Source organism: Vanellus vanellus, assembly GCF_965231255.1.
Source record: "Vanellus vanellus genome assembly, chromosome: 4".
Classification (NCBI taxonomy): domain Eukaryota; kingdom Metazoa; phylum Chordata; class Aves; order Charadriiformes; family Charadriidae; genus Vanellus; species Vanellus vanellus.
The window spans coordinates 11,233,050-11,305,138 of record NC_138909.1 but is presented as its reverse complement, the minus strand read 5'-3'; positions in this window follow the sequence as shown (position 1 = coordinate 11,305,138).

The following is a 72,089-nucleotide window of genomic DNA, read 5'->3' as shown; positions in this document are numbered from 1 at the left end:
TTCTCTTTGACTTTCTGGTAGCATATAAAATGTGGTCATTCAGTTTTAGAGATTTGTTCTGAAAGTAGGCTTAACCAATCAGGAAATTAGAGTCCCTATCATGCAACTTCTCTATTGAATCATAGAAGGGGTTGAAACAAAGCAAAAGGGGATTTATTAAAGATAAAATTTAATTAAAAGAACAGAATATGAAATATAATAAATATTAAAATAAAGAAACGCCTTCTGGGGCAGGTAGTGACATGAACATGGGATTAATTTTAATAAGGTGAATAACCCGTCACTAATATGAGTATTGGGGTCAGAGTCTAGCCTAAGTATTTGAATAGTTTCCTTGGTTCAGATTATTCTTTTCACAGATATGAAACAGTCAGCTTTTTCTGTTCTAGCTGCACATAACTTTGAAAATTGTTTGGTGAACAAAAAGAAATAAGAATGGAAAGTTACAAGTTTGCATTTCACAAGGAGGGGGGAGACAAGCCTCTTCAGTTTTAGCCTCTTTTAGTTCTTCAGGTTTCACTTGAGAAGACACTGGTGTACCAGAAGACACAAAAATATAAGTTCACTCATGTTCATGTTCAAAAGTGGATGACAAGTAAAGCTAAAATGCAAGACATTATGCAGATTTTTTTGTGAATGGCAGCTACAGATTTACATAAAATTAAAATAACCTTTAAAATTAGGACAGACGGGTCACTCTAATGTGATCTGAAATACTGAGCTAATGATATTCTTATCCCTCCATGTCCTCTAGGCACTGCCACTGAAAATTTAAACTTGTGCGAGAAAACTTAAGTCAGAAGAGCTACCCTTAGGAAACTACTCCATACTTCTCTATTGGTGCTACATCTGATGACAAAATACAGTTCTTAAGTAGATATTTAAAGCCAGAAATATCTACAGCCAAAAATAAAGAAAACGGCCATTATTTCATACTACTCTTCCATCTGTGTTTTGGACCAGTGCTTTTTTTATGCAGAGATTTTATTTTTGTGCATATTCTTAATATACTATAAAGAACAAGACTGCAAAGTCATCAGTTAGGCAGTAGTAACAAAATTAGCAAATAATACTTAATTGATTTTCTGAAAAGTATAGTCAAGATCCAGCTGCATAAAAGGTATTTTTATGCTGTACTACTGGTAAAAACAAACCCAAAACTAGATTAAGTGGCCAGCAGGGGATACTCGCTACATAATTGAAGACCTGAGTGATAAACAAGTATTTTAATTATCTCAAAGAAAAGAGTGTCCGGGGGCAGAGGAAAGGAGCGACCAGAGTGCACGGTATTCTGGAAATCTTCTAAGGATCCCATCATTGCTAGAGGCTATAAATTAGAGCAATCCTAAAGAATATAAAATCCCTTATGTTTTCCATTTCCCACTTTCACATGGATGCCAGAATCCAGGCTACTAGTTTTAAATAACTAGGTATGCAGACTTCCTTACTTTCAGGACAGGAATTTTACCTCTGTAGTATGAGTGTGTGTCTGTCCTTTGTGACTCCTATGTGTGACAAGCTGTTTTCACAGCCTTTTAATGATAAAAACTCTGACTTGTTTTTTGGGAATGTTCGTATATGGTTACTAGATGTGATTTGTCTAAATTTATTTAAGCCAATTATACTTAGTTGTCTAGGAGCATCTCTTGCTATTAGAGAATGCTTCCAGCCATATATACGTATATATGCTTCCAACCTGTATACATCTATAGGTGCATATTTCTTAAGTAATTTGAGTCAAACACTTTAAACGTGGCATGGTTTGTAGCAGAGTGATAACAGGACTCTAGGATAAATGCTTCTCAATATTTTGAGCAATGATTTGGAAGTAAGCACAAAATCACTGCTGATAAAATTTATCGCTGATGCAAAGATTGGTTGAGTAGTAAATAATTATAATCAGTCCTTGCATTCATCTGGAATGATCTGGATCACAATAGTTATATTTATTTGACTTCTGCTGGGTTTGGCTCTGCTCTGAGGCAGCCCGACACACGCTAGCTCTGATTCAAAAGGCATGCAGATGCAGTCAGCCTAACAAGTGTGTTTGAACTCTCAGCAGTGTCCATTAGCTTATTTAGCAGACCTGCACAGCTTCCATTTTGCTGCTGTCTAGGTTTGGAGTATTAGTAGAAAGCCTTTGTGTCTTCCTTAAAAATCCCTTCAAACCTTGATGCTCTGGGCTCATTCCAGCAAAGTGAGTTTTAAAAGACGAAAGTCCAATGTTTTTCATCTAGTGAAAAGAAATCTGAGTCCCGAGTCCAGCACAGGGGAATGCTCTATGGTTTCCAAGGTATTGTGAGGATTATATTGGATAAACAAAATTAGGTATGGAAAAATGAAATTAAACTAAAGCTATCTTACTGTCTTCTAAACTCAGAAGTAATGGACAGGAGCAGTTATGTGGTGTTAGTGCTTCTAGGCAGCACTGAAGATAGCAATTTTCAAATGTCTTATCCTGATCTCATGTCCACATTAAAGAAAAACGGAAATATTATGAAAATGAGAATTCACAATTACTAGACAAAACTTTCATAATTAGAAAAAAGATCCCTGTCTCTCTGTCTTTCCAGAAAAAACATTAGGGAAAACCTGATTGTAGAATTACATGTGAAGGACAAGAAAATATTGAATTTTTAAAGGTTCTTTTTCATCTCTTGGAGAAAGGTATATCATAGAATGGTTTGGGTTGGAAGAGACCTTAAAGATCTTCTAGTCCCAACACCTGAGTACCATACAAACATAAGTATAATTGCCTCATACAGCTGGACCAGCTGAGATGGTTTTAACCTAATGACTTCAGACTAGAAGGATATACTCACATATATATACATTTGTAAGCAGTGAAAATGATTAACTGTGAGACAGATGAAAACAGAGATTCTCTGTTCCTTTGGGCAGGATACCTGGGAGTAGGTGAAATGTAACATCTTTGGTAAAGAAGAGTTCAAACTACATTATCTAATGCTCCCTTCTACCTTTAATGTGAATGAATCTATGTATTATTATGTTTGAAGAGCATACTAATGCATCGTTTACAGCTAGCAGCATTTTTACGTTTTAATGACACATTTATCCTGATTATGTTTGGTATATGTCCATGTGCATTAGTGTGATACATTAAAAGTACTGCAGCAATATCATGTCTCCCAGCTGTAACACTGCAACATGTATTTGCATAAGCATAAGCACTATAAGTACGGAACATAGTCCACTTCCTTCCCTTATCAGTACAGGTTTGCAGAATTTATTTGTGTATGAGTCTGTAGAGGATATAAGAGTACTTCAGGTTCCATAAAACTTATGCCTAATGACAATTTTGATTGCTGTGGTTTTCACCTTAAATTTTAGGTTTAAGTGTTCAATGCATTTCTTTCAAACCTATCACTGGAGGATTTTATCTAAAGCTATTCAATATTGAGTAATCGAATTGGCAGGATTTCTCTTCTGATGTTTTCATCATGAATATAACTAGGTTATTATTAGCCTGTTATTACTGTTGCTTGTTAATTACTGTTTGTTAATTGGTTTTTAACTGGATTACAAGTAGACTTTCCAACATTCCTGGATAAATGAGGATCTAAATAGAAAACCTTACAGTTGCTTTAAAAATCACACCTGACAAGAATGGACTTTCCTATAGGTCTATGTAGAAATAGAACTATGTTGATAAATAGATGTACTTGACTAAATACAGAGTTAGAGTATTAGTAAAAAAATTTTGTTTGCTTTGCTCAGCCTAAGGGGAAATGTCAAAGGGTCAGATATACAGACAAAAAACTGCCACTCACCCACTGAAATGTAGCTTGTTTGAAGTTGCTGCAGTTCAGGCACTCTTAAACTCAGGCGTCTAAAAGAAAAAAGTAGCTATATTTTAAAATATTTTCTATTATATAAAAGTTTTTAGTTGTGGAGTCTGTACTGGTATTGACACACACATCATTAATATTAATAAGCCACTAAAAGAATAATTATCTAAGAGAGTCGTAAATACACAGCTTCTAAGTGACTCAGTCATGATGTTGCTCCCCGGGTTTCCATTCGAGATCTCTGTTCTGCATTCCTTTTACCTCGCTATCGCATTTTGTCATTGACTGTTCTGCAGTGGTATTTGAACGGAGTTTTTGCCCAAGAGCCATAAGCTCAGACACTCTATACTAATTTTTAGTACATTCTGTGACCAGAAAAGACATATAAAAAAAACCTGTTTTTCATTTCCATTTTGACTGCACAGTACAATTACCAAAGTTCAGTCACCTTGGACATTCCATCTCTGTGCTACGCTTTCCTTATTTCCCAAATGCTTGTTACGATAGCCTTCCTCACAAAATATTCTATGAAGCCTTTAAATGAAAGGTGAAATATAAAATTATTTAAATCAGGAGAAAGGCTGAAAAGCTGCAGGGCAAAGCTGCCATTCAAAGGGAACTCGACAAGCTGGAAAAACCTCGTGAAGCTCAATAAAGGAAAATGCAGAGCGTTGCACCTGGGACGCAGTATCCCCACGCACCTTTGCGGTCTGGTTGCTGATGAGGTGGAAAGCCACTGAGTTGTCTGGAGAGGCTGGAATATGCATTGAGATTTCAACCGGGCCAGGCCCCGAGCCAACCTCATTCAATTCCAGAGTGGAATCTGACTTCGGGGTTGAAGTTACTTTGAGTCAGGTGCCAGATCAGACATCTCCAGAAGTTCCTTCTGAAAAAATATATTCCATGTCTCTATCTCAGCACAGTTTTCTTTCAGCGTGGTACCTGAAAGAGCTACATCGGTGCTCAAAATTTGAAAGCGCACGGAGTCACACATTCTCCCTCTTATATCCCCCTCAAAAAAAAAAAAAAAAAATAGGTAATTTACAGTGTGTAAAAGGAAGTTATTGTCTCTTTTTATTGGTTTCTGATCTCTTAAACATACCACTGAAAATAATCTTTCTTCTGTGATTAGATCTTAAATGCCACGAGACTACACAGCAAGTTGCTCTTTTTCAACTATAAATTTTATCACTACTACTTCCCGAGTTCTCTACTAAAAATGGACAGCTTGTGAAATACTTCAGCCTGTCTGGCTTCTGACAGGTCTTCCTACAAAAACCTGAGTTATCCAAGAACACTCTGTAGCTGTCATGGCTAACTATCACTCCACAAGCCTGACTTCTAAAGAAAAATCCTTTGGGAATCACAGAATAACAGCAACATTAGCCAAAAAGTCCACCTTTCTGTGGAAGAGCACACAAGTAGATTTCATTTTTGTGTCATAACTCTGAATTGGAAAGAATTTGGAAATTTGGAAAGAATGTTGCTTGCTATTTTATATGAATGACCAGACTACTGCAATACATCCATACATTTTTTTCAGGAAAACATAGGTAAAGACCAGACACTGTTAAAAAAAAACACAACACAGCAGACCCTTACTGCTAAGTAAGTTATTTAGTAGCTATCAATAATGACATCGATTGAGCATATAGGGGTTTTAATCTACTGCTAATAGTAATAATAATACTGATGATGATGTTGAATACTCAAATACCGTATATCTCAATAGAGATATGCTCTATGGTTTGGACACCTTCACTGTGGAAAATCCAAGTTACACAAGGAAATATTGGATTTGTGTCAAGAAAATTGCTTACATAGTAATATACTTATTGACTTAATCAAAAAATACAAAATGAATGTGCTTTATAACACTTAGAAGATCTTAGTATCTCTCTTGTGACATACTAACCTTTCTACAACCATGGCAATATATAAAAGTCCGGGTTGGTTTTCTTTGGTTTTTGTTTTTTTTTTTTAATAAATATAAGGTTAAACAACTTAAATTTGGGTTTCAACAAGCAGTTATATTGGGATTGTTGGACATGATTTTAAGACGATGAAGATTTCCACATGTGTTCCAATATTTCTAATTTGCTGGAACCTTAGAAACTAAATGTACATTTTCTTTGTGGTTTCCCTTCAGTTTTCTCCCATCTGTCTTTTTAAGCGCTCCAACTTCCATTAGGCTAAACATTTTAAAGTACAGACTGCTTTTCTAGAGCTTCTGATGTCAAGTTTCTCCAGAGTCACATTAACAAATTACATATATATAATGTGCTTTCAAAATACATAAATATGACATTCCTTGAGAGACTTTTCTTGCCAGTACATTAATTAGGAAAATGTTCCTGATGACTATCTATTTAAATTACCAATGTTTAATTAGCTATTATTGGTGAATTAAGGATTGAATTCTCCTGTCAGTATATACTGGTCCAGGCTCTTGCGAATCATAGCCAAGTTTGCTCAGATGAAAGGCACAGTGAGAAGGTGACCTTGGATTCTGGCGATACTCGATGCCGGCTGATCCAATGATTAAAGGCCAGAGAAATGCAAAAGTTGATCCTACTCATTTTAGTTGCCAACAGCAGACTGAGATTGTCCAGGTAGACCTGTCAGCTTTATGGAGAAAGGTTTTTCTTTTTAAAGAGTTATTATGAAAGTTCTATGCCATCAAACTTTCTCCAAAGATACTTCTGCTCCAGAGCAGTTGTGCTGAAAACGCCTTTGTTGTGAGGGGTATTAAGCAGTGCCGGTGTAGTCCACTATTGGATCCACTGACTTGCACGAAAAGAATGTTCCCTGTTTTTAAGAGCTGCCTCCAAGTCTACTGAAATAACTACACTTCTACAAACGTTTGGATGCATACTTTTTGTTTATTTGGAATCAAAACTGAATGGATCTATAGGCAAGATAATCTATATCTCTAAGGTTAACAAATTAATTAACAAAAATTGCACCACAAGTATTTCTGAAAACAATTTAAAAAGATACAATAAAGAAATAGAGATACTGGAAAGTTCAGCAACCTTCTGTTTCAAAACACAATTTATGCGGAGAACTGGCAGGAACCAATTCTACAGAACAAAGACAAAAGGTTTCATTTTCTAAACCATGCTAAAGAACGTATACCGAGATCATATTACTCTCTTGATCTTCCAAATTCCCAGGGTGAGATTTTACTGCCTGTATTAAGCAATCATTGAAGGAATTTCTGACTCCTGTCCAGTCCTACAGTGCAGCAGACCATAGACCTAAGCTCTCAAAGTGTTGTTGGCGATTTAACATTTCTGCTTTCCTCAAATTTGTGGTTTAGACATGATTTAGAAATAAAGTTACAAAAACAATGGAAAATAATTGTAATATTGTCTATTGTAATATTTCTTGCCAAGATGAAACCAAATACTGCAAAATAACACTCAAAAAGAGTCAGATGTTTCAGTCTGTGCTTTGGACTTCTATGAAGTTAAGGACTAAAGATGCTTAAGTTAAAAAAAAAAAAAAGATAAAAAAGAAAATTAATTTGTGCATACTTACCGAAGGTGATTGATTGACAGGTAATGAATGCATCATGGAATGACTTTTTTGTCCTAGCGCCATCAGGAAAAAGCAAGAGCCTTGCATTTCCTGGTAGGAAAATAAAACCAGTTCCACCCAATAGTGACCTTTCAATAGCTTCACTTCCCCTGAACCTTTCAGTACAGTTACTTAAAGAAGGTGATAAATAAGGACAGTATGTAATACAGTGAGGTCTAAATGCATCATCTTCCATACCAATAAAATGATAATCATTACAAAGAACTTGCGGTGCTCTCTGTTCCCATGATGGGAATGTAACCACTGCATGAATTGAGTATTGGCTGTAAGTTGCAGCTTCTTCAGAAAGCAAAAGGGATGAGCATCTTTAAAGTACTTGGAGAACTGAAGGAGTTGTATAATCAATGGCTCCCCTCTTATATTGCACACGACAAATGGAAAATAGTAAAACAATAGAGTTATCTGATGTTAGAATTCAGAATCCATCACTTCACAGGTTCACAGTCATTATTTGATCGACATAATTATACTGAACGTTTCAATTAAACTAGGAATAATTAAATAAGAAAATGATCTGAACCTCATTTCAAAAGCAGACTTGGCTACAGTTAGAAAATATTTTTGCATGTCTATCTTAAAGTGTACGACAATGGAAATATAATTACATCTAAAAATTATGTAATTTGTCCTAAAAATAGGAATCTAATATATGCATCCATTACTTTACAATATTATATTTTTAGATATTATGGCAGAGAATAAAGAAATACTTAGTTAAAAACTGGCAAGCAATCCTCCTGGGAAAAAAAAAAACAACAAAACTTTTTTGTTTGTTTTTGTTTTGTTTTTTTGGTTTTTTTTTTAAGGAGTCGGTTCCCCTGTCCAGTTCGCTACTAAGCTGGGAAACAGTGGTACCAGCACAGCAGCAAGAGGGGCAGGGAGCACGGTTAGAAAGAAGGACATTTAAGCCTTCAAAGAAAAGCACGTGGCACACTTCTTCCGGGGGCGAAATCAGTCCTTGGGAAGAGTCCACGGTCCTCATCTAAATTAGACAGCAGCTAAAAACCTCCTGTGCGTAGGCTGCACCGTGACCCCAATGCTGTAAAAGCACTCTGGCTATGACCGCGTTCACCCCTAATGTGATCCCTGCAAACCAAGCCTTGGAAGATGTGTAAAGTACTTACTCACTTCTGAACATGCTTTAAAGCTATCCCTTGGAGCAGATGGAGTTTATTTTGTAATCTCTTTACAGCAGCTGAGCGACAGAAAATATACTGCACTGCAGTCCAGAGTCAGTGTCTCCCCTTAAATTATCTGAAATATTGTAAAAATTACTTTGTGTCTAATAGAGGCGCCCTTTCCTGTCAAAAGGGAAAGGTTAAGTTATTGTCAATGACATTTGATTAAATATTTGCTAATCAAATTTATTTTTCATTAATGGATGGATTTGTTAGTCTCTGCATCTCAAGAATTCGGCACTAGAAAATCTTTGATTATCCTTTTACAGACTTATAAATATTTTAGTGATCTAATCAAAGTAAAGGAACAATGGAATATGATTTAGGTAAGTATTATAAAAAGAGTTAGTGAACAGCTAGTCTATCTTCGCACAATCTATTTTTGAGTAGTTTTGAGTAAGAATGAATTCCTTAATTTCAGTCTGTTTGGAAATAATTTATGAACAGAATAAGGACAGACGTTCTTGGAAATGTTAATTTTTTGTAAGTTGTTTCCCCAGTTCTAATAAATGTCAAAAATAAAAATCTTTAGAAAATATATCCCCATTTGAGCCTGAGTTTCTCTCTGAGAAGAATCTGACACAATCTGGAAGCCCAAATTTCTCTTGTTTTTACAGAAAATGGGGCAACTGAAAGTGAAGAATGAGAGGCTGTATACTAAGAACATAGTATTATAATATTATATCTATTAACTATATAATATATCTTATAATAATAGCTCTATACTACCATTCTATACTGACTTTTTTTTTAACGTGCACTTGAAAAAACAAATAGAAGACCTGATGGTGTACTTCAGTTACCACTTACTTGTTTCAACATAATATATGCTTTAGTTGATTTTCCTTGCACTTTAGTTTTTTATGATAATTGCCTACTTATCCCGTTCTCGTCAGCTAATCAGGAGTAATTATTACATCTCTAATTGACCAACAATAACTACTGTATCTTGTTTCGTTAATTAAATGCTTGTTTAGGAGAATATTTAATTTGCTGTAGTAACTTGGCGAGCAAGTCAACGTAACTTTATGATTATTCTGCCTGTATAAGGCAGTGCATGCAAAGCTCCTAAGAAGATTATGTATAACACCTTATATCTGCCATAAAAGGGCTCAGCTGAAGCTTATGTTATTGTTAAACGTCTTGTAAAGGGAATCTGTGACAAAGTTTCGGTTACAATATGGAAAGCATTCCAGCACAGGAAAAGCTCACGAAAATAAGGTGATTTTCCCCATAGATAATATGTTAGGGATCTTCTTGCAGGCTAACTCCCAGCTTACACGGTCTTTGATGAGATCCCAAAGAAAATATCATATCAAAGTCACAGCTCTTTGTTCATAACGCAAAGGTGACAATTACCAGGAGTCAGCAGTGTCCTCAGGCCCCTGGGAATATTAAGGGACTTCAGTCATGTGGAAGCTGGAGTGAAGCAGAGGAGGGGACCAGGAGACCCCCACGGCCACTCTTCCAGCACACAAGCTCTGCTGCAGTGCTGGGGCGGCCACCGTGCAGAGGAGAAGAGCAGCAATTAACATAATAATCTTTGGGGAGATGGTCTGAAGTTGCTCACGAAGGGGAGCCTTCATGCCTACCTCAAAGCACGGTGTGGAAAGTCAGGTGACAGCCTCAGGTGTAGCTCAACCGAATTACATGATCTCACATCCAGTTCCTACAGTTGCCACTTCTTACCACAGACACGACAGGGATTCCACGCTGCTTAGTCCTCAGATATAGCAAATCTGTGTGTAGGGATGACCTAATGAGTTCTAACCGCATCTTACTGTAATTTAGTTTGATGAGCTACACACGTAACACATAAGTAAGTTAAAGACTTGTAGAAGAAACAAGAAACTGGAATTCACATAGTGCTGACTCAGTAAACTGAAGACTGCATAGTTTCTTTGTTTAAGTGTTTGCTCTACGGTTAAAGGTCCACATTTGCTTCTGTTATTTCAGAGTTCCTAAAAAAGCGCACTCTCCTGTCATTCCACAATGCGGTGCAATTTATGTAAGCTCATGAACCAATACAACGCACGCAAACTCACTCTGTTGACAAAAAAAAGAAGAGGTCAATAGGCGTTCGGGACTCCACAAAGCATAATCTGAGAGCCACAGAACTACAAAATAAAATTCTTCATTTATTCCCCCTAATCAGTTATTATTAACGATGTAAAAGAGGAAGAGTGGAATGTTTACCTTCATCTTATAATTTTTGAGGGGCGTTGAAAAAAATCTATTTTAATACATGCAAGGGCTTTTTTTTTCAGCAAAGATGATCTTTCTGTGAAAAAGACAAGGACATTTCTTTTTTGCAGAAATTTCTACAAGTGTATTACAACAGAAAATACAGCCTAAGAAACACGCTTGGCACAAAGTTGAAAAGATTTAAATCTTCTGATACGTAGCATAATAAATAAAATCTTTTTTTCCAGAAAAAAAAAAAAAAAAAAGAGCTGTTCTGCCTGACCTTTCATCAGCCTGGGAAGCACAGGGGGCCCTCTGAATATCCAAATACTTTTTTTTCCGCTATTATGAAAAGACTCTCTTTGTTTTCTCAAGCAAGATTGGAAAGTAATATTCTGTAGTTGTTGGTCATTGCATATCTGGTGAAATTATTTGGCCCTTGCGCTTTGAATGTCACCTTTTAACCTGTACCGTATTTAAAGGAGCGCGCCATTTTAGGATCAAAAATAAAGCGGTACCATTTCACCTCACGTGTGATGCTTCCAGAGTTCAAGTTCTGGCACTGTACAAGAGGTTATTTTTGTCTACCGGTACATCAGTTTTGCTGCGTAAGGGCAGCTGTTTATTTTAAGTAATACATGATCCCTGGAACCTATCCAAGCTGTAGTAGTTGTAGCTGATCATGTGCTTACAGGAGAGGGGACTGTTGTGTTGTATTTTACGTATGTCCTTGGACTTGAACATTTGCTACCAGATTTGAACAACTTGGCCTGGTCTTATCTGCAAAGTCAGAAGAGCATGAAGTCTGTTCCTGAAGGAAGACTTAAAAGGAAAATAAATCCTTCTAGTAGCTGGCATGGAATGAAATTGGAATATTTAATAAAGCCTGTAAAGCTAAGTATCGTATTGAGTTGGAAACAGCTGGTTTGAATATGCAGAAGCTGTAAAAAAATATATGGGAAATTATATGTGATTGGGAGAGTGCTTCAAAGTGCTTTTTGGCATAACACACAATTATTTCATACTAAGTAGGATTCAAACTACAAATGATTAAAAAGAAAACTGGAGAATAAAGTGTGAGCTAAAGGGGTAGCAAATCCTGATAAATAAAGCAAAGGTTCATAATGCAGTGGTTTATCAGTATGAAGTAGACTAAATTCTTCCTGTTTGGACTTCTTTTTTAATTTATTCGAGGCAAACCAAAACCATTGAGGAGCTGCAGCTCAAACCAGGCTTGCTACAGCACCTAATGTGGCTGGCACAGAAGTTTTTCATTGAAAAGTGGAAAATGTTTCCAGTATTCCCAATCTGGTTTTAAGATGTAGAATCTGCTGGTGAATTCAACACCAAATTAAAGGTGACCGTGCTGAATCTTAAGTGGAAGGCTTTATTCAAATTACTTTATTTTTTAAAGAAATGAGTCAGATTGGGTTAACTGGGTTTACTAATTGTGACACAAGCGTTTGTAGTTTTTACACACTTATACTTTGGTGTCATAAACGTGTAAGTTACGAGCAAAATCTACAAAATAGTCCTTCCCCCTACCACTCAGCTGATTAATATCTTATTCATTGTAAGGTTTCATGCTAATAAATGTATGTTTAAGCAGGCAATGTAGCTGCATAAAAGCAATATTAATAGATCTAATATGAATAAACACCAATTTCCCCACTTGTCCAATTGAGAGTGGCTGACTTAAGCACAAAGCTTGAAAAAGGCTGGTGTGTAAATAGGAAACTTCAAAAGAGTATTCATAAGAATTTAGATTCAAAATATCCAGAAGAGCTTGTTTTCATGCTCAGGATATCAGTACATTTGAAGCTACACAACATGCAGAGGCAGAATTGAAAAGCTGAAGGGGAAAAATTGCTGTGATAGGTGAAAAGCAGCTATTTCTCATTTTATATTGAAATTAAACCATTTGGGGCCTGAGTCCTTAGGCAATTTTCTACATAGGAATTCATTTAATGCTGTTATTATTTTTCCCCTCAAATTGATGAAATAAGACCATGGAAGACATTATACTTTTAAATACTCCTTTCATATGTGGAAAAGATCAGAGAACACCGAACTCCTCCAGATCCGATTTCCTGCTGGAGCAGAACAGAATTTCTGGCCAGATCACTGCTGTATGAACCATTACCATCCGTTCAAAAAGTATAATACTAACTCTTTAACAGTCTGTCTTGCCACGGACAGGTACGATAGCTTAGTAAAACCATCACATTACCTAAGGGTCACCCGTAAGTACAAAGCATGATGTCCCTTCAGAAATTATCCCATGCCATCAAAAGCAAAAAAAAAAAAAAAAACAAAAACAAAGCAACTGTTCACTAAAGCATAATACATTGACCAAAATCTTCATTATGGCAAAACAAAACACTGACATAGACTTAAAGAGAGATTTTCAAAAGCAGTAACTGCCAAAACAAGCTCAGCTTACTCTAGGCTGGTTTTTGCCACATCTACTTCAGAGATTCCCCAAACCAGGCACGATAAAAAACAAAGCAGTATGGTGCATTTGTGAACCAGCACCATTTCAACCAGTCCTGAAAAGAAATCTCGGCCCTTCATAATTAAATGTTTCCTTGACTGGCGATAAAGAGTATGCTGACTGTAAGCCTGAGCACAGTCATAAACCCATGCATTTCCAAGGCTTGCATACATCCCATGTTGTTGTAAAACACATTTTCCACAAAATAGAACAGGTGGTATTAGTAATCTGGCGACAAAAAGAAGATAAAAGGTGCTTAAAAGTTGAGATAAAGTAAAAAAATATTTTTGTAATTTACTCTCATTTCTTCTTCGGTTTTTCCTAGATTAAACTATAATAAAAAGAACAGAATGGTTTGAAAATGCCAAAAAGAAAGGAATTAAATAGGAAATAAATGGATGTGACAGATTGGTGTAGTTCATTTGTAAATTGGATAACAGTAGAGGTAGTAAATGTAACTATTATATATAATTGACTTACCGAGATGCAAGATTTGAGGCCTGAAGGGGTGCTAAGCTATTTACTCATGACTTACGGATTTATATGAATTCCTCTGTTACTCAGTCCAGTGCCCAATTGTTTATCTCACTAGAATTTGGAGGACATCCAGTAACTTCAGTAGAAGCTATGCGAGTGTATCCAAGGATGATGTTTGTGCAAATAAAAAAGTCATTTTCCCTCATGAAAAGAAACAGAATGTTTCAACAGTGTAGTATGCAGGTACATACACTTAATAAATAGAGTGATATTGGCATAAAGTAAAAAGCAAGCTAGTTTAGTTTGGTCTAGAAACCACTGTGGGTTTGACCAGTCAATTATCGATATCCCTGGAAGAGCATAGGAGTGCAGGCACATTATTGCGTAGACACTTTATTCCCACCTCCTTTGCCCCGTTTCTCATGGCTGAATTTTCCCAAATACTTGCCCCAAATCTGCCCCAACCCCTCCTTATCCTGGTCACCTTTCTGTATCTCTGGTTGAGCTTTACTGTGCTAGCTCCATAGCATCACGTTTTACTATACTGTTTTGGGAGGGCGGCGTGGATCTGCAGCCAGTGTTCAAACTGAGGTGACGTGGCAGCTGTATGTATAATGCCTCACAATGCTCTCTGCTTTGCTCTCTTTTTTTCTAAAAATATTGAGGGGTTTTGACCACAGAGGAAATTTAACATGAATTTCATAAATCTTTTTCAGTAACTTGTAACTCAGTAACAAGATGCTCAGTGTAAGAGTTAATTCATTACCTACCATTACGTACGTTAAATTGCAATTAGTTTTCTTCCTACGTTTACCATGCTACATGTATCAACATGGATCTCAAGCTGCTATTTTACCACCCAGTCCCTGAGAGCGCCTTCTGCATCTTTTTTTGTCATTACCCTCGCCTTCGTTACCCTGAATAACTTAGCAAACCATGTCACTTCAGTGCTCATTCTCTTTTTCAGGTCACTGATGAATACATCCCCCGTGGGACGCCATGGGGATTTTCCTCCAGCAAGAAAACTGACCATTAACTCCTACTCTCCATACCGTAAGCTGTTTCTGCGCGTGGGAAATGGGCAGAGTGGGAGGCTTCTTTTTATATACTCGCACCTTTTAAAAAATTACTCCATCTAACTTATAATTATCTCTAATACATAAATGATATTTTAATGATATAAATATATTCCTAGAAAGAGACTCGGCAATTATTCTTTTGAAAAGGAACAATTTTTTTTTCTTATTGGGAGTAATTTAGGTTTGCCCTCTGTCACACCTTGACATTTTTGCTCAGCTTCTATTTTTTACATATGTGAATCACTCGCTTTTCAGTACTGAACTGTCACAGACTTGTATATTTTGAAAAGAAGCCAAGTTTCAGTATCATTATACTTACACATTCACCCCAAGGCATAATTGTTCTAGTACACAATTTTCATCCTGCAATTTAAAGGAGAGTTAGTGTGTCTTTTTGCCTTCCAGTAACTGTCACAGGATTTTCAGTATGTATTGGATAACATGAGCCCTCTCCTGTGTCCATGGAAATCAATAGTAACGCTTCCTACTCGTTAAAATCTATCAGAGAAAAAAAAGGGGTCTAGGTAATTAGGACCTGCTTTTATTTGGTTACTGGTTAATTTGAAATCAGAACTGTTAGTCAGGAGAGCACAGGGTGGTCTGCAATGAGCTGAAACTTCCAGCCAACAGAAATAAAGGTGAAAAGCTCAGTGTCTCACCCGGCGGGGCCCACGCCACTCCTGTCCTCCCGCCACGGTGCCACATCACACCGTGCCAGCGGCAGTGCCATGCTGAAGGAAAACTGACTCACCTGGGCCCAGACGTGCCCTCGAGAGCAACGATGCCCAAGGCGCAGCCGGGGGTAGTGGAAGACGGAGTAAGCAAAGCCTGTGTTTGCAGCTATGCTGAATGAGAACTTCACCCAGTCCAGGAATGGGAGACCCAGGCAAAGGTAAACCACCGTCTGGTTTTTCTAGTTTCATATTTAACCTGAGCATTTCTCGGCATCGTAACATCTTTTTCAGTGTGACACTTGGATATTACCAAAAGATCAGTCCAGGATACACAGTAAAAGTAACAGAAATTCACCATCCATATTCCTTTTCTTCAGGTTTCTGCATCAGGTTTGTGTGCACATAGAGGTCCTTCTCTCAGGCGAGACTTAAGGCTGTTTTAACTTAGTTCGCTGAAACAATGAAGCTAAGGATCTGACATTTTAAATAGGCTGTCATCATCTCTTGGTTGGCAAAATAAAATATATTTAGTTGAAATAAAAATAGGGAAGAAGATTTTTTATTTTCCATAAAAATCTCCCAGTTTTGAAAGACACAGAAAAGCTAAACATCACATATGGGATTAATCAAAGATTGCTGTAACTCCACGTTTTTATTTAATTAAAGGAAGAAGAATTTGCCAGATTTACCAGTAACTGAAAGATACAGAAAGTTCCGATTCAACCCAGTAGTAATACTGTGCGCTAGGAGAGCAGAAAGTAACATAAAAATGCAACGAGACTCAGTAATTATTGACTTCTCAAAGGAATATAGTTCAAATATCGATCACACGCAGTGTATTCAGGACCTTAAGAGACAACCCTTGCACTGCGTGTCTTAGGATCACTGCAAGTTTTCTGGATAGTGTAAGTTTTTTGACTCCAACTATTGTTACCAGGAGCGAGAAGGTAGTTTAAAGCTTTGTAGGAACAGACGACGACACTGCCTTCTCGCTGTCAGTGAAAGATACAGCTCTAGTGGTAAACTGTAACGGCACCCCAGGTAACCACGCGGGTTTAGAAACTGGTCAGTTCTTGCAGCCTCCAATATCTTTCAATTGTATTTAAATGAAGTTTTGCAGTATCGTTTTCTAAAAATATGAATGTACAGTTATTTCTTTAACAGCATATTCCTTTATTCTGAGTCTTTTTCTAGAACCCAGCAAAAACATAATCTAAGACTTACTATGCAAAAATGAAATACAATATTATGCACATGCTTTGCTGAAGTTAAAAAAAAAAAAAAAAATTGGTTTACTGTATACCTAGTGCGGTTCATCTTTGACTTAACGCGTACCTAAAAAGAACAAAAGCAAGCAGGAAGGCACTAACTTTTCACTCTGCCTGACCCCAAACACAACACCAACCTCGATTCTTGCAGACCTTGCTTGTTCTCGATTCTAACCACATATTCAGTTTTAATTTTACTTATGCTTATAGTGTTCTTGACAAAAGGTAGCGCAAAGTACAGTTTCATTCCAGATGTCTGAAGCAGAATAAAATACCTTGTCTAAAGATTGGTATATACGATCAGTTTAATTCTTGATAAAGTGCACTGGGATTTGAAGAATTTCAGATTTTTGGTTCTCCTTATGTTCCAGCTGTGCTTGGGATCCTTGGAGCTCTCCAATTTAGAAACTAGTACTTACGTAGATGTTCTGCAAAACTTTACCGTGCAAAAAGACTTATAAAAGTCTGTAAGTACAAAATAGCGACCCAGATATCCCAAAAGAAGCATTGTATGGACATTGTATAGTCACTACAAATTGTGCAAAACCTACAAAGCTAATTAAAATTTCTGTTCAATAGAAAAAACAGCACAACAGAAATAAGTAACTGACTAACCGTTTTATTTTTACACCCTGTTGATGCTCTATGTACTAGCACACACTCAGTAATTAACATATTGCAAGAGCACATCTCTACCTGACGATCTCGCTTTTGCTTTCACCAGTCTTGCCCTCCAATTTTTCATCCCTTAGTTTTCTCCACAGCAATGCATTAATCCTGCAAGCTGTCGCTTGTCTACCTTTTAGTTTAAAAAAAAAAAAATAATCTGTATTTTACAAGTCTGATTTTGTACTAAAAGGGCCTAAAATAGCAATGCACATTATTAAAATAAGCAGAATTGTAAAAACAAAACGTTCTGCTTGTTCTTTAAAATGTATTGCACCAATCAAATAACGAGAAGAAGAAAAGAACACGCTCTTAGTACAACTTTTACATTGTCTAGTTATCATAACATTTTTACCGTTGTAGGAGACAACCCCACTAACTAGCAAGAAGCAAACCAATTTAAATAGCAATTACTACCACTGACACCTTTCACAGATCTTTGCTATCTTTCAGCAGTCAAGAACATGAACCTATTTTGGTGCTTCAAGTTCAGTATTAGTTTTGATTTCTTTTTAACAAAAGAGCTACGAGAATTGACCTATTTAGAAAGCTTGCAATACCTTATGGAAAGGTATTTTCAAAACACACTTTTTTTAAAAGGGGAGACAAAACATGAATAGGTGCCTGTATTTGACTATAATGAAAAGCAAGTGAGTTTTGATAAAGCAACCGAGATGGAGTAAATTTATATAAATGTGACTGTATGTATTCTGTGCTCAGCAGGTCCGATAATGAAAGAGAGAATATACACACACGTAGGTTTTCATTCTTCTCAACCAATTAACATACCTCAAAGTCTGCTAAAGGCTCAAACAATAAGATACCCTAATGAACTTTAAGATGTTTATAAGAGATAGGATGTCACAGTGGGTTGAATACAATCATTGCTATTATTTGCCTATCTAATAACATCGGTAGATTTGAATAATGTTATGCAGAAACACAACAGAATGAGTTAGAAGATGGAAACATATTGAGCAAATCTGGCAGCTATACGCATCTGTTCCCAACACATTTGTAGTTATTCTGCTGAAGCTAACAAGGAAGAAAAGCAAGAAAAACTTTGCTATCATTTGACTATTGTCAACCTCTTTCCTAAAATGCTAACACTACTGTAAACCAGAACAGCAGTAAGTATAAAGTAAAAACAAATAATGCAATGTAAAGCTGTAAAGGTTTTTTACGTCAATGGAGCTTTGTCAATAATTTCAGTGAGACTCGCGTCGTCAAAATGTTGCAATAGTAAGTTGGAAGGCAATTCAAATATTTCCATATGATTCCTGTTGAGTTCCAGAAGTAAAAGAAGTTCAGCTCTTTCTAAGCTTTATGGAAAGTACGGTTCAAAACAAGCCTATATACTATCACATGAGAAGATTCCGATTGTCAAGAGCTTTATATTCAGAAGATGAGGCAGATATGATCTACTTGACATTTCATCAGCATCTCAGCCTAAGTGCAAAGAAGGAAATTCAGTCCCAGAGTGCTTCACAGGAAAGCTTTGTATTTTATCTTATTTTTATTATTTTTATTTTAAACCGAGGTAAAGCTCGTACGCATCTAACTTTGAAAAGACACGCAAAGTTTTAGTACAGCAAACATAAAAGAAGTGTCTTTCAGTTTTGTTTTCTTCCTAGGTAAGGGTAGGTAAATGTCAAGAAATCTCTTTAATTTTATATTCTAAAAAAGAATGATTTATGGAGGAGAGAAATCAAATTACTTACCTATAATAGGAGATTTTTGAAGGTAGTTCCCTGTTTCCCTAAAGGTAACGCTGAAAGATCTGTGATGATTCACCAGTTTGTACTACAAAGTTAGGAGGCAGAAACTCCATTAATTATTCAACTCTATTAAGGAAAAGAAAGGCAATGGAGAAAATTAAACATAGGAAACATGGAAATGAAAAGAAAAATACTCACCTTTTCCTCACCTGTCAAAAATCCCCAGAAGTTTCAAATGAGAAAAACAGGTGAGCTGAACCTTCTGGAAGAAAAACTGCTAAATTAGGGAAGGAGAGTTTTTAAAAGCATGATGCCATTGCTGCAGATTCTTGGTCTCTTGCGTGCGAGGACGTTGGTTCCCAACAGAACCAGCCAGGCATTTGCCTCTTTTAGCATGTAAATACAGGTATAAATCTGGCCATTCATATAACTGAGGTTGAAGGACCACAGAAACTTTCCTGACTTTTAGTGTACTTAACAGCCCCGTGCTGCAGGCTGAGGCTTTCTGTGCAAGTGACAGCTTCAGCTCTCAGATTTAGCAGCTTTCTGTGCACCTCAGTGGAGCAAAACTGTATTCACTACGTAGTATCCCTTAGATTTTAGCGACCACCTATGTATAGCAGAAAGATGTTGTGGGCACATAGCAAATGGTGTAGGATGTAAATGTGCGCCCACGAACCTAGAGGTAAGGACCACAAATCCACAATATAGAAATCTAAATGCCTGTTCAGAAGCACACAGCTGGGAAAGTTTGAAAGCCAAGGGAAGAGAGAAAATGCAGGTACACATCAACACTGAAAGAGAAGTCTCACTATTTCTAATTTATTGAGCACTGAATTAGGATTTGAATATAAAAGAAAGAACTTTTAAACATTGTTTCGACCAAATTTAAAAGAATGTTATTTTATGGAAGGTCTGATGGTGTTCCTACCCTGAAGAACCCGGTGGAGTTCCTTAATTCCGGGGTATATATTGAAACTGAAATGGGGAAACAAAATCCTTATGATTTGTAGTCAAAAACTCTGCAACAGATAAGCTTTAAGGGATCAATTCTCAGATAAAATAAGTCTGCATAAACCTGTCTGGTATACACACTCTTTCTTAACTTACATCTTTCTATCTTTAATGCATCCAACATAATGCATCTGAACATCTGCTTGAATGCTCCATAATTTTAATTGATTATCATAGATGATTAAAAGGAAGGTATAACGATCGCACATCTCAAGAGAACATGATCTGTATTTGTTCAGATCTGTAGAATTAGCTTGTCCAGAAAGGAACTGTTAAAAACGGCCTAATAAAATCACAAGATCAGTTCCTAGAAGTGATAGTTAAATCAATAACATGTGCAACCTATTATTCTGGTTGACATAAGCCTTGAGTAGTCTGTCAGCAGAAGGTTATGCTATGAAACATAATTAAAGAAAGATAAAATTGATTACATATCTACGTCTTGAAACTGGAAAGGTATTTCTGATGATTACTGAAATATTGAAGTGTTTAATTTATCTTCTGTTTGCACCAAATCAGTAGAAAAATCTCTTTTGCAATTTTAATGTATTACTCCTAAATTTGCTTTTATTATAAGAATGTACTTTTCCACTCTAAGAAGTGGTTATGAATAGATAACTGATGTTCTTTGAAAATACCAGTTTGAAATGTATAGTAACCAAATCAGATGAATACATCCTGACATATTTCTGTGCTTATTTTACTGTATCTCTATAAGATCTTTCCATGTAAATTAAAACTGTAGAATAATCGTAACTGCTATTTTTATTTAAGATAGTTTTCCTCTAAAGTTTACAGGACAAGAACAAGGCACGTATCTTGCTTTCATATAAATCTCTGGGATGATTTGGATTATAATGGGTCCTGAATAAGAGAGAATCCCTACAGCGTTGCATCTGACAAAGCCTTTATACGGAGCTACGTAAAATGTCATTGTTCAAAGCCTATTTATTTTTCTTTTTGTAGAAAAGAAAGTCATTTGATTGGTCTTTATGCAGAATCAGGGTTAGATGATCTGAGATCTAGTATCAGATGTACCTGTGAAGATAGCGTACAACTTTAAATAAGTCCGTTAACTATTGTACAGTTCAGTTTGCCTTTTTGCGAAAGGTGAATAAGGCAGATAAAGACCTAATAATACAATATAATAATATTTATATTTTCAATGGTGTTGCACGGCTTGCTTATATAATATGCCTCAGTTACACTGATGTTATGTGGCCACTGTTACAGAACTATGATTAATCTATGTCTATAATGAAAAACCTGCTGTATCTCATTCTCTTTTTATTATACATTTTTTATAATAGTGTAACTTCAAAGGTTTCAGTGCAAAGACATAATACTTGTGCCCTGACAGGAGAATAGAGCTCGTTGTAGATCATTCCCACCTGGTGCTTCTCCGTATAATTTTGTTTGTTGGGAGAAGCATTAAAATGATCCGAACGCAACCATTATTCAGCATGATAATCAAGAATCAACTTTGCATAGGAAGCTTGTCTAATTTAATCTTTTTGAAATCTATTTTAAACTGCTTTTTTGCACTAAGTGAAAAGAGTGGTATTTCAGTGAGCCGCATTAGTTCTATCATTTCAACTGCATCCGAGCGGTTAATAGTATACATCGCACAAGACTGGGGGAGGGAAGCAGAGCTAACAAATGTCTCCTAGTTTCTTAATTTTCTTCACCCATTTATACCACACTGATAGCCAAACCTAGCGGTTGAAGAAAATAAAGCATCATGCACAAATTCTGGCAGACAGTCAGCCTGTGAATTTCAGAGCTGTCAAGGCTGCATGTTTCAATCAGTTTTGACATCTCTTGGCATTTCTCTTCAGATTCTGCTTTCTATAAATAATTCCCTTACTTGGGTGTTATTTCTAGTTCATTTCTGAACATACAGCAAGAATGGTTCTCACCTCTTACTATGGCTTTTCTTTGTCTTCACTTTGGAAACCTATGTGAACAAGAATTGAAACTTACTTGGCATTAAAATAGTTTAGTATGTTTGGATGATGGAATATGTGTTGCACTTTAAGTTAAATTTGGAATTCTCACAGTGAGATTGTGGAGAAATTACCAGCGTCCCCTTTTCTTATTTGACATAGTCAGAGTTTGCTCTCAGCATTTTGAGTCACTTGGCAAATTAACAGTCTCCATCACAGCAGGAGAGGCCTATGGAATGGGTGACAACCCCCTTCCACACTTTCCCCCTTGGCTCAGAGAAAAGTAAGTTATGGTACAATTTCCCTGCACACCCATTCACCTCTAGTGGCACTGGTTTAGGTTGTAGGGCGTGCAGAGAGAGCAGCCAGTGCTTTACAGCTCCTTTAAGAGATCACGTATTTCCCTAAAGGAAGCAGAGGCAGCTCAGGAAGCCCACTTCATGCCCTCACGCCTGGCATTTCATTTGACCTGAGCTCTACAAGGCTCTGGGGGCCTCTGGAGAAGCCCATCGAGTGACCTCCTAGGACACAGTGTGTGCTTAAACCTCTCTTTTTCCCCTCAGATATTTGTACATTCCTGTTTTCTTCTGCTTTCTGAACTAGAGAGAGACAACAGAAATCGCTGATGCTCTAGGAAGCGTTCCTTAGCACAGCTGCTTCCTTCACAAGGCGTGTGTCAGGAAGGCCACACCAGGCTCTTCAGCTTCCTTTTGGGAATTGTCCTAGCCAGGATAGCGTTTCAGTCTCTCAGTGAGGGTAGAAATACTCTACGGCTTGAAGTATTTCTGAGATGTTCACCTTGCAGGGTGATTCTGCACTGAGTGGCAATAATATCCATCCCTTTTCGTACCCCAAGAGAATGGGATAAGATAATTGCCCCGGGGAACCAGTAAGTGATGATCCTGATGAATCTTCAATAGGACTATTTAATGGGACCTCTAGGAGGAGTAAGCTTCATAAAGATAATTAAAAGCTTTTCAAACAATTTTCTGAGCTCAAATCTTCTCTAGCAACTTGGTTGGTTTTGTTTTTGCTTTTTGGGGTGGGTTTTTTTTTTTTTGAAGATTTCAGCTTTGATTGATAAAGCCACCTCTGTTATTTTCCACTCTCCAGGTCATTTTACTTAACTAAAGAAAACTTGTAAATGGAATGAACAGACCATGCAATAAAATGGATTTCAAGTTAAACCAAACTGAAATTTCCTGATAGAGAACCATCAATAGACCCTTATGAGGTCCATATTTTGACAAATGCTCTTCTGTATTTTCATCAGTAACTCAGATTACAATATAATTACCAGCATCTCTGCCACATCTACAAAAGTTTTTAAGGATAATAAGCAATTAAAAGAACCACTAAATAATGATCAGATTGCCTGGATGCCAATAAGTATGTTTTAATACAGAAAAAATCAGTGCGAGCTATATGTGAAGAAAACATTCAGGCTATGACAAAAGACCCTTTCTGAGACAACCGGATTTAAGAGTCATCAACTATAAGCACATCAGTATATAAGCTCCCCATTGCTAAAGGTCTAATGAAGTCTTTGGATATACAAAAAAGGAGACTTTAACACTAAAGAACGTACACACAGTGTGCTGATAAGGTCTGTATTCAACACCTGCGCCTCTGTCTTGTTTTGAACAATACAAACAGTTCAAAATGAGTGAGGAAAACCAAAAGGAATCGAGCTAAAAAAATAAAAATAAATCCAGACCTCATGCTCATTCTAGTGCAAGAGTTAAGGCAACTCAGCTTTTTCATCTTGTAGAAAGGAAGCGATCTTCCTGTGTGACAGAGTCATGGAAAAATGTTTGAGATTAGAATAGGGAAAATGTATGGAAAAAGTTTCACAATTTTGGTGAGAAAAGCACAGAAAGCTCTGAATGTTAGAAACTGACTTCTGTGAGCCTTGCAAAGAAACTAGCATTTCTGGTTTAGCTATGACATGTCCCTAAAAGTTCATTTGAAGACCTCAACTGAAATATCCCTAATTAGAGCTGTTTCGGTAATTAATTGCATCCTATGTTATAAACATACCTGACTTTTCATCTGAAACTACATTCAACTTTCCATCCCTAGAATTTCTTGTGAGTTAGCATGCCAGTTGAAAAATCCTCTAAACCCACCTTCTTGAGTAGGTACTAGAGGAGTACGCTTCCTAGTGTCTCTTTACTTTCCTGCTGAAAAGCAGGTATTTTTAACTTCAGATCACTCCTGCAGTTCTTTCTTGAGCTCGTTTTAAAACTACAATGCAACTTGACCCAACAATTGATAACATTCTCATGAATGTTACATACAATAGAATAGTAAATACCTACTTTTACTCCATATTCTCCTGAGTTTCCATCCAGGAATCCTATCTTAAAATTTTAAATAAGGAGCCTGGTTTAAACTGGTGATGCTACAAGTCTCCTCAATACATGTGGCTTATATTCCTGTTTCAAGAGAAATATTGCTCCATATAACAACACATTGGAAATACGGAAAATGTGATGACCCAGACAATTCTGTAAAAACTACCTGTCTCATCAGTTTACCTCTGCGAAACTACAGTTCTCTGTAAAATTTAGTACTTGGTTTTAATGCTGTGGCCCAGAGTGAGCCTGCCAGCCCAGTGCAGCCAAATGCTGGTTTCATTTAGAAGAATATGAATTTGGCCTATGATTAATAGATAGATATTAGCTATCTATTAGTTATCTAATATATTAGCTATCTATCAGTTAATAGATATAGATATTAGCTAGTACTGGGCCAAGAACAGATAAATGCAGAAACTGTTAGAAGTTCTCCCATCAGATGATTTCCTGTGTACTATTATGTTTTAAGATCTATCACTCTATATTACTGACACCTGCTATTTAGCATGGTCAGGAGAGAACAAGAAATGCACTTACTTGAAGCTGCAGAACATACGTCCTTGCTGATCCACACCAAAGGGGACTGTATGCCATTCTGCTCAGGATATACTGTGATTCAGAGCTGAAAAAAAATAGCAAATGCATAATCTTTAACATGAATCCAGAAGCTGTAGTTACCATGTTTATTTTCTACTATTGATCTCTTGCCTATTTATGGAGCTGGGACTATGAGAGTCTGCAAAAATACTTCCCGAGGTGCCAAATCATTGTCAATAGAATTAGTAGGAAAATATTTTTAGCTTATTGTAACAACAACAAAAAAAAAAAAAAAAGAAAATGCCAAAAGCTTTTTGCCTTTCTTTTTGTCATGTCCCCCCTTGCCCACAATGGCTGGAATTCTTTTAGCCATTTTGGTTTGGAAACCTTTTCTTCCTCATCAATTTGCCTCTGTAGATTTTTCACTGCTGGCAATTAGCAAGCAGAAGAAATCCTGCTGAGGAGAGCAAGTTAAAAGGGGACTTAAGAATGACTGTGCCTGGGAAAGAAGCAGCCAATCTGGAGCAGCAGACTTACAAATTTCAAATACACACATTACAGAGATGAACAACCAGAGCAACCTCTCTTCTTAATGCCTTTTATCTGGGTCTCCAATCTGCTCACAAGTGTTTAGTCCAAAACTTAGTCCACTTCAACGGGCTTGGGATGGAAATTACTAAGATTCCAGCATTCATTGCACCCCCAAAAAAGAACAATTTAGATAATGGCTCGCTACGTCTGGATAATAACCAAATGGCACTTTTCACATCCAAACCATTTCAGTCTGGCATCTTCCAGGAAGCCCTGATGTCTACAGACAAAAACTAGAACATTTACACAGGGGGAAAGCTCTTCCTGCTGCCCAGCTTTCATCTGCAACATGAAGAAACTGAAGACATTTTCAGTGATTTCAGTAAATCAGGGTAGTCAGTCTTATGGGCCATATTTATGAGGAGGAAAATAATCTTACAACTATGGATCAGCTTGAGATCTTTCCTTAAGGTCATAAAAGCTGCATAAACACAAGGCTTCAGAGGTAAAATGTTCCCCAAGTGCAACTCTATTACAGCTGCTGTTGCAGAAAACGCATTTTTGAACTTTCAAAGACAATCTTAGTGTCCCTATTCATGAAGCCGGCATGATATTTTAACAGTGTGAATAAATGACAATGACTGTAGGTAAATTATCTTTAAAACATTGTCAGAACACTGTTAAATAAAAGATGGCTTTTCAAACAGAATGTAAAATGTCACATAATATATTATCATTAAATAACTGTTTTTTGAGGGAAAGCAAAACCAAAGATGCAAAACTCTCTCTAGGAATATTCACTTCGCACAAACAAAATCTGAAAATACAGAAAACATTTCAAAACCCAATTAATTTCACAGTTTCCAGCATCAGAAAACCTGAACGCACTTCTTGAAGTTGCCTGGTTCTTTTTGGTTTAGTTCTAAACTATCAAAACGTAACAAGAACCTATGAAGAATTATGCATACAGAAAAGCAAGATAAGAGGGTTTTTTACTAGTTTTTAAAAATAAACTAAACAAAAAGAAAACTACCCAAATGACACAGGAATTTACTTTGTAGTTACGCCAGCAGGCTGGTGTCTATCATTGTGCACTCACGCTCCCACCTGCTCCCTGGTTTTGAAGAGTTTCTTGCCTCCCACAGCCCTGCAATCTTCTAATCCAGCCAAATCAAGGGACAATCAGAGTGAGACCATTTGGTCATCGTGCTTAACTGTCATGCAGTTTGGAATGATTTCTCACCCGAAATCTTCTAGTAGCACGAACATTTCATAAAGGACTGAAGGTGGTACTAAAGTATTGATATGTAGGATCGGGTCCTGAATTACCGCATTTAATTTCTGATCTGAATTCTCATCATGTTTTGAGGTCCTTCCATCCAGGGCCTTGATTTTGCAATCTTGTTCGCAATTTGTTTAGGCAAGAGTAAATTACAAAACGAGATTTCCATGTCTATAATTCTGTTACAGTTCAGTGTCGACATTTTGGTTGAAATTCTGCCCTTAACCAAGTCAGTGGGAGTTTTTCCAATTGACTTCAGCAGGGCCAGGATTATTATTCTTCAGATCTAATAGCACTGCTCATTTTATTTGTCCCATTTACATACTTCATTGTCATATTATTATCTATTTTCAACAGATGAGATTGCATATACCTACCGGCGTACATATAAACCTACAAACCTCCATCCAGTCATTTCATCTTTTCCTGTCTTTGAAATAAAATCACTAACACAAATCAGGGCAACTCTGTCTCATCACCTGGTCCACTGAAAAAGTTGCAGCGAAGAGACAAAAAGAGGTGCTTTTCACTAAGTGAAAAGATAAGATACAGGGACCTGGGCGTAAAACAGGATCTCCGTTGCTCCATGGAACAACATTGTTGTTAGGAGCAATGCAGGGACCAATTATGCAGCCTTATTCCACTCATAGTTTTTAATTTCTGCTGCAACAAGGACGGAAGTGAAAAACTGGACCACCCAGGAAGGTTTAACTGTATGCATTACATAGGAAAAGCTCTTCTTTTAATGAACTGGCATATTTGGGGTAGGAGACAAGACAGTCTTCCCAGGAACGGGCAGAAATCCTGCCCTTGAGCACTGCCAGGACAATGAAGCGTTTCCTCTTCTCACCACCTCATTTAGAGCAGATGCACCAAAAAGCAAGGGAAGAAGAGCTTTTCTCTTCCTGTGGTCTTATCTTCTTCCCGATGAATTCACTAGGCCATCGGAGAGAGTCAGTAGAGATGAAAACTTAGCAGCAGACCTTTCCAACATCTACTCATTTGATTTTCTGCCTTTGCAGAAGGCTTTCACAGATGGGCTGGATGGGCCAGGCTCATTTAAGATCAGACCATGTAAGGTCTCCCTCTTGGTCTGATGGGCGGAACCTCGTGGTTCTAACTTCACAGGTCTCTGCAGTTCTGCATTTCAGGAGCATAACCAGACCAACCGAAATGAATCCCGCCTATTAAAAGTCGGACCCTTTGAGCACATTTTTGGCTGAACATCTTTCTCACATTTCATTCTCAGTCACATCTTGTACTACTTTGCCAGTTTCATATGATGTCTCTTGTTGTCTGACCACGTTGATTAAAGATGGGCAAATACGTATCGGGAGTGCAGAACCACCTCGCACCTGCAGTCATCTTCTACCACAGGAAGAGTGAACCGGTGTGCCTGCGAGACACCCTGGTTTTGTCATAGCTGTCCTGAAATGTTCAGGATAAAATTCCTGCACAAAGCTCACCAGCACCAGGAGATGCAGATGTGCCAATGGAAAGCCAGTTTCAATACAGCCAGGCAAATCCAGTTATAGTTTAATGGAATGCTTCAGAGGTAAGTATGTGTGTAGTATAGGGGATGCAGACTATATTCTAAGCGGTCGACCTATCTTAGAGTTTCTACCTCTTGAATAGCCAGAGGGGGGTGTCTGTGTATAGTGTGACCTGGACACCCTCCCCCCACATTACATACTCTAATAATATATCAGTGGGACTTGCAGCCTTTGCCACTTCAGTCGTGAGCACAGAATTCTGACTTGAGGTGATGTAATCTTGAGACACCAGGTCAGCCAGTCTTCATATTAATCCTTTGCTCCTTATTTCAGTTGCAAGCAACGAAACGGAGAATGCATCTAAAAGACGGAGATCGCTGGTTCCCAGACCACTTTCTTAGCATTTTTTATGGCTGTATATAGCAGTTTATCTATGTTTTCATCATTCCTTTTGGGTAATCAATAATGCCACTTAGCCATTTATGAATGACAGATGTATCAAGATATATGCTCTTAGACCACCGTATTTTAAGTTTCCAAATAACTAGTATAGTATAATTTTATAATTAAAGCATAGCTAAATATTTCAATCGTAAAACAAACCACAGTAGTTTAAGCCTGTAATAAGGAGACAATGCTGCTTTCATTCCCTTTCAAAGTAATATTTGGCAGTGACTCTCTTTAGTATCTAATTGCTTTAGAAAGTTTGAGTGGTCAGAAGCATCTTTTCATGATGTTTAAAAAACAGGAAATATTAACTACTTCAATTAAATCAAACCTGCTAAGCTCACACAACGTTCTCCATAATCATTTTCATAACATGTAGGGTATTTACTTGTATTTACTGATTTTGCACAATAGCAGTTCCAAAGGAGTATTTGCTGCGCATGGGGTAAACGATGCGCGTTTTTGGATTTGTCTTTTCATTCATCTGAAATTGCCAGCAAACTCCACTGGAGGGGGAATGGTATGTTGAACAGGAAGATACTCCTGTTAAACGGCACATAGCTTATTCTAGTTTTTATTGTTTCTCCTGAAAGTGTTGGAGATAATAAGGAATCAGCTTATATTTGCTTTTGCTTTATGCACGCCAAATAAAGAGAGGCTGAAGCAGTCGGGGGATACGATATTAAAAGTCAAATTACAATAGAAAATCACAACCAACGGCTCTTTCTGGCAGCCAAAAATTAAAAGCAAATAACAAAAGCATTCCTTTGGGGTATTTGATTTGGTAAGGTACTAGAATATGTTCATATATTTATGCAAAATAATAGATCCCCTGGAATTAAAGATAAAGTAAAATTAGGCCTATGCTTACTAGCATTTAACTGAATTCTGGCTTAAAACATACACATATTTCCTCAGAAAGATGCATGCTCAACTTTAATTGTATGTAAATACATAGATATCAGTGTTCCTGTACACCTAAATATGCTAATAAAGACCAGTCCTGTTTTTGTGCATACCATACTAAAGAAAATCCAAATTACTGTATCTTTATGGATTATAGTAGGACAAGTAAGATATCCCATGTTTCCCTCTTGTCAGCACTTCCCAAGGATTTTCCTTTCTATCATCCTTTCCTTCCTTCCACTGGGAAAGTTCCTTTGCATTAAAAGCAATTTATCACTGGAAATCTAAAATATAATCCTATGAAGCCCCACAGAAAACATACTTTCTTTAATTAAAGCTGAACCCCATTGCTGATTTTTTTGTTAAGTGACAAAAAATGTAAATGTATTTATTTAAATTTATTTAATAGGACATTGAGAGACAAATTTTCCTCTTTTCTTCCTCTGGGAAGTGTTTTATTGTTTGCTTCCTTTCTCTTGCCTGCTTGCTGTGTAATTTAAGACTGATGCCTCCCTGTGGGAAACAAAACTTGATCAGAGAACAGCCTGCACTGCCACCTAAACAAATTATGTTTTAGTCACTGCTGATGTTGGCTCTGTCATAATGGAAATGTATAATTAATGCCTTTGCTTTTACTGCTTTGGAAAGAGAACACCCTGAAACTGGTTCAAGAGGGGGAATTTTAGGACTGCACGCTTTGCCTTTCTAACCGTTACCACAACGGATCACAACGGCTGCCTCTAAAAATGAATGATCGGGTCCCTGATCTCTACAGTTATTTATTTATTCAATCTACAGTCAGGGAAATTTATTACTATTAAATAATAAAAATATGCTGTGCAGGAAGAATTTGGCAAGGAAAAAGAGAGGAGGGAAAACTCAGTAACACAGGTGAAATCCTACATTTCTCCTTTTAGAGGAGCTTGAAAAGATTAAGCTATTTCCATTAGTTTCCTGCAGAGTTGCAAGCAGTGATAATAGACATGTGCTAATTTCACTATTGCATTGTGCTATGAAGCAGCATTTTATATCATCTTTCACCTGTGACATGACTCCAAGTATCCCCAATTAACAGCTCGCTTTTTATTTTCGGGTTTTGTTGTTGAATTTATAGCAATGACTAAACATCTGGTATTATGACTGCAAATAGTCTCCATCTTCTCACCTCTGGGATGCCATGTAGCTTTAGACTATTTATACTTTGATCTAAAATTCTAAATGACCAAATTATTCTGCTGTAATAGGTCCTAAGTGACGTTAAATGGATGGTCTTGGCTTTTTCTTTCCAAAATGGACAGCTCTCTCACCTCTTTTAGCTACCGCACTGCATGAAAAGCTCAGCACAATGAAATAACAGCAGCACCATTTTCAGGACTGAAATAACCTTTGATTTCTACAGAGACACGTATAGGCCAAGAAATGGCAAAGGCAATGAATGCCATAACTGTGCTTTAGACACAGTCCCATGTCATCAGTAACTCAGCATTTTTAGTTAAGTTTATTATCAGTCTGTCCAGAGCTGTACAGAAACCAGAGTGAGGAGGGGAAGGTATCCATCCTTAATGAGTCATGATCTAGATTGGCTGCAAACATGGACATAGCAGTCTTGGCTTCTAAAATCAAACTGCTTCTGTATGCTATTTCCTTGTAAGATATTCCTAGATACCATTCCCATATAGTTTTTTATTTCCACAGACATTTAATTCTGAAAAATCTCAATTTCCTTTGTTTGCTATCACTGTCCAAGTAACATATGTAATTATCATCATCATAATCCAATTTTACAAAAGAGAAAACTGGGGTACAGGGGTTAAGTCATTTGCTGGACTTCTTACATAAGTCCTTTTTTTTTTTTTTTTGTCAGAGTCAGAAGTAGATGAGAAGAGGTTGTAAACTGCAGGTCTTGAGCTGATGTAAATTAGGTTACTTACTCTGAAGCCATAAATACCTAAGATGAATTCAGACAAGTCTTAAATCTGTCCCAGAATCTTCTGACTTTTGGTCTTGTAACTGAATCACCGAAGTATTCTTACTCTATTTCAAATCCAAAGAGGCAGATAGATGTAGCTGCTAAGTGTGACACTGTTCATTGATATGCCCAAAATTATGAAACTTACATCAAAAAAAAAGTCTGATACAAGTTCAAGCTAACAATAGTTCTCCCTAAGGAGAACTGAATCTAAAATACCACCTCCTTTTTAAATGCAAAAAAATCATTTCCAGACATTAGTTTAGCGAAAGTAAGTGATTTTTAAAACAAAAGTCAGCCAGAACTTTTCTCATCTTTTGAATCTGAACAAATTTTGGTTTTTTTTTCTGTGAAAACTTTCCTTCATTTCCCTCTGGCTTTTTATTATTCTACTTTTTGTTTATGGACTAGGATCTCCTGAGAAAGCAGCTGGGACAGAAGAAAAGCAGGGTAGAAAAAGAGACATCTTGTTACCAGCCTTATTCAGAGAAGCCTAGATCATCTAAAGATTATAGACCAACAGCAAATTAACTTTCAGATCCCGAATTAGGCTGGATTCCAGTCATTGTGTGGGACATCATCTTCTGTTCAGGCATTCAGGTAACAAGAGACTGGGAACAGGCTCGGCTGCTTGCTCTGGCACAGCTACCAACATCCTTTGGGGTGGAGGGGGACAGGACCTCCTTTGCAGACCACTACAAACCCGTTTGTCCTGGTCACTCCAGTTGTTCCCCTTTCAGTTGGTGATAAGTCATGTAAGTCCATCTATATATCAGCTGTCTAAGACTGATTTTTTTAGGTATACACATAGCTGCAAATGGGTCAAGCCTTCTGGGGGGGTCACATAAGCTGTTTGGAGCACATGTGGTGCCTACAAACACCCCAGTGTGCTCGGTGGGCAGGACAGTTGTGATCCGGATGTGGCCTGAAGACCTGTCTCAGCAGCTCACGCACTGAGGGGGCTGACATGGGCTGGTTCTTGCCCAGCGAGACAGCGTAGCCCTGCCTAACGCCTCTTTTCTCTTCTGCAAGAGTAGCAGATTGGTGAAAACGAAGCTATTTATAGTCTGATGTGTTTGGAGACAACAAGACCACAAGGCATATTAAAGTACAGAGAAGGCCACTTGGCCCATGCTGCTTTCCTTATTAAAATTCTCTCCTTGTTTCTACTCATACATCACCTCAGTTGGCTCCTTCCTCTGAAACGATGAGCACCACTAAACAGATATCGGAACACATGGAAAAGACTAAAGAGGACGGCCTGCCCCAAGCTGAGAGTTTTGGGTTGTTAATGATGATTTCCTCACAGTAGAAACTTCACGGTCATTAGCTATGCCGCACGGCAGAGGGGCCTGCATCTCAGAGCCTTCAGCATTAATAATAGTCGGGACCTGAAGTTTCCAGAAAAAGGCAACTTTCCACTGAGCATTGAAAAAGATAACAGGAAAAAAACTAAAAGGAGCTGTGAGGTGAAATGACAACGGCTGTGAGAGTTACTCATCAACTTCAGAAAAGCTGGCACGCATCTGTGCCAGCACCTATAGAAAGTGACTGGCAGCTGTGTTAAAGGTCACGAAATCTCTCTCACTGCACCAAGCGCAACACCACATAAGCAGAAACCCACAGAAAACAAGGAAACCCAACAATTACATGCATATACAGGCATGCATACATGAGCAGAGGAGAAAAAGGCCAAAGTCTCTCTGAACGTTCGAGTAATTGGGAAGTACACAATACCCCCTGGGTAACCGCATTTTTTCTGAAAATCTATTACTGAAAATCCTGTTTGCTAAACTTAACAGTCTGACATGGGATTCCTCACACACATCACTGCAGGCAAGCGAACGTACGAATCCCTGTGTTAACCTCCCTCCTGCGCAGCTATTTTTGTTCGCCTCCTTAGTTTGTAGACGCTAAGGGTATAATTTATTTTAATTATTTGTTTTCAAGTTGAATGGCTACAGACTCTGAACAAGAAATATCATTAGGCTTCAGCATATCAAATAGCATTGTGAAGACGCTATTCATTTTGCAGACATCCTAAGAGAACGTTAGCGTTTTCATTTAACATACCGATACCTTGAACATATTTATGAAGATAGCACACCAACTTATAAAACAATAAAATGTATTCTATAATATTGTAGCAGAGATCTTGAGATAACAGCATTATCAAAGGAGAAAAAAATACAGAGAGATAGGAAATATTATAGCCCATTTATCATTTATATACCTTGTGAGGTTAGGACCCTTATCTTTCTCACAGTTGTTTCACTTGAGTGGTATAAGGATAAGTGTATTATACTGTACTTCTGTCTTCACAGTTGTGCATTGTGCCAGCTTTCACTCACTACGGGCAAAGGTAGAAACAGAATTATGTTACAACAATCTGTCTTTTTTCCATGTTAGTTTCCATCTTCCTCCTTGTATGTACTGCAGCACTTGCAATAAATTGCTTAATACACGTTTAGCTGAATTTGTATCTATATGTTATCCATAAAGATAGTTCAGAAAGTCATGTTTCAATGTAACTGGGGAGTAATATCACTGGAGAGAAGGAAATTAAGCTGAATTAAAAATATTGCGAGCAGAGAATTGGGACTAAAACCTCAAGATGATTGCCCAGAACCACTGTGAGGTTCCTTTATTATTTTATAATTAGAAGGAAAGAACGGACTTGAAAGTCAAGACGGGGAGGGGGGGGGGAAGCAGCAGCTGTCTCAGAAGACCAATACCAATGAGGGTACCTTCTGCTGTGCCCTCTGCCTCCCACTGCTAGAGGCAACCGCTGTGCTGCCTTTCCTTCCACAGGACCGGCTGCTTTTTCCGCACCGGGCGCGGGAGGGTTTGCCAAAGGCGGTGTGACTAACAGGCACCAGCCAGGGAGGCAGGCAAGGGAGTTAGAGGCGTTTCCACTCTCTCGTAAGTTTACACATGGGAGTCCCTAATATAGACTACTGGGTTGTTTTAGTATGATAAGTAAACCCTTATTTTCCTCCCTATTTGTGTATGGAACAGGGGTTTCTGTGTCATGGAGCGGAAATTTTGTGTTCAGTGCCCATTACTGCCTGAACGGCCAGTGGATTTATTTTTCCTTGTACCACTACCGTCTATCAATGTAACATTTTCCACCTGAATCCCTAATGATACTTTCACAATTAAATGAACAAAATTTTACAACATTTTTCTAAAATATTCACAACCCTAATTTTGCAAACACATTCCACAATTCAGTTGGGTTCAGCTTGAGCCCTACACTCTTTTTGCCTCCAAACAGCGACCAGAAATTGAGATGGCTATCTCTTGGGAAATACCTCTTATAGCAGAGCCTATTTTCAGCCTTAATTTGTATCTAATGCCACCATAGTCTTGTTTTCATTCACAGAAGCCAAAGTGCTTCATTTCACACTGACAAAAAGCCTCTCCAGTGGTTTTTGCCTCTCTTGTCCTGCTTTCTGTCAATGAGCGGCGCAGCTCTAAGGAATACATTATTACTGCTGCAGGCCGCTCCAAATGATTCAGAGACCCTTTATATCATAGCCAAAAACAGATGAAGAAGAATTGGGTCCCCTGGGATCCAGATATTACCCTGTTCAGCTGAAGCCATTCTCACTTGGTTTGTCTGAGAGTGATTTTGCATTTTAATTTTTAATAATTCTTTAATCCATCTGAATTGGGGGAGGAAAAGCAAACAAAACAGAATCCCTCTGCAGCTTCTCTCCTTTCTGCCGTATTCATATTCCCATTTTTTTCCTAAATTTTGTATTCTCTAGATTTAGGAGCTATTGGTTGAATATGCTAGTACTTCTTTTTGCTGTACTTTGAAGTAGTAGGAACTCGCACAGGATTTTTTTCTGTTATTGTTCTACTTATTTTACTAAGAAAATCTTCAGTGAAAGTACCCTTTTATTATTGCATTGAAACTTGGAGGCGTGCAGGAATGGCCAAACTAGAATCAGGGTTCCCCTGTATTCTTTACAAATTCACTCCTTTTCTATTTCAGCTCCCCCCTTCTTGTAATCTTTCTGTACCATTTATTCCTAGTGTAAGTTCTTTTATTTCAGCAGATTTCTTTATCACACTTTGTCTTACCGTGGACTAGTTTCTGTATACTCCTTGTAGAGATATGTGTGTGTTACTGAAACTCCCTCAGAACCTTGAAACATTTTCTTTATTTTAAAAGCAGTCTTATCTCAGTTTCATAAAGAAAAAGATTAACTTTAGCTCAAAGCTGCTCTATGACAAAAAGTGGCAGTTCTAAATGCATGAACCAGAGAGACTACACTGAAACCTTGGCAGACAGTCATTTTTTGCCAGCAATTTAAAAACAAAAGCAGCAACGAAATACAAATGCAGGGGGAAGCCGAACAGCAAGTTTAGAACAAATGTGATCCACTTCAATCTTCACAACTTCAGAGCCTGAAAAATCTGTGCGGAATGAACCTGCATCTTACACACTATTACATGTAATCTTAAGAGCTGAAATTGAGCGGATTAGTTTGCTGCTAGTTCCAGCGAATGCTAGCAGCCTGATTGTATTTTCAGGGCACTGGTGGGCAGCAGCAGATGGTGGTCATTTCCCTGGCAGGCCATAGCGGGGGTAATTACCAGACAGAGTTCCAAGGTTTATGATATTATAAACCTCTCTCTCATTTCTCATTCTCTGCATGTGGAAAGTATGGCCCTTCTTATTGATTTTATACCAGTGTAACACCTTTGCCTTCAATGATTTTGAAATGATTCAGTGGTGAAGTAAAACAAGAAATAGACCTTTTAAGTCAATAAAAATTAAAAAAAAATACAGATCTTAATGCTGGTTGTGGTTTTTTTTGGTGGTTTGTTTTTTTTTTTCATTGGAAAATAAGCTTTTATGTTGGTTAGTGAAATAAAATGCAATAATTACTAGCAGAATTTGCTGCATCAGGTCCTGGCAGAATTTAGTACTGTAGCCTTTTAAAAATTGCTGATGCTTAAGATGATTCTGAAATAAATTAGCCTCTGAACTAACTATACCTACAAGACTAGTAATACTTGAAACGGGTGTCCTGGTTTGAGGTAAAACAGGACCAATTTTGTTCAGTAACTTCGCTTCTTAGCTGGGCCTCTTCTAACTACTGAAATTAACTGCATATTGTGCAGACGGTGTTCACTCTCTCAGAGTGATAAGACCAATTGCTTATAGCTGATGCCCAGGCACGGTATGCAGAGAGGCTCTGCTTATACTTATTGCTATAACCCCCACGGCCAACCAACTTCGTTATTTTGCCCCATTGGAGGATCGGAAGCGGAAAAGCATAGTGGGGTCCCACCTGCGGGGAGGAGCGGACAGGACAAGTGACCCAAAACTGACCAACAGTGTATTCCATCCCGTCTGCCTCATTCTCAGTATAAAAGCTGAGGGATGAAAGGGTCAGCTCTCTTCCTTCAATGGCCGACGTCTGAGGAGGACTCTCTTTGTCTACCTGTGATCCCAATCCTGAATGCAGATCCGGAATCCAGTTCCCGTCCGTCACTGAGTCCAGTCTGGGACTGCCCCAGTGCCAGACGGTGACGTGATTGTCATCTCGGGAGCTTGATACGGTTTTGTATATTTTTCATTATTTCTTTTTATTTTATTATTAATATTTCATTAAAGTAGTTTAGTTCCTTCTAAACTCATATATCTCTTTTTCCCTCCTCTGCCTCTCTCTTTGAAGAGGGGTAGAGGGGAGCATCTGTCGGTCCCGTCTGGGGTCCCTCAGGTCCCCAGTAGTGGATTTGGCCTAAACCACGACAACAGGCTAGCCAGAATCCAGATTGCCTGTTTTGAACTGGACTAGGTGAAACCTTTTGGTTTAGTCTGATCTGGATTGATTGCACTACAACAAATAAGGAAGATAAAACTCAGGCCTTAGAGAATTTATGGAACAGATGATAACGCAAGTTAGAGCACATGGGTCAAGATCAGGCACAGATCTATTTCAGCAGAACATTCTCGTTCAAAATGTTTTATAGCAAGGGGAAAGAAATTAACTGCATGACGTGTCTCTAATAACAATGAAGACACTCGCTCTTGTAATAGACTTAATTCAATGTGGTTAAATTGGCTAAGTCTGAACCTTGAACACATTTTAGAGATTCAGTCTCTGAGCAGGGAGATTTACCCAGTCAGTCCAGAAGGACCTTGAAAAGCTTCAGAATTGGGACAACTCAAGTTCAAGAGGGAAAAGCAAAAAGTTCTGCATCTAGGGCAGAATAACCTTGTGCGTCAATGCTGGCTGGAAGCAAACCTGTGGAGTACCAGCTATGCTGGAAAAGGTCCCCTGGTTACTGTGGATGCCTTGTTGAAAATGAGCTAAAGAGTGTGCTCTCATTACAAACTACACATGCACATTACACAGAGAACCACTAGCAAAACAAGATAAATTATTATACCCATCTAACAGTGCTTATTGAGGCTCACCTGAAACACCGTGACCAGTTTTTGGACTCTCCAGTTCAAGAGAGATGTTGAGACTTTGGAGAAAATCCAGCAGAAGACTACCAAGAAAATAACAGCCCTACAGCACATGACTTGCGAGGAGAGGCTGAGGAATCTGGGTTTGTTTAGTTCAGGGAGAAGGTGGCTATGCAGCTTGCAGCTACTTGGAAGGCGCTTACAAACATAACGCAGCCCACCTCTTCTTAGTATTGATGGGCACTGTAATGTCCCAATGTCCCAGAGGAAAGAGTTTCTCATCAGGAGGGGAGGGCAGAGCTGGAAGGCGTTAGCCCAAGAGGCAGTGCAAACTCCATCCTCGGAAGTTCTCCAAACTCTAGCAAGCCCTGGGTGGCCTTATCTAGCATTTGTGACAGTCCTGGTTGGAGCAGAATGCTCCACATGGTGACTTCCTTTTCAACCAACATTTCAATCATTCTATTTTAATGTTTTCTTTAAATTTTTTGTGCATTACTTTGATGATGAACCTGTGTCTTAAGAAGGGGCTGTTCGCCCTTTCCTTGAAATGGAAATGTAATGGGTGTCACACTTCGCTATGGGTTTTTTTGGAAACCAACACTGGCAAGAGGGTTACAAAACAAAGAATATAGAAAACATGGAATGGGGGTGGTAAATAGTTAACCATCAGGAGTTCATTTATTCTTTTGGTTTTTAACCAGGTATTAGCACGCCAGGGCAAACTAGAACAGCACAGAAGTCACTGAAAGATAGCGCAAGGGGAAGGAGATGTGCTCAGAGCTCCCACCTTCTACACCTCTAAGGTATTTGTTATTTAATAGGAAAGTGTAAGAGTACTTCTTTTGTCTCATATAGAGGCTGGAGAACTGAGATTTCACCTATAGTTGATGGCAAGAAAGTAATATACAATGGGGTGAAAATTAATTATACCAGCTTAACAGAGTAGGAAAGATACAGGGAAGATACAATAAATGGGGATATTAAAAAAAGGAAAAGAAAAAAAAAAGAGTAACAGTACCAAATTAGCTGATTAGAGTAATTCAGGCGTCTCTTTTTTTTTTTCATCTAGTTCTGAAACAAAGGGTTAACATACTTCATCTAGATGAAGTAGTTTCCAAAGTATATGTATATTGCCATGGAGATAATCCATGCCGTGAACTCATTACTGTATCGTCTCTAATTTTGTTTCAGGTATGGAAATACTATACCATCTCACACAAGTATGTGGGTTATTATTGGGGGGTGGTGAAGAAGAGCTTGTTGTTTTGTAGAAGCTATTAGAGAAAGTAAAAAATGTCCCCCTATCTCCTATCGGAGGCCTTCTTAGGGACTCCTGTCACAGTGACCTCTCATGGCGATTCCCTCAGATCTTGCCTGGATTGCTCCTAGGCAAGCTCAGAAACAAGGAGAAAAATGAGAATTGACAGAAGATACTCTTCCTGGAAGTAAATATATTGCCTCCCATCCTTTACTGTCCCTGAGTAGTAACAGACTTGTCCCGAAGCGTTCACTTGGCTTGTGAAGTGCTGTAAGAAAATGAAAATGTGGTCTGAGAGATACTAATATTTCTTGAAACAAGGGGGGGGATCATTCCTGCCCTCTGAATAATCCCTCATGCACTGCTCTAGTCCATTAGAGACATAAAGGTGCCTTTAACAGGCCTCTGAGCAAAGTGCTTTATGCAACGTATTCCCTGTCCTTGACACAGAGATGGAGAGTATCTTAAGCAGTGTCTCTGACTAACACAAAGTATTCAGAAACAGAGGAATGCCTCCAGGGAGCTCTTTCTGCCAAGAGAAATTAGAGCAGTTTGTGGTTATTCTAACTTACGGGGGAAGCCGAGCTGCGCCCAGGGCTGCGGGGTCGGAAAGGTGCCGACTACGACCTCTGCTCTACCACTGCTCGGGTGGGCTGTGTGGAGGAGCCACAGCAGGAACTTCCCAGTTCTGTCCTCCTGTGACCGTGAGTGCATCCTGACGGTCCCAGTGATCACTACAACACCCCTAATAAAACAATAAAGGTGGCAAAACTTCAGAAAATTATCGTGCTAATCAATTTTTTTATTGTTTTGGTGCAATTTACACCTCATTGTGTAAGACTGTACTACAAGTTACTGAGAACTGTTGGTTGTTTCACATAAAAGCAGGAGGATTACTCTGCGAAACAGAGAATATTACTTATTTAGGGTGACTTAGACTGTACCAAACAATTTAAAGAAGGGGGCAGATGTTTCAAACACACTTTCATTTCTACGTCAGACTGATACAGATAGCAGCACACGCGAATAGCATTGCTAGACTACTACTCAATACTAAGCTGCAATGTATTGGCTAACTTTTTGCAAGACAGATTCAAACATGGGTGATGCAAGCAGCTTTGTGGGCTCTGCCTCATAACGTTTTAAAGTGTACACGCTGTAGGACGTGATCTCTGTATGATCATCTTAATTTTACTATTGTCTTATAAGAAACTGTAATTTTAGTATGAAAGATCAGCCCATCCACTCAAATATAACAAACACTGCACAATGAATCTACAGCAGTGTGGCTGCAGAACAGAGCAGGAAGATCTAAAATAGAAATGATGCTGGTTATGGAAAAAACAATTCAAGAACCTTAACAGATAATCAGAAATTTTGGGAAAAGGGGAAGGAATAAAGGAAGAAGGAAAAGATTTCTCTGTAGTACTTTTACTATAGTACTATCAAAGATTACCTTGATAGCAGCACCAGTTCCTCATGATCACCAACACAAGAACTAATAAAAACCCATAATAAGAGTTACAGACCTGGCCTGTTTGGCTTCAGGAGTAGCCTATCTGTTGGCATTATTCCAGTCTGTCATTAAACGTCTTAACAATAAATATCATGTTAAACTGGAGTATTTGAGTAACAAGATTATTTTCCCCCCATAACCCATGAAATATTCCACCAATGTCGTATTTCTCACATGGGTATTTCCCTTCGAAGAAGTATTTTACACCAAAACACTCAAAATAGAATTATAAACAGTAAAATTTTAAACTAGTAGGAATCTGCTCATCTCTGACATCCACAATTTTCTTGAATTTAGGATATATGTATTTCTGCTATACTGTATGGTTACACAGAAGCTCTTTCAGAAGCAATTTTACTATTGAAACTGGAAGCCAATGTCAGGAACTCGGTAAGCGTTACTGTTTATGCAACTGAAATGCCTGTTGAATAAATGGTCCTCTGCAGTGCTGTTATACTTGTCTATTTCTGTATGCCAACTATGATATTTTCTAAAGTATATACCCTCATGGTATCTAATCACTGACAGTCAAACACTCCACTTAGGTATGGTTCCAGCAGTGCATAGGAGCCATAAAGAAAACTTAACGAGCTTCCTGGGGTTTGCCGATAATAGAGAAACGTGCATGTGGCATATAGCTGCTTGGTGCTAATTCTGAAAGAAAAAAAAAATAGGAGGTGTAAAATCTAATACAGGGAAGTCTTGCACCAATGGGAGAAAACTATCAAGTGCTGAATTTATAGCAAACCTTTTTAAAGTGCTAACCTAGAGATTAATAAAAAGATCTGAGACTTCAGAAAATTTCTGCATTTAAATTACTTCTTTCATAGGTAATATGGCTAACAAAGTTCTTCCTATATATTTATGACTTACATCCTTTTATCCCCTGTCCCTCTCTACAGTAACTCTGGTTCTTCCCTATGCATTCCAATACCTATCTTCCTCACTTTTGCAATATTAAGTCCTTCCTCCAGATCCTCTAAACTACTCCTGCTGCTCTCCCACCCCTCTCCCATCTCCCCCCTGAAACCTATTAAGAAACAGCCATGACTGATTCTGAGCCACAAATATTTTGAGTAACTCATCTAGCACATCAACAAAACAGAACAACTCGAGCTCCCTTTATTTTTTCCCCTAATTCTCGTGACGGCCATAATGTCCTCCCTGAAGACAGCCACCAAAAATTGTAGGCAGTTCAAATCTCTGAAAGGTTTGAAAAACCTTTTTCTCTCAGAATCAAATTGCTTAATAAGTTGAAAAATTACTTGGGGAGGGAACAGGAAGGTATTTGCAGAACAAATGAAACCAGATGACCAGGACAAATAAGCCTAAATAAACATAGGAAGCCAAGAAATGTGGTTATTAGAATAACTTTGTAGCACAGATGGAGGCCCTTCCTAAACAAAAGTTATACTGTATTCCCATCATTCCAGAATTCGTTACTCGGGTGCACATCATTTCACCTTTCTGCAGACATCTTTCTTCCAAAACATCCCACAGTTTTCAGAGATAGCCCTGTATTATGCCACAGCACCAGCGCTGCCGCAGTGTGACGGTGCGAGGAGCCAGTGTAGCACGGGAGAGTCACCAGCAAGGTTGCGGGCTCAGTTGAAGTGGGACTTGATTCCGTAACCAGATCTCAAAGAGGATATATTAGGGCCCAGCAACTACTGGCAGTAAGCCACAGCACGCCAGGTACTACAACGGGAGAAAAGACGGCTAAAAACACACAACATCTTGAGGGCCAGCGAGTGGCCACAGGCAGAGCAAAGAGAGAAGCCAAGTACCCCATCCCAAAGCAGTCATCCCCTGCTACGCTCTCATTAGCTGAACATCTCATTCCTGTTCTTACAGTTCACTGCACCTGCAGAGTGATGCAAACGGTTGTTTTTTCACCTCTTAGTGCTGCCCCTTCCCTTTCAAAGTAGCATCGTATCCAGTTCAGGACGCACTTGTTGGATGGTAGCGGCAGCCATGCTGCCTAATTAATGGAGAGCAGCGCTGTTGCAGTAGCCCTGTGGGCTGACCTACCTCGCAGAGAAGGAGCGTAAATTAATGGGCACGGGATCCATCTGAATCGGGGGGACCTCACCATTTCCAGGCCCGAGTGCACGCTGGGCTTCCTCCACCCTGCACACAGTGGGTCAAGACGGGGCTGCGCACCATCTTCACGCACCTCGATTTCCACAGGAAGGAAACCCAGGTGTGTATACAAGGAAACTGCAGGATGTTCAAGAAATCTTCTGAACTGGACTCCTATTCGCACCTATCTTTAAAATACCTAGTTTGAGGTGTACAGTAGATACAATCATTCCTATAGAAGCGTTTAAGGCTGCTCCATACTTTTTTTTTGTAGTATTCTTTTTCATTTTATAAACAAGAATTTGCTTCCTCTCTTTACAAGGTCCTTGTATTTTATTATCTTCCCTCTCTACCGAAAAATGCAATAAAAAGAGCACAAACACATAACCATGAGACACTTCATAATAATTTCTTTAAAGCCTAAATGTTTTAAGATCAGACAGGGAAGGATATGTATATTTTATGAAGTCTGCAAGCATCACATTAGATACTCTCTGATCAAAATATGTTGTGCTTTATGCTGAGAATATTTGGGGTGGAGCATTTGCTCTTATTTCAGATGTACACTCCAACTTTCCTACTTAAACTGACATTTAAAGTTATCCGGTTCTCCAGTCCCACAGGCTTTCTTATTTCAGTGAGGAATGGTATTAGCTACCTTAAATCGGCTTACCGACAACCCAAGAATTGCAACCTCAAATAGCAGTTCTCCAGCTAAGATCTATTTTGATAAATTGGTGGGAAAAGCTGATTTGAGATCACTTGATCACTGTGCAACACTTTCCTGCTAACTAAAGCAAGGAGAAAAAATAAATAATCATAAAAAAGTAACTTTAGATAGAGGGAATCATTTGAAAAACAACAAGTATAATGTATCCTGCAAATTCAAAGTGGCAGAAATAGAAACTTCATATTTTTATAAGCTCAGAAATATTTGTGAAACTGCTGTAGGTTGGAGTAATCAATAACAATTAGAATGTTTCTGCTGTTCCAGCAAAATATAAGCATACCATTGCTCAGCTCCATATCAATGTAGAATTACTACTGACACTATATCAAGAATACCAAGTTAATAAATTTTAAAAAATTTGAAAAGAATTATTTTAAATTGCCTTTTTTCCCCCCATCAAGTAGCTATAAATGAAGAGATTTGTAGGAACTCCACGAAGTGATAGTAAGATCTATTTGTTCTGGCTCGCTAATTATCTGCAGCTGCTTCTTAAAAGTCTTGAAGTTTCAAAAGCTGCTTGTGAGGTTGTGTGTAAGGCAGTGGCAAACCATCATTTGACACTGTTAAGATACAACTGGGGGGAAGGTTTGCTTCCTATTGTAGTAGATAATTTATTTGGCTTTTGTTCTTGATGTTTTTCCATCATCAAATCAAATTTAATTGCTGAGTCATATTTGTACTCAAAAAGCACATTTAGCCAAGTTCTTCCCTACTTTTCAAAGCCATCCCCTTTCTCTCATATAACAAACATGGCATTCTGTACTTTTCCTACCTTTCTAAGAAAAAAAAAAAAAAAAAGGGAAGAGCAGGACTGTATATGGTGTTTTCCAAATTTGAATCTAAACATTACTAATAGTAGTCAAGAAGAAACTGGAAAGAGTGTAGAGACACTGGTTCTTAAAGGCAGATGATACTAGAATTAGAGTAGACAGACTAAACAAGAAGTCAAACGATAACCAAATAATCACATTCACTTTTTAACGTGAACAGTTCTTCTGCATAAAGTGGGTTAAGTCGTACCAGAAAAATCTATGTAACATTTTAAAATATTGCAAGTTTCTTAAAAATTATCACAAGAAGCGTTACCTTTTTCACACAGACGCACGTGTGAGGAATGTAAGTAAAATCTGAACCTAACGGTTCTTAATAGAGACTCTGGAGATGCATCTCCAGTCCCCCGTCCCCGTCTTCCCCCCCTCCCCAATCTATTTCTTGACCTTCATTTGCCCTGAAAAACATTCCAGCTATGCACAATAATTTAGCTGGTTATGGTAGACTTTAGTGATACGCTTCAGCTCCTTTCACTGCCAAATGTTAGACTTACAGTACACTGTAAAGACTAAAGTACAGGCATAATTACCTTATTTCTTCCTTTTGTAGATGATTTCTGAATTCTCAGCACCTCTACACTTCTGACTCACTCCACAAGTTGGTCTCCTGAAGGAACAACCCAAGACCCGTCAAGCAGAAACTGTGCACAGCCAAAGGGGCAGGCGTGTCGCTTCTGGTTCCCCTCTGGGTATTGAGCCTGGGAAGAGCAGAGAATCGCATGACGTTTCTTTTCTGAAATAAGTGGCGCTACCGGTTTGGCGAAGAGCAAATTTTTACGCTGGCTCTACTAGGACCCTGTCCCACATAGTTTGCAGAGCCTTTCCATGCAAGACCTTTTGGATTCTGTTTTGAATACCATTTCAGGATCCTATGATAACCCGATCTTAAAGATATACATGCAGTGTTAATGATCATTTTGGCCAGAGAGTTATTGAGTTGATATCCAATACACGTGAGATTTTTAAATCAGATATATCAAGGTCTGGTCTAATATCTTTGTTTTCACACAATAGGCTGCTCAGGCAAGAACTTCCTGCGCCTGTACATGTATCGATATCTAAAATTGTATTAAATCACCCATATTCGTAACTCCCTTCAGCTTTCAGAAAGAAGCTCTTTCAAAATGCTAACAAGATACACAGCTTTTCGGGATTGTCCTCTCTTTGTACACACTGGAAGTAGTAAGGTCAGACTCACCAGCTGGAGTTTGCATTCTTGTGACAGAGGCAGACTGTCCTCTCTGCCTTACCCACACACCGTGGAGAGGAAGCTGACACGGGGGTTCCTCTTCTCTGTCTCTCATTTTCTATTCCATTCTCACTCACTGCTCCTGCATTAATGGCCTCGCTCAGTTCAACAAGATTTTTATGCATGTGTTTCGTTGTTGTTAAGTATTACACTATGATGAAGTAGCAAATCCTTTTTTTCAGGGGATGCGTTGAACAAATATCCTTCGGGGGACAAAAGCAGGTCAGCTATTTTAGTAGGCAGCATCTCCAGATGTAATTCCTCTATGAATTATATACACAGAAACTCGCAGACACTCTTAACTGAACTGGCATGTGTAAAAGAAGAGGCAGCAAACTGAAGCAGCTAATTTTCTACAGCCAAAATCCAACAACGTGAGATATCTCGTACAGACTGACTTCATTTAACTCCTGAAAAAAGACTTACTTTGATTTCAGTTGATTTGGTTACTTCGGCTTTGTGAGTCATGTCATATATACTGTATTTAAAGAATTCTTTTCAGAGAATCTCAGAAAGGATAATTGGTCGGATGATATAATTATGAACTGAGAAATTGTTCTATATGATCTGAACTAAAAAAAGTGTCGCATTGCTCTAAATTAATGAAGGTCTCCTGTAATACAGGAAATAGTAAAAATAGAATCTCAAATAAATTAAACATATGCCTTAATAATTCTTTAACAGATAAAATAAGTTTAATTCAGTTGCCAGAGAGATAAATATAGTGCAGAGTATCTGTATAAACAGAAATATAATCCATAACATTTACTAATAGTTTAAATAGTCATTTTGTCTAACAGGAAGAGAGACAAGGAACTATAATCATGTCATCTGCATGTCTTTTTCAGTGCAAACTGCAGTGCCCACCGATGACAATCGGTATTTTGTGAACTTAGCTGTTTATCTTGGCTGAAGAGATAACAATCTAGTCCTCTGAAAGTAATCAGAAAGTTTTCATCAGACTTGAACAGTAATGTATAAGGAGTAATTCTGGAGGATATTATGTCCTGTGGGCACACTTTTGCCTTACAATTTCTCAAATAGTTTATTTTCAGTCTCAGATTATTTACTACTACTTTATACCAGCAATATTGCATTTTCTAGTCAGAGCATCTGTCGAAGCAACGGAAGGGCAGAATTGCAGACTTCTACTGCTCCAGCTACCTCCCGCCCATATATTCGGGTATCAAAAGCAATAAAAAAGCATTAACACAATTACAATTTTTGACTCCTTCTAAAGCTAGTGATTCTTTGACCTATGTATGAAAAGGTCTGCCACAAAATGAAGACCAAATCCGGAGAGGAGACACTGGAATTCAAGGGAGATGCAAGCCCTCAGCCTACTATTACCCACATTTCGTTTGAGTGGTGAACAGAAGCTTAGCTTGACTGTATCCTTCTAGATTTAAGGGAGTATTTTTAAACATAAGTGCTACTTTGTCATCTATGGATGCTATCGCCAACTTTAAGGGATGGGGAGAAGACTGGCATGGGGACAAGATCAGAAAAGAGTTGAAGGGGGAAAGTGGAGAAGGAAGGGAATTAAGCAACCAAAGGTTCTATATAGTATTTACCGTGAAGGTAAACACACTTTGTGAAGAGTACCACTATGTCTATTAACTAGAGGTCAGCCAGCCAGTAGACCAGATTTAGGAATGTATTTGTGAGATAGTAACTCAAACACCCTTATGACAATGTTTTTTACTTTGGCTGTGATTAGTAAAGCTTCTTTTATTTGTTTCTGTCAGTTTGTGTTAAGTCATTGCTGAAGAAAAAGCAAACAATCTGCTTTATTTGCTTCATAAATATAATTATAAACTTGCCAGAACCAGGTTAGCCACAAATTAACATGACAGCTACATTCGCTTTCACATAGATTATTTATGAAGAAACTTCACCAGGGTAAAGCTACTGATAGGACCAGGTGTTGCTGTAGAAGCCAATAGAGTTGCTATAGTGACAGGCCACAAGAGTGGTCTAAAAGGTATGATAAATGACGAACATCTTGCAATTTGCAAGCCAGTAAAGTTGGGCGTTTAAGAAATACTGGTTACATCTGCAAATATATCTTCTCATATGGGAAAAGGCGGGCATACTTTATCAGGGTCCACATTAAGCTAATACAGTCCCTTGGCTCTCTCATATCTATAAACACTGCATTGCTCTCAACAACCGTGTAGTAACTGCATTACTCCCTTCCTCCTTGCAGACACAGATAGTACCTCTTCCTTTCCTCCTTTGTGGACTGAAACGTCCACATGGTGATTCTCCTCAGTGTCTCTGGACTTTCCAATATATGCTATTTGTGGTGGCACTGGATTTTAAATATTTAAAATTCACTCACCTTTTTAGATCTCTGAGCTGCCGTGGAAAGTGGCAGCAGATTTTCCAAATAAATAATACAACATAAACCTATTTTATCCATCAGTTAGCACTTCCAGACTAAACAAACAAACAAAAAAAACCCCAACCAAAACCAAAAAATATCCAAAACCTCCACAACCACAAAAAAGAAGGAGGCCTGGAAGTTTTATTAAAGCTGTTAGTAAAACTTGTACAGAGCCAATGCCAGAACTTTCCTCATGGATAAACGTTGCTTACGTTGATATTTACACACACTAACACTATAATAAGGTTCGTTCTTTTTCCTTCTTGAATTGCAGGAAGTCAGAAACACCTTATGAATACACCTGATGGCTTAAGCCAAGAAGTGGGCATCAGAAGGCACTTTTCAATAGCATAATATTGAAAAAACTAGCTGCTGTTTTCGTGGTGGCAGTGACAAATTGGTACTAACTTTCAGATCAACACATGCAAGCTACACCCCCCCATACAGAAAGCATGAAGTTACGGTAACCTAGTCGAACAATAAATTAATTCTAGGAAAGCCACATTTTCAAAATGGTATTAGCTGCAATGGGGACACTTGAAGAGTCCATTGCAGTGCTGAGATGTGTAATATATTTTAGGGTCAAATTAATCTTTTAAATTGCCTTCTGCATTTCTGTTGTAAGTCACTTGGTGTTACTTCCCCACTCACTTTTTTTCTTTTTTTACATTTTGTGGTAGAAATACTAAGCTTGAGTAGAAATGGTCACAATTTTCTTCTTTCTCCAAGGCTAGGAACTTCTGAATCCACTATAGAAAGGGAAAATCCACTGATAGAAAGGGAAAATGAACATGCACCGAACGTGGCAAATTTGAGAAATTACCTTTCTCAATAAAAATAAATTACAGTTTGTTACTTCAGCACACGGTGTGGGGCCTGGCTATGTGGAAGAAAGCCGTGACCCCAAAAGACTGCCTTTTAATGACTGGAAAAGCAGCACACATGACATGAGTTTGCTGCAAGCTGTTAGAAGTAAACTTTTCCAAATGGTGAGTTGCATCTTCTGTAGTACACTCAGTTATGCAACAAGCACCCAATGCAGCTCCTAACTCATCATGTGTGCTATCTCACCCAGTGACAAGAGAAGAAAAGCGTGTTTTCAACCTCTACTTCACGAAAAGTCCAGTTTCATTCAATCAAAGTCATCTTTGCAGCATTGAAAGCTGCACTGTATTAACATCTGTCTCACAAGCAGAAGGAAGAGGAAAAACTCCCACTGGCTGAACAGTGAGCAAGAAAAAGATTGGGGTTGTGCCCCCCATAATGCTGCATGTTACACAATTAGCCTTTTAACGATTGCTTCATTGCAGCCTAATTGCATGCCTGGCAGCGTGCAATGGATGGAGCAATGCACGCAACTCTCCTCTTAGGGGCTGTCTTCACCAGGTGGCCGCCTCCACCACCATCACAACACCTATTATCAAACAACTTGCCTCTCCGTTGCCATCACCTACTTGTTCCCCCATCTCCTCAGTGGTCAGAGCACGCTTGCTTTCCTCGGCCTCTGATGGTGCTCTCTTCCACCAAACATCTTCACAAAACCCACAGCCCTGAACAGGGCATGATAATCTGTGTCCTTAAACAGCATGAGCCTTACCACCTATTTCTCACTGCGTGGCCCCAGTTGCTTTTGTGCCTTTTACTCGCCTGTTGGTTTGTCCTCCCTCAGATGGCATCCACCACCTTGCTACACGATCCACTGTCATCGATGGCAAGCCGCCTTCTCCTGGAGAGCTGGCAGTATCATACTGTGCTGTCCAAAGACAAATCATCAGAAATCTCAAGATTACATCTCAGCTGACACATCAGTTGTGAGAGAGAAGTTTGCTAACTGGTGTGGGCTACTGACTGATGTGGTCTTGCAGCATGCCAGTCTGATCCAGGTCTTAATCTTTACTTATAAATTCGGTATCAGAACTCAAAAGAAAAGAAATACAGGGATATCCCCACCCCAGCCATTGGCCATACATTGGGGGATGTGCTATGATGTACTATACTATATTACATGATGCAAGAGTCAGTGTATTTTAAAGGCTCATTAAAAAATTAAAAACAGGCTGCTTTCTATCTCAGTATCTCTCTTCTAACCACTGGAATATTCATGTTATCTACTCCTCTCTAAATTCTGTTAATTTTATATGAGGCCTCACATAAAGCACTCAATGATCACATGAACAGAAAACTGCAAATTCTCCAATTTTCACTTCTCTATATCAATAGAAAAAAAGAAAAAAATAGAAAATGAGAGAATTAACTGAAACAACAGAAAATGATACAATTTATGAAGACTGGAACAGTCTTATAATCCTAGAAACTTGTGGCACTGTAGTGCACTTTGCAAAGGCAAAGCGCGTCAGAGGTCTGAATTCAAATGAGCTAACCAAAACACCATTAAGACCTTAGAAATCCTCCAGACTTCAGCGGAATCTGTCTTGAAAGACCTAGCGCGTACAAACCTTATGTGCCTGAAGTAGTGTAGTTTTGGGTTGGTTTTTTTTAAAGACCAAATACAGACATGAAAAATACTTATCATCATAGAGGAAACAAAATGGATTGTTAATGCTATATGAAAATTTTATTTACAGAGACAAACCAAAATGCATTATAGGCAGAAAGCCAATGTTTTTTGACTTGCTTTGCAAAAGTGAATATACTCCAATGAAATGTATTTTAAGTAGGCTTGCTTTGATTTAAAAAAAAAAAAAAAAAAGCCATTCTTCAACCAAAACACTATTTTTTCAGTTCCTCATATGATCTTGTGGATGATAAAAAATTCAGAGGAAGTGGAGACTGGATAACAGCAAAAGGTTAATTAATAACAAACATCTGCCCCTTGTATTACATGAGAGATGTTTAGCATGTGACAGGCTTTAGTCTTAAATTCTCTACAATTTAAAGAGAGAACACCGTTTAAAAAATTACCCTATCATTCAACTCTAGGTGGATTTTAGAATCAGGGTTTGGGGTTTTTTTTTTAATAAATATGCTAAAATACTCCTCTACTTAAGAAATACTCAGAGGCTTTATTTCAATATTTAATAATAAAAAAGGTGGAACAAGAAGTTTTGTGCTGCCTGGTACTGAATAATTCAGCTTTTTATTGATCTTTACAGGCTTATTTTCAGTATTCGATTTTAAAATACAACTACTGAAATCCCTTCTGTAGCTGCAAAAGACAAGAAGAAATAGGCACAGATGAGTCTTTAAAGAATACAAATGTAAAATACAGTGTTTGGATAACTTTGGTAAATCATCTTTGCCAGACTCCTCCAGTACTCTTACTATTTTTCTCCTAACCTGTAATAAAATTTTAATATGATGGTTTGCAAAAAACCCCAAACAGACTACATATAATTTCTATTCTTTTCAGATTCAGAAAAACATATCCATTGTAAAATCATAGTCCATTTACAGTATCACCACATCATAATTCAGCTTTTCTTTTTTATCATTTCCTTGTGTGCCCTCGGTGGCAAAATTATAACACCACATATTGAATAGAACAGCTTGAAGACTTGAAAGGTATTTGCTATTATGTCAAATCACTTCTCTCCCATTCAGAAATGTCCTAAACCCAGCTTATTTTACAGTGCCCATGCAAAGCACATACATTGAAATTTTAAAAGGCAGGCAGAAAAAAGCCCACGAACAAATCCTTATTTCTAGACTTCCTTATGTGGCTTTCATAGAGTTATTCTATCATTTAGCCTTTCCATTGTAAAGACTGTGGTTTAGTATACAATAAATTATCATTGCAATGACAATTTACTCTTGCTCTGCTTGCAGAACAAGAAAGTAGATATAGTAGATAAATTAATCACCGTAAAACATTCACTGAATTCTGCAATTAGAGCTTTATCATTGAACAATAACATTCCCACAAATACTTTTACAAATCTTTATTGTTAGGTAGACTAGCATTACCTACCTTGCATGCTACATTCTTTACACACCAGGAGCTAAAAAGTAGCAAAATTAAGTACATAGTCCACAAAGTAATAATTTTGGAATATTATAGATGATCAATTCATAGGGACAGAGCCTAAATCTTTTGTACTAGGTACAATAAATGTATGCGCATGGTCTCTGTATGCCACCCTTTCTCCTGCTCTGTGAGGTAGGTGCCTGAAAAGAGTCTCTTTCTCTGAATGTGGAAAAGCAGAGACATAGCAAAAACTTAATGAGGTTTGTCCTATTTCTGTGAAGATGACTTGTACGTGAACTGGACCAATAAAGAAACTGGTTGCAGACTTCTTTATGACCATCATTTCTAAACATGTCCAGATCCAAGGAAGTGGAAAGTTCAGACAGGCTGCATTCAAAGCAGCATTAGTTTTGGATTCCTGTGAATTTTGACATTAAAGAGATTTCTTTCAAATGCTTTTGTCCTTGGATCTTGGATAAAGTTAGGAAGCATATAGGGCCTTAATTCTGAGACATCCAAGCCTTGGGAAATCCAGTAACTGATTCACGATCATCTATCTTCAGAACAAGCAAAAAAAAAAGTCACCACATATATTCTTTGGATAAGCGTTTTTTAAAGCGCAGCAATACTTCAGTGAAGAAATATGATAATTATTCAAATTAATTTTATACAGTAAGGAAAAAACCCACATATTTTTAAAAAATGGTGCCAATCAGAACGTGAAGATCAAGGGAAAAAACACCCCTGTAAAAGCAAAAGTCTTTTTGACAAACAGCAGGAAAATACCGAAGCATTTCCATATATATTTGAAATGTTTTCTGTATTGTCAAGAATCAGCTTACACCAAAGAGGCTCAAAAGTGAATCTTACAGAATATCTGGCTGGAAAATATTCAAGTAAACTTGGACTATTCAAAGAAAATCCTGAAAAAAAAAAAAGAAAAAAAAAAAAAGAGACCAATAAGAGGTTCACAAGTGAACAGAAGCCTGATGAAAAGTACAATTAAAATCTCGTCAAATGAGAGCTCCATAGAAATTATAAAAAAATAACTCAACTAAGCAAACTGCAATGGTTCCTCATATAGCTGCTTTCAGAACACTGGATCATAATTCAAGATCAAATTATTAGAATGTTTTTGTTCAGATTACTCTTATTCATCACTGCTGGATCTCATTGCAAGACTGGCAGTTTGTCCTGAGATATTAGGTCAATTTACTAATTAATTTTCAAAGTTAAAGATGTAAGATGCACTTTACAAGAATGCATTTGTTCTGCTAAAATTAAATAACAAGAAAAACTCAATACGTTTAATTCAGATCTCCCCTAACCTGGCTATGAAGTTATGCCAAGTTTGACAAACTTTTTGGATCCAGAAACATTACAAGTCTTTGATCCTCAAGCTTAAAAGAGGAAAACCCATTTCTTGACAGCTTCACTTACAGAAATGATAAAATTGCTTATATGTTGTTCCATATAGAGCATTTGTAAAATTATTCTCTTAAATTTTTCTTTCCCTTAAGACCAGGCCACTGATTTCAAAAGTAATGGATCAAACTCTACAACCTCATTTATTATCTTTTTATCCAATGACCTTTGTGTCAGTTTATGACTTCAGAACTTTAACGATCAGCATTTGATGAGGTTATGCTTAGAGAAATCAAGTTGCCAAAATTCAGCAAAAGAGGATAATCTTTAACTGCCGATCTCAGGCTATCTCAAGAAATGAATTAATCGACTGATTATTTAGGACAGTAAACACCTGCCTGAGTAATTATACATAGTGTAGCAATAAAAATAACAGTATTCTATAGAGTATCATCACATTATTCATGTATGGAGCCTTCCTGCGCATTATCTTATAGTACATACCTTGGTTCATACACTTAGACATTCATCTGAAGCCTGACAAGCTGGTGCTGTATTTTAATTTATGGGAATTATGGTTAAAGGTGATCTGAACAAACAGTTGAGAAATGAAGCAGTAATTAGTGGAACCAAGGAAGTGTGTAATGATTAGGGATAAATAAAATAAAGTCATTTTCTGGTAGAGGGTGTCAGAAAGGTTCTTAGGGAGAATTTTAAGTGACTTGAAATTATTTCACAAAAATGCAGTATTATTATATGGATTAATGATCCATTAATGTCTATCATTTATAATCATAATAAAGTTTACTACTTGAAGTTATGTAAAATAATATTGTATTTGATATATCACCATGAAGATGTAGGACCAAACTATTTCAGTTAACTGTTTATATAAACTGGGGCATTAAGCTGCTTCATTATGCTGTAAAGTAACAGCCTTCAGGACTCATACTTCCCTCTTCAATTCCCTTATATTCAATTATAATGTATGAGTAATGCAAGAAGCATACTATCCTCGGGGTTTAAACCTCCTCTTATGGTCTTTTCATTTTGAAAATCGTATCGGAGGAGGATGCATCTTCACTTCTCCACTTTTAAAGCTTCACCAGCATAGTATTCCCAGCACTTACCTACATGAAATGAAGCTAAAGTGTCCTTCACGTGGGTCATACAGACATTGGGACCCACATCCTCTGCATTTGCTAAGTGACCAGGATTACAGTGCCAGAAAAGACATTTAAAAACATACTGGACACAAACATCCCTTTCTCTCATGAAGGGACAACCAAGAAGTTGCTAAGCATAAAGAAAATAAATACCATTGCCACAGTGCCAATGCACCATCTACCTTCTCCAAGAAACGTTGCCAAAGCTTTATGGAGCCTTGGCAACAGCTAGGGAAGCAGTGCATGGATCAGGGGTGGCCTCTTCTAAAACGGTGTCTATCTTTTTTTTTTTTTTTTTTTTTAAATGCAGTTAGTTGTAATAATCACTTAATGCCCAGCCCTCAATGATCCTGAATTTTCCTGGAGCAGCCAGATGTGCTAGACCAGGATTAGAGAGATATTGCAATAGTAGCTCACCGTGCCAGGTGCAGAAGAAAATGGAGGCATCCAGTAACATGTATCAAAAGATCTTCATTTGGGTGCTTCTTTCAAAGGGGAGAAAATCCTATGATTAGCAGCAATGCTGGGGTGACATTGGCTCCAGCTGCAACCTTTAGAAACAAAGCAGGTATTCCCAACCATCAAGGAAAGCAGCAGCAATACCTTAAGGACAAATGAGCAGTACTGTTGCCAGATTTCACTCTTATTTTTTTTCATATAGAACTGGAAAATACTAGTTAAGCAATAGTCTGCTTCTCCAAAACAGGATGTGGGATTTGAGAATGTATTGCAAGAAGTATCATTTTCTATAGGACAAGTGACAACCCCATTTGAGATACAACTGTCATGACCTAACCCTTGAGTGGGTTCACGTTTCCATGCCCATGGTGATATAGCCTACACTGTGTTCAGGTGTCTATTTTACAGCAGTAATTAATACTTTGATTATTTTATATGAATGCTTCCTATAATCTTCAAAGAAACTAAAGGCAATGAAATGGTTTAATTCAGTGAACTGGATTTAACCTGACCCCATCCTAGTGACATTGATTGCAGATGATTTGTAACTACTCTGGGAAAAAATCAGACATAATTTGCATATCAAAAGAAAATCTGAGATGCTTCCAAAGTTCAGAAACTGGATTTGGTTCACAGAATTTTTGAAGCAAGAAAAGACCATCTAATCTGACCTGTTGTGTAACTAACACAAGGCATGATCTGCATGCAGATCCTTGTTCTGATTCAACCAGCTTGTGTTCAGACATGCCTTTAGGAATGTAAACGTTAACCATTTTGAATTTGTCAGTCTGAAAAATGCATCTAAAATTTTCAAAGGGAATATTATTTCTAGGAGATACTGGCCTTAGCATTTCTCATCTTGGATAGAAATCCTGCAAGATCAACTTCTGGCAATTTTGTCTGCTTTTCTGTCACAGGCTACAGATATCAGTTTTGCAGAAAAAAAAAAAAAAAAGATTACAGATTCTTTCAAATGTTTCTAGACATCACAATTCCTGCAAATTCTTTCATACTGCATCTGACAGGGAAACTACCTTCTAAAATGAAAAACTACTACTTGAGTGGTACTAGAATAACTTAGTTCATAATGTTATCAGCTCTCATTCGGGCTCCTCAGTCTGACAATGCCACATCTTGATGTCCAATGTTAAATGATAATAAATTCATATTATTTAGCTTTCTACCATTGCACAATGTAACCATTTGCAGACTACTTCCTCGAACAAATCTGATATAATTTCACTGTCGTCATATTTTAGATATTAACCTTACACATTCTCCAGGAATGGGATGCCTAACCACCAGAAAAAGAAGATACATATGAATCAGTACTTGTGGGACAGAGATTTTTGTTTGCAACTGCATCTGTTTTTGCCTTCTCATTGCCACAAGTCTCACCGTTTTTCCCTACCACCTTCATTCACCTGTACCTTTTCCTCTAAACTGGCAGTTTCTGCTTGCTAGTGCAGTTTTGTTTCCCCTCAGGACAACAGCAACAAAAAGGCAAACCCAAAAGCCTGTAAAATATCCTTGCTCTCGCTTCTGATGTAATAAGTTACAGCCCACCTGGTACAAGGCAACAATTACCTCTCTTCCAATATCTCTTCTTTCACATATTTATAAATGAATGTATTTCAGATCTTAGAAACTTTCTGGATACAACCGGTAGCACCGCTATGCAATAACCCACTATATACCAGACCCATAGCACCATTTTAGCTGCTTTGAAGCCAATCAATGGATATGTCCAATAGCACGGTTTCCCTAGGGACAGGACTGTCACTAATGAGCAGGAATATTGGTGTGATGCCATGTCCCTTCTTTCTAGACCTCTACTACAAAGAACATAATCAGGAAAAAAAGGACAGATCTGTGATGTCTTTAAGTTCCAGCAACTCCCATTTGCCAATAAGCACCACTAGGGCAATAAGCTTTAATTTTCTGTAATTCATGAAGCAAATCAGACTGGCCAATGGCCAATTTTAGAACAAGAGGAGTGTGACAGTAGCTCAAAGCTAGGTGACTCCATCACAGTATGTTGCACTATGCTAAACCTGCGCTGTGCTAAATCAGAAGCCTTGGTCTGAAGTTATGAAACTGAATCAATTCTCTTGCAATTTCCTCCAAAGACATAGCACATAGGAAAAAAAATAACCCTCAATATAAACAAAACAGACCCCCCCAGCTATATTAGAAAACTAAATATAACCAATAGATTTTAATAGTTTAAAATTATATGTACAGTGCTTCTGGCTTTTAGGCAATATTTGTCTATGGTTTTACAAGGTTAGGCATAAAAAGATGCTGAACTTAATTCTAATTCACTGTGGGAAGACTTGCTAAAAGATGAGTGGGGTGAGAAACAACTGATGTATTGCAGAGCTTGAAAGAGGGAAAATGAAGGAAAGCTTGAAGTTATTAGGTTGCCAAAGTTTGTGGACTCACCAGTGTCTATGAGCAATCTATCATAATCCAATTTAAACCCAATTCATATCAATTTGAAGTGATTTCTTTCTCATATAAAACTAAATCAATGGAATCTTGAACTAAATTAATAAAAGTGTCCATACAGGAAGGTGCACGGTTTTAACCAAATAAACGCTAAAAATGGTATTAACAAAAGCAGTGCAGTTCACGTGAAAGCGAGTAATAAGATCATATGCTGATGAATACCAATAACAGACACTGTATAGATGGAGACTTATTTGACCAGTTTGCGTTCTATCTGTTCTGGTTTTGGATATGCGGTAGAGGACCTACATGCTATCCCTGTTCTTTGAAGTCATTTTGCAAAACTCATTGACATTGGTAAGGACAGCAGTAGGCCCTTGCTATTGATTGCTTCTGCCTATACATGTCCACAGGCAGGCTCCCAGTAACCTAATGCAGACCCGGTTTCTAAGAATAACTGGCTAAATAACGGATGAACTGTGACACACATGCAATGTGTTTATTCACAGTGAAACCTCTGAAATTTCATCTGTAACTCAATTAGGCTGTTAAAATCTAATTGCATTAGGGCAAGCGAGTATTGCTTATTGGGCTTAATTCTTATAAAGGCTGTCAATCCAGTCCTCGCTCTCTTATTCTACAGTTCCAGACTTCCTCTTGTATCAAGGCTTGCAATTTCCAGGAAATCTTCACAGATGATGGAACGGTGTAGTAGTGTCCTCTCATTACTAAATTTCCATCCCAGATGGCTTGGCAGTAACACTCCTCCAGGTCCTGCTGTCAGATAGGAGCTTCATCTGAATTACCTCCGTTCCAGGCTTCTGGACACCTTCCTGCCCTTCTTTCCTACACATAATGTCTTCTCCAGACTTTTGTTCTCACTGTACTTCACCCTACTGAAGCATAATGGGGACATCTGTCTTCACTATTAATGAGATAGGATGAACAGATGTGGGTGAAAGAGCCACTTGCTGTATGACTAGTAGTCTAAGTTCAGAACAGAGACACAGAAATTACAGCGTGCTCCAATATGTGGTAGATGCTCACAGCAGTTACTTCGCATGCCCCCAGGTCTTTGCGAGTAAATCTATATTAGAGTGCATCAAGCCAATTGTTCTCATTGCTGAGCATGAATTTCTTGGTGCTTTAATTAATTCACCCACAGCATGAGCACCACCGTGTTTGATGCACACTCATTCTTGAAAAGCTTGGGCATATAATTACTACCACGAAACAAAGACTAATAGACTGATAGAAACAGTGGACTAGAAACATGCAGGAAAACAGAAAAGTAGAATTTTAGTTAGGCAAATCTAACTTGGACTCTTTCTGGCAAAAGCTGTCATCACAGAAAGAAGTACGTATCGATACATATATTTTTTTTTTATCTTCACTCACTTACCCTCCCAAAGGCTTTGCGGGTTGAAATATGACTCTTTTTAGTTTTAAGTTTTACCTGGAGTTGTATTTTAAAATTATGTCTAGTCATATTTCTATTCCTTGGCTTAGGAACACTTGGGGCAGATGCAAAAAGGAAAATCATAGTTTTCATTTGCCTTTGTTCTTCAAAAGCTGGTTTATGTACCCTATGCAGCAAGATGAAAACCAAAAAAAAGGAAAAATTAAATCACAGCAATAAAATATATAGGCACTTCTCTGACTTGCCCAATAAATGTGCTGTTCCAGATAAATGGGAATTCTGTTAGCATACTTCTTTAATATGAACAGCTTTTCCCCCCTTCTCTCTGAATTCTTCTATAGCAGGGCACAGCCTTCCAGCTAGTTCTCATGACATAGCTGCAAGCCTTTTGCTTCTGTGAATTTCAGTCTTTCCTAAAATCAGAATGCAGGAATGTTTTCCTTACAATACTGTTTTTCTTATTTTATGAATCTGATTACACTTCTAATTTATGCAAATAGTATGTTTTGGTGTGTGCTTTTCTAATAGAAAGAGGAGGTTAATATAGCACTGGGTTTGCAACAAAAAAGTCCATTCCTACTCTTAGCAGGAAAGTTGTTGGTTTAAACCAGAGGATTACATATATTCATTAAAAGATTTTCGTCTTTAATGCAGAACAAAGCTACAACAAAAAGTTGAAAAAGTCAAATTAAACCTGAATGAGATAAATATTACAGAGAGCATTATCGAGAAACGCAACCATATGACAACATGCTAACAGTTTAAATTACAGCATTATGTCAGTCAAATCTCTGTATTCAGACTCAACAACAGAAAACTGAAGAAAAAAAAGCCACCTTTAACCTCACATTCAGATTAAGCGCTTGTATGCTGTACATCCTAAGCAAGGGGGCAATAACTAACAGGATAGTCAAAGGTATCATTTGCTTATTCCATGACTACCTGAGGTTTTCGCCTTTGTACAGAAAAATATTTACTGAATCTATGACAAGCTGATTTCAGGCCAGCTACTGGGACCTCATCTGGAATGTGCTAATTGGAAAGGAACGTGTATACAAGGGTCCCAAAACCCAGATGATTGCCTTGATCAGCAGGCTATGTAATTAGGGCTCTATTTCTGGGTTTTCATGATAATTTGGAACTTAGTGTTGCAGTGTTCTCTCCAATAAGAAAAAAAAAATATATTCGGGAAACGCAATATAGCATTACATGTGGAATCCTTCTTCTCCAGCCAAATCTATCTAAATTTGCTTTGCTGTTGCTAGCAAAATCTTTACTTCTCTTAAGAAATACTCTTGCTTCACTTTAAGCAAACAAGACAACATTTTCACACTCAGCAATACCCTATAGAAATCCAGGCATTTGCTGGAGAATGGGAAAAAAAAAAAAAAGAGAACAGGCACAAACAAAAGGGGTCAAGCTATCATGAGGATTTTTAGGTACATCTCAGAGAACAAAATCCATACAAATGGGAATAAACAAACCTTTCAGTGTGGCAGATCCTTCAAAAGGTTTGCCACCTCTGATTTACGCTGACGAACTCCTATGGGTCTCTTTCCTGTGTTCAGCGCTACAGTAAAATCCCAAATAAATTTCCAATTTAAGAAAGAGCTAGTGTCAGCTGCCAATCAACACAAGTTCTGCTTTACTATCTATCCAATTTATTCTCTAAGAAGAGCCCCAGCTGTAGTTTGCCTGCTCGCTTTTATTTTATATTTTTCTTATGCTGTTGCAGCTTGGTTTTACACACTTCCTTACAATCCTCGATAAAGCTGTTGCAGCCTGTTCAAATACTGCACATTACACATGCGATACAGTGGTTTCCGTTGGTGTTCCGGAGCTATTCATTATTGTCATCGTTTCAGCACACTGTGCTGTTACTGCAGGCTGCCAACTATTGTTTTTCATGTGCATAGATTTTATGCCTAAAGAAAGACACCTAGTATTGTTATTTAATAAAATGACTATAATAATACTACCTTACATTTATATAAATCCCCTTTCATCCCAGAGTTTTAAAATACTGTATGATTATTTTTTTTCCCTTGGATATAATGCTATGGATTGTTCCACCTGTCACTGAAAAAACAGCTCCTTTTAACATGCAACATATCTGCTTAACGGCACAAAGCAGCGCTACACCATTTTGTACATATCTGTATGAGTACATCAGTTACAGGAGAGAGCATTGCAAGCATCCCAGGGCAGAAGCACAGCTGGGCAATGTTAGAAGGTATCAGTATGGACCACTTTGCTGCTGATATGGTCACTGCTGCCAAAACAGGGCCACAGGTCTGCTGACCCAAAAAAGTAAATTTAAGGGGAAGTCTGAGGCACTGCTTGTAAAAACGGATGAAAGGAATTCATGAACAAAGAGAGCAGTATCTAAGACACTAAGATGCATTTTTAATCATTGTTGTATCCAAAAAGCCTAAACGCTCAAGCAAGAAAGGCACTGAGCTTGAATTTAAAGATCCATGGAAGAAGCCGGTGAGCTGCTTCGCATAAATGCAAACTAAAGCCACTTTTCTTGTCTCTCTAGCTCCCACCCGAAAGAAGGCCCTGACATTGTGAGAACTTGTGCTCTATTCACGGCCAAACTAACTGAATGGTTTATGGTAAGGTTCTTACTTTCACAATACCAGACTTATCCCTTTCAGTGCTTTGATTTGGAGATCGAAACTCCATGACAGCACCAAGTATTACTATTTCTCAGAAGTTGTATAGTGAAGCCTGAAAAGGGAAGGGAGAAGAGATGGGATTACATTATTTCCACACAAGATACTGAAACACTACGAGGCAAAGCCTACTTTGCCTGTGCTCCTCATCACCTACAGTTATAATAGCAGCTATTTCTTGCGAAGGTAACTTGCACTGTGCCACACTGACTTTGAAAATACTAGTCACCTATGAAATAAATGTAGGGCTTCATAAGCTTAACTGTAAAATTAATTAAAATTGGGGTGCTTTCCCCCCAAACTCCTTCTGTACTTAACAACCAGAAAAAAAGTATTTTTCTAAATACGTGTCCAACACGAACCCTTGAAGCTCTATACGCACATCAAGGACAGCACATGACCCTAAGTTTGTCTGAATCTGTTTTTGTTGAAAAGGCTGTTACAGTATTGGCCCTGTTCTTATCTCTTAAAGACAGTAGCCCAAATTCTACCCTGTTACACAAGTCCAATCTCACATTGATTTCAATGGGTTTCAGTGGAATAACTGGAAAGAGAATTTGGCCCGTAATCTCTGACTTTATCATATAACTAGTAAGTGCTTGGCTAAGATTAGATTTAAAGATAGCCCAGGGGATAATTCAAGGACTTAAGAACCTTTACTGACACCAAAGTCTCCTGCCTTTGGGGAAAACTCAAAACAAACCAAAGTGCCTTTAAAGCACGATATTCCTTGAATGGGGGGAAATCCTTATCTAATATGCTAACTGATGTTTCTCTTCCTCCATCAATAAGGCAAATAAGAGGGAATACTTACATTCTAGAAGAGAATTCAGTTTTTCCTTTTCTAAAGTTTTCTTTCAAAAATGGATATGTGGGTATACTTGATTGTCTCAGCAAAGGGAGCACAACCAGCTGGGTTTTTTTTAAATCCTATATACAAAGTAACTGGAAACAATAACTACCTCCACACACATTTATCTACAAAGATTTTCTTTTGACTTCCCTGGAGTTGGTTGCCTAAATTCACGGGTCTAACTTCTGTTGCAGGCCGCTCTGTGCTACAAGTTAAGCAGTCTGTGAGCTAAGGGGTTAGACTTTTTTGAAGCTTGAGTTGTTGAATAGTAAAACACAAGGCAGACTCCTACAGCCCCGTGACCTTCAATACTTGCAGTGACAATAAGTTTAAATGCTTGTTCATGATCGAGGAGGTGGCTTATTAGCCTCTGTTCCACTCACCCGTCTTCCTCCCTTGAACTGGGCTCAGACTTGCAAGTTAGCAAGAATCAATCCCCAAAAGCAGAAGTCACCGAGTAAAAAGGCCTTGATTGCGTTTCACAGCAATGCGGCTGCTTGCTGCTGGCTTTGTGGAGACAAGCACACCACTCTTCATGCTACAATAAAAAACAAAGCGACACCCAGAAACGAAAAAGTCAAGCACTTCTTCACTCTCTGAATTCTTTAGTCATACACTACCACTTCGTTTATATTACAAAATATTATGAGGCAAGAAAAACAACTGTGATTTCTGTCTAGCCTGGATGAGAAGACCAAGAAAGATCACAGCCACATTTCCAGATTTTAGAAAGATTTTCATATTAATAGTTGCAGCAGATTATCTTATTCATGAAGTAAACGAAGAACAACACCTTGCCCAAACAACCTTGAATGCTTGATGTAAAGGTAACTGAGAAATTAAATGCAAATGGTAATTCTGCAATCATTTTTCTAATAAAATTATACTCGAAGGCCAAAAAGAATAGGGAGGATACTAAGAGCACAGGATCGGTGAATTAAAACAAGTCCCAGGAGTAACGGGTAACTCGCAGCCACTTTTGCAAGCTTTTGTGTATTCAGATTTTTAGTCTAAATTATACCTCTGTAAAGAAAATCTACTCCGGGTTTAGGTGCCTGCAGAAATGTATCTTAAAGCTGCCGTTGGAAGCTTTAAGTTTGCAGAAGCCCCAGCCCTGCTCTCTCACCGCTCTCCGGGGAAGGCACAGATCAGGGCCACAGCACCGACCGCCAGCTGAAGGTCCCCTACTCCCTTTCTAATTTACCTCAGGCCACACTGATAGGCCTGATACACATTTAATTAGCAAACAGCTGTGGCTGTTAGAGATGCCACAGCCCAACTTGTTTGTTACTGCCCCTCTGCCAGAGGTAATCATCTTCTCAGGAGAACGTTTCAGAGCTGCTTTATAGTCGAGCATTTCAGTTTAAATCCACCATCACTGACCGTGTGAGGTGAGTCTGCGGACGTTGCCTTCAGGGCAGTGCCCTGACCCTGGTGGAAACGGCAGCATCCAGGGCAGTAACAACAGCTTTTAGTTCAGCACAGACGCTACCTACGCAAAAGTGTCTCAGCAACCTACAGCTCTGGTGGGCTTTGTTACCACCCTTAAGCTACACCATCATAAACTGTAAAAAGATGTAATACCTGTCTGCAGCTCTCTTCTCTTAACCCTTCCTTCCCTTCTTCTCCAAGCTTAGATCTATATGGTTAAAAACAGTAATGGCCATTAATATCATATAGAAAGGGAATATTTCTGTCTCTTCTTTGCTGACTGGTTGAGCAGCATAATGAATCTGCCTATTTTACAATTGTGTAGTATGGACCGCGAAAGCTATTCCTAAAAACAATTTCTACAAAAATAAAACTATTCCAACTTATCCCCGTATGCAACATCAAACTTGCTGCACAATTACTGGGAACTACACTCTGCCAACGCTGTTAAATTGAGGACCTCTCTTTTTCTGGCTCTGCTACTGCTGGACAGCTTATGTTCCCACTGCTTTGCCTCCATCTGTGCTAACAACAGAATCCTTTTTGATTAAAATGTTGCTGTGTTACACTGTGAAAGCTCACTTGAACTGTGCACTTGCTTCACTTAGAAATACTTTTCCCCCATTTGGATGCAAGCATTTGAGAGTGATGCCTCCAGCCTGAGGTATTTCAGTGAGGGGGGAAAAAATAGATCTTTTAATTAACGTACAGTTTTTCAAGCAAGGGGAATCTCAAGCTCTGGAATAGGCTTTTCCTGTTGTGTGTACATATATATGTTGGTTGGGTTTTTATAATAATGGCATAGTTAACCAACATGTCTCAAAGAATACCTGGAAAAAGTGCAAGATGGAAATAGCCACAGCAGTGGACACACAGGAGTACCTTCTGAAATTAAAAGAAAAATGAGTGTCTCACTAAAGATTTGCTTAACTGAGACACGGAAGGAATGATAACTAGCTAAGTAGGAACTGAGGTCCTAAACATTGAAATTACCGTATTTCATGAAGAAATCGCAGAACACTTTGGTCTCCACACAAAACCTACTTTTTTTTTTTTTTTTTTTTTTTTAAGTTGTGAGAAATATATAGCATAAGTTTGGCTGTGTTCTTAGGGACACTGACAACTGCATGGTCATTCAAGTTTCTAATGACTTTTGCTAACTACAAAGTCACACTTAGCTATGTTTTACAGCAGGTAAGAAACATACCTTTTGTTATAGCAAAGATTGTAAAGTCTGTTACCCAATTAAAGGAGGAAGGATAAAAATGTAACATATTAAAGTAGGGATTAATAAGGAAATTACCAGAGGAAATTAAGATAAATTAGTAATTAATTAGACTGTAATTAGGAGATAATTAAGTAAATTAAGGCATTTAGGATGTACAGTATATGTTCTAGCTAAAACAATAGTTCTAGTTCAAAATCCAATGTCATTAAGCACTTTTATAATTCTCAGAGACACATTTCAAGTTTACATTTTCAGGTGGGCTTTCAGCCTAAACAGTACCTCTGTGCTCAAGAATAGTGGAATCAAAGAAGAGTCATATGTTTCTTGGTTACTGTTCAAAATTTTGGGAATGATGCAATTCCTGCATCGAAAAAAGATTGGGTTTGAGTCCAGGGTTGAAGTCCCTTTAGTAAGTGGAACAAGAATTTGGTAGTTTGTATCAACCTTGCTGAAAGCAGAGAATACTAATGCAGGAGATGGAAACAAACAGAAAACATCAGGATTCCTGACATTTTCAAATATCAAAATGTGTTCATGCCTGAATTGTATTTCAGGGACAGACTCAGACTAGTTCTTACTTTATCTAAACTGCTCCTCATACAGATACTTTCAGGTTACTTAACAGGTTGACAGAAAGCATGTTAGGCAGGTTTCACAGGTACTGCAGGAACAGAAGTACTCTCCTCTCTCACTAATGTCCAAACATTTACTAATAAAAGTATTAAGATCCTGTTTGTTTTCACGGGTCTCCAGAGTTCCAGTGCCACTCAGATCTAACATTTACTTTGAATATGCATTATTTAGTACTCTACAGTTCAACCCAGGTACAGCTAGAACAGGCATTACATACAGTTCAGAGCTTGGGTGTCTAAGTTAACTACGCTTTTATATCAAGTTCTTACCCTTTTGCAAAATACAATACTCTGTCCACGAAGGGGGAAAATATCTGTTTGCAACAACTCCGTGACATTGCACTTCAGCTATTACAAAACAATCCATTTTCCAACACACTTAACCAGGAGTAAATTTAGGATTCAAATTATTAGGCTTAAATTAGCCTCTCTGCCTGTTATTCCCATCTGATACGAATTCTTCTTAGATTGTGAAACTACAGAGCTAAAGCCTGATTAAAAATAAAAAATGAGCATACACCATGTTCTCTATGATAAAATACCTCTCTTTTCAATTAGTTTAAACTTGCAATTATGTTTGAAGACTTATGTCAGATAACTGCTGAGGTTCTGTTTAGGCAGTGCGCGGTATTTTTCTATTGACTAGGTACTGCATAGAGCCAAAGGTCAGCGTCCTGAAAACTGTCTTGGTTGCTCATAAAGGGGACTAAGGGGTTTATGGGATGTTTCTGGGAGGAATCAACAATTGTCCCCAACAACTTTCATGAAAAAAAAAAGAATAGAGGCAAATGTCTTCCCTTTGTTCCTCGCTCTTTCACCAGAATATCAGAAGTACATCAGAATATATATGATAAATAAATATAAATAATATTTTGTTTACAAGTTATTAATTACCTGGATGGAAAAAGCACTTGCCAAAGAAATCTATATAAGAGCCATGGGAGTCAGCCACTAGAACATGATCATCTCTAAACAAATATAACTACATAGCAATAAACAGCAGCAGCACGCAGTACAGTAGAATAGGAGGAGTAGAATAATATGTTCAATTGTAAATCACTGTGCACGGAAATTTAGGCAGGCATAATACAATTACCCAAATGAAGGTCAAATGCAATTTCACAGGGTGAATAGCAGACTATGACCATGTATCTGTTTAATTTTTTTTAATTTCAGAATGATCCAGCCATTATTTAACATTTGGAAATATCTTTCATTTTTCATATGCTATTCTGATGAATGCAATTAATTAATTTAGCAGATGATTGCAATTTGCATAATTTTCACAAGGAACACTTTACTTAATGTTTGGAGTTTTTTATTCTGGTCCCCACACTTAAACTAAAAAGGGAAGGATGCAAAATGAACAGAGACTATTAATCATAACACTTAGCTGAGATCACCTCAAAACACTACCTATCATCATAACCTGGAATAGATAAGTTTGCTGGAGAGGAACAGTACTATAAAATATAAGTAATGGAAATATGACATCGCGTTTATTTTTCAAATTAAAAGAAATACATATGAGGAAAACTTCAGAGACATCTGACTTACCTATAAATCTTCCATCAGATATAAGTAACAAAAATTAAAGTGGAAGAGTCCGAGTTTTAACTTTCAAATCCATACCAATGATCTCAGAAGGAGTTCTGTTAAGTGATCAATCTCGAGTTGGGTTTCACAAAAACGAGGATCTTGCTCTTTAAGTCCTTCTTAATGCTTTGTAACTATTATTTACTACTTATGTGCTTCATTGTCATTTACTGATACTCAGAGTTTTATTTTTCTCCCTTTCCTTGAAGAACTTGATTCTGTAATATGTACAGGAACAAACAGACAAATTAAATGGCCAGGCGTTTTGAAAATGTGAAAGTTCTTCACCATGTTGACTCAGAGCAAGAAGAATTCTAATCAGAGGTGCTGGGATCAATTTTACCTCTCCAACACTGCTGCAAAGAAATCAACATTCATGAAAATATTTCTACCACTTCACTGGTCAGTTTCTGTATTACCTTTCAAAAACAACTTAAAAAAAAAAATCATTATTTTTGAAGAAGAGACAGTGTAACCTGTCTTTTAAAGGCTTCACATACATACCTGAATCATGATATCACACTCAACACAAGTAGTTATAACTTGCAAAATATAATGCTTATCAGAGAAAATGACATATATGGTTCATCACCTTAAAAACCTTTAGTGCTATCCCCATAAATACTGTACTTCATTAATAAGACACTGGGTTTGATCAGTGCTAGCTCTTCATGACAGTTCTGCTACACACCTGTCTCATTTTGTTAGTTTAATGAACTTGTTTCCAGCTCAATCCCACAAGTACGGTGTGGTCTCTGCTTTGGAAAAAAGAAATTAAAAATACGATTCAGCTGATACAGATTTGAGAGTCACTCATCTATGCAATACTGAGTGACTTCTTTTGGCCAGGGATCAGCAATGAGCAGCAGTGTGAGGCAACTTTCTCTGCTGCAATGCTTTTCCCTCAGAACTAAAAAAGTTCTTTGAAAAATATTCACTATGCTCATCAGCTATTCCCTGGGTAGGGACATATATGCTGTACCCCTGAAAAACAATTAGGACAGGCAGATGATAAACAGATGTATCTGGCCGCATTGCTTTCTGAGGCTGTCCCAGAATTAAAGATTATTCCTCTTTCTGTGTGCAGACTGATAACATCATTGGAGTCACAAGTCTACAAATAAGAGGTGAACTTGGCAGCATCAACAATGAAACCATAGGGTAAAATTTATGTTTACTGTGCGTATCCCAATTGTTCAAAGAACCAAGCACGCTGGCACCAATCCAGTAAAGCACTTAGAGGACGGCTGGGACTCCTGGCGTGCCGACAGCTCCCCCCGTGTCTCAGGGCTTTGCCAAATTGGGGCCTAAGAACTGAGCACCTTGTAGGGCAGAACGTGTGCCAGACTACTGTACAAGGGGCTCGGCCATCATCCCTGCTGTTAAACGATTGGTATTTTCTGATAGTAGTAACAGTGGCGATCTCCTCAGAGGAACACGTGGCATACCAAGAAAACATCAAGGAAATCCTATCAAGGAAACTTCACTGAAGTTAATGAAGGTTTTACTGCTGGTTTCAACACAGGCGCCTTTTCATTAGGTTCCCTCCCCTCCCCCAACTTTTTTTTTTTTTTAATTATTGTATTTTTTCCTTTTCTTATTTAAAGCATTTTACAAATTTCATTGATCAATATTTGCATACCAAGGCTTCGGCCACCGACGGAGGAAATGATCTCTGAAATGCACATCTTTGAAACCTCATTAGCAGCATGTCTGGTTGGTCTTGTTGGTACAAACAACGGGCTTGTGCTATGTTGGGGAGAAGAAGAAAAAAGAAAATTTGAATACTGAACTGGTCAAACTATTAACTTTTTTTAGAGGCTTACTTATGAGATCCTGGGAGATATTTTCTCCGTGGTGATACTGCAGTGGTCAGAGTGAAGCAAGCACCTGGACGTACTGCTTACTTGTTTAAGGTTTGAATATGCTAAAAGATTTCTGAGTTTTAACCTCTTAAATACAATTTGGAGCTTTGCATTTAAGTGCCTGCATACTTTTCTGCCTGAAAGTATTTAGAAGAATGTTTACTAATGGTGAAAGTGATAATAGATTTATCTACTAGTTTATCAAGATGTGCTTGGGCTTATGTGATACAGGAGAATGACCTGCCGACCTCAGGAACAGAGGACCTGCATTATTCATCCTGAAATTTCTAAAGCCCTGAGGGAAACTTCTCAATGCACAGACAAGAAGAACCCACCCAGGAATTATTTCACACTCATATTTCATGGTTTATTATTATTTTTTAATTTAGAACATTCATCAAATCTTTGACATTTAGTACCAGGCTTTTCTATAAGACAAACAGGTAGAGATCCCCAGCTAAAATCTCTGTGTAATAGCAGCACACTTTCTCATCTTGACCCTGATAACTTGCTAGTAGTGAACCACATGAGAGATGCAAAGGAACGGTAATCTGAAAGTAAAGAATGATGGGAAACAGCAGATTTCCTAACAGCAGTGAAACGGCAAACATGATTGGTTTCTTAATTTCGGATAATGTTTCCCTAGGAACTCATACAAAACAGCAATTCCTTTAGTATACTTTTAAGGATAAAATCCTACCAAAAATCACTCTGTGACAACGGTCAATGTCTTCAGCCTCCTGCTTTAGGGTCTCCCTCTGTTCTTGTGTGATTTTCTTCTGCTGTGCTCAAATACATAAATCAAGGTTTTATTCTGAAAGCCTGCTAGTTTTTGCAGTGACTTGCTCTCTTGATTTCCCTCATACATATTAGTCTGCCTCTTCATCATGAAATCATTGTTAATTTCCTTCCACTTCTGGTTTTCAAAGGGTCTCCTCTAATTCCACTATTTTGAAATAGATGAGATCCCCGCCCCCAATCTTTATGCTAATGATTTAAAAACTAACTTGTCAGTCCTAACACAGCTCTATTCATTCATATTTCAGCGTGGCCCATTAAGATCTTTATGTAGACCTTAGCCATCAAAAAAAAAAAAAAAAACCCAAACCATGACAAAAAAAAAATGGTAGCAAAGGAAGTAATAAATCAGGGTTGGGTATCAAATCCACAGCTGGTATACACTGATTCTGCTTATGCAAGTTTGCTCTAATACCATTAGAGGATCTGCACCCTCTTCTCTACTTCAATAATTTCTCTTCATCCATATCTCTAAAGGCATAAGTCACCATAAAGTTTAAAGAGTTCTGCCTCTTTTTTCTTGGCTTTTTTAAGTGTAACTTTCAAATGGAACTAATATGTGGAACCAATATGTATTTTTGATAGAAGACGAATGACTTTATTTTTTTCCTCAGCCCTACATCCTCCTCCTGTCATCCTCGTACCTTTCCCCCCATCCCTAGACATATATGAACAAGAGTTATGAGACAGACAGCCCCAAAAATTACTTATAGAAGAAATTCCTACCTATCAGATTGAAATACTAAGGAAAAAAAACCCCACTTCCATCCTTTAAATGTAATGATGCTAGAAGGGAACTCTTCCTTTTATCATTTTTCAGTCAGGCTGACTATTTGCATATGATTTGCAAAATTCCTCTCACCTTCCTAACACACACAGAGTATAAAATCGTATCTTTCTGTCTCCATGAGATGGCTTATTGTCAGATGCTCCACATAGTCCACAGCCATATCTCTAAATGGCCTGCATACGAAAACGGTGTTTTAATTCCTTCACCTGGTGACAATACCTATTGCAACACAGTAATTTATTTTGTTTTCTTTAATCTTGGGCTAATAATAAACTGCAAATAGAAATTATTTGTGAAAATACAATGGCACAGTGGTTGTATAAAAACATTGTAGAGGTGGGAGTGGGATGAGCACAGAAGGATATACCTTATTCAATGCAGCTGAGAAAAGCTACAGAGAACCTAAGCCCAGAGGAAAGGGAGCCTTGATGGTTTCCACTACTTAGTCAGTCCTTTCCGACACTATTGACATAACAGTGAGCCACTGACTTACCTGCAGAAGGGCAGTTGCCACACAACTTCTTCATCTATGAGGAGAAACAAAATGAAAGACAGATGCACAACGAAGAAAAAGGCACCTAAATTATATATACTGCAAGGCTGCGCATCACCCATCCCCCTTCTCTGTTTCCTCCAGACTTCCACCATCCTATAGGTCACAGTTACGCTAGCACTGTGAAGAGACAGGGCTTCCTGCCTTGACTCAGATCCTGAGCTATATGTCATCTTAATTTAGTCATTTCAATTTAAGAAAAGAAAGCACGGTGTATGGTAAACTGTAACTTTCATTTCCTCCTATAAAAAATGCAAAAGCTTATTAAAAAAATCTCATTCTGCTCCAGAGCCCTGAAACTAAATCATTGATTTCATAATCTTTAAATTTTAATTAAAACTAAACTCTTGCAAAACAAATTAGAAATACATAAATATCGTGTGTTAAGAATACCAAAGGACTGTTCTGACAAGGTACCATGTCAGTCCCCCGTCTCTGTGGATGTAGCACTGTACATAAATGCGTTTTGAGGTTTCCTCAGTCCTAGCTTCAGTTCATGATCAAAGGAGCTTGTCAAATAAATGTCACAAAATTGTCACTACATTAAAAATGAAAATAACTTTTTTTAAAATTTATTTTCTAAAATTGGCTAAGTTTATTACCATTAGAAATTACTAAATGTCCCAGAATCCACTGGAGAATGCACTTCAACAAAAAAGCCCCGTTACCCTGTGTGCTGCGTTTAACGGGTTCTCTGTGGCTGGCTTTTGTGGGGAGGATAATGCCCTGCGGGGTGTTCCACTAGCCTCCACCA